Below are 72,089 nucleotides of genomic sequence, written 5' to 3'. Positions count from 1 at the left end.
CGCCGGTTTTGGCACCGACATTGGTGCTTTCATTGAGAGTTCCTCTGTGTCGTCGCCGTTAGGCTTGATGGCTCCTACGATCATCGATAGCGATGCAGTCCAGGGTGAGACTTTTATCCCCGGACAGATCTTTGTGTTCGGCGGCTTCGCACTGCGGGCCAACTCGCTTGGCCATCTGGAGCAGATCGAAAGTTACGCCCCTGGCCACCAGGTCAGGTTTGGAAGCTTAAACTACACGGCCGATATCCGCGGAGACTTGATCTTCGATGGATTCCAGCCCCTGCCTTGTGCGTCACACGGTCACGATGAGTACGATTTAGCTCTACCATCGGACAGTGTTCGGGAGATCGCACCGGCAACCGCTCCGACCCTCAATTCGGAGCCAGTTGCGCCGTCCATGGACGGGTGGATGGACCCCGCCACGGAGGCCTTATCCTCAGCGGCGATCGAGCCTAACATCGACCTTACCCTGCACGAGAGCCGTGTTGTCAAACTATCAGATCCTTCTCCGGCAACAGACTCCGAACCGCCTGCGCCCGTTCCTAGCGAATCCGATTGGGCGCCGATCATGGAGTTTACCTCCGCGGATATTTTTCAGCACTCGCCCTTTGGCGACATACTGAACTCATTAAGGTCTCTCTCCTTGTCAGGAGGATCCTGGCCGAACTATGTCCGGCAGGATTGGGATGCTGTAACGCCCTCGATGCGGCTATATCTCCCACGTGTCGAAGCACGACTTAGAGGCATAACCGCAGTGAAAGCAATGTCGCAAGTGAGGTAATCTTCACACAACCCATGTAATATAATAAGGGAAAGAGATACATAGTTGGCTTACAATCGCCACTTCACACAATTACATGAATAAAACATTACATCATCCAGATACAATCAAGGTCCGACTACGGAACCAAAATAAAAGAAGAACCCCAAAAGCGACAAAGGTTCCCGATCGACCCCAACTGGGCTCCACTACTGATCAACTAGAACGAAACAACACAAAGGACAAGATCTTCATCGAGCTCCTCCTGAGCTTGGTTGCGTCAACTGCACGGTCTCATCGGCACCTGCAAGCTGGGTTTGGAAGTATCTGTGAGCCACGGGGACTCAGCAATCTCGCACCCTCGCGATCAAGACTATTTAAGCTTATGGGTAAGGTAAAAGTATGAGGTGGAGCTGCAGCAAGCGACTAGCATATATGGTGGCTAACATACGCAAATGAGAGCGAGAAGAGAAGGCAAAGCGCGATCGATAAAAGTATGATCAAGAAGTGATCTTATAACAACCTACGTCAAGCATAACTCCAACAACCGTGTTCACTTCTCGGACCCCGCCGGAAAGAGACCATCACGGTTACACACGTGGTTGGTTCATTTTAATTAAGGTCGAACTTCAGGTTTTCTACAACCGGACGTTAACAAATTCCCATCTGCCCATAACCGCGGGCACGGCTTTCGAAAGTTCAAATCCCTGCAGGGGTGTCCCAACTTAGCCCATCACAAGCTCTCACGGTCAACGAAGGAATAGACCTCCCGAGACGTTCCGATCAGACTCGGTATCCCGGTACAACAAGACATTTCGACAGGGTAAAACTAAACCAGCAACACCGCCCGATGCGCCGACATCCTGATGGGAGCTGCACATATCTCGTTCTTAGGGCAACACCGGATAGGTCAAGCTACGAGTAAAACCAACCCTCAAGTTTCCCCGAGGTGGCCCCGCAGGCTGCCCATTTCGGACCAACACTTAGACAAGCACTGGCCCGGGGGGGGTGTTAAAATAATGATGACCCTTGAGTCCGCGAAACCCAAGGGAAAAAGAGGCTAGGTGGCGAATGGTAAAACCAATGTTGGGCATTGCCGGAAGAGCTTTACTTAAGGCGAACTGTCAAGGGGTTCCCATAATAGCCCAACCGCGTGAGGAACGCAAAATCCAGGAACATAACACCGATATGACGGAAACTAGGGCGGCAAGAGTGGAACAAAACACCAGGCATAAGGCCGAGCCTTCCACCCTTTACCAAGTATATAGATGCATTAATTAAATAAGATATATAGTGATATCCCAACAAGTAAACAAATGTTCCAACAAGGAACGACATCTCGATGTTCCAACAAGGAACAAACTTCAATTCTCACCTGCAACTAACAACGCTATAAGAGGGGCTGAGCAAAGCGGTAACATAGCCAATCAACGGTTTGCTAGGACAAGGTGGGTTAGAGGCTTGGTTCAACAATATGGGTGGCATGATAAGCAAGTGGTAGGTATCGCAGCATAGGCATAGCAAAAGAGCGCGCAACTAGCAAGCAAAGATAGAAATGATTTCGAGGGTATGGTCATCTTGCCTGAAATCCCGCAAGGAAGAAGAACGAGTCCATGAAGATGACAAACGGACGTAGATGAACGGTTCCTCACAATCACGATGTTATCGGAACCAACCCGAAGAAGCAACACCGGAAAGAAGCAAACAACATAGTAAACAACCAACACATCAACATGGCATGATGCACAATCAAGTATGATGCATGTCCGGTTTAATGATACATGGCATGGCAAAGTGCACAAACAATCCTACAAATTAAGTGGAGCTCAATATGCAACGGGATGCATATTGACGGAACACCACGTCAATTATTTAGTTCTCTCCCCGTTAGGTACTCAACAATATTAAATGTTGTTAAGCATGGCAAGAGGGTGAAGCAAAGTAAAACTACCTATCTAGTCAAGTTTAAATGAGGCCGGAAGCAACGAACAACAATTCCGGTAAATCCCCATAGCATATTTTAGATTTGGTACTGTTCTGCCCTAAACAATATTTTAGAGTTTTTAAACATGAAAAATGAGGCCACCATGTTAAACTAGGCAAAATTCTAGCCCATTTACATATAAAGTTTGTTAAAAACGGAGCTACGGTTATTTAGTTATGAATTAAATCATTTTAACATGGCAATAGGCAAACATAAGCAAACATCATTTTAAACATTTTAAACATAGATGAAAGTGGCATATTATGAAACTAGATGAAATTCTAAGCAAGTTTCATATATAAATCATTTTAATCCGATGCACGAATTGTGAGTTATTAAATGCATGAAACTAGGGGGGTTTTCTGTAAAACTGCAATGCTCTGGATAATTGGACAAATTCACAGATCTGAAAAAAAAACGTCATCGGGCTGCATCTAGATCATGAAGCCCATCAAAGGAAAAAATCGGGGGCTGCTCACCCTGGGCCTTGGGAGCCGGCGATGCTAGGCCTTGGAGAGGAAGGCGGCCCACGCGAGCGAGGGGGAGGCGGCCCACGAGGCGCAGGTGAGCGGGAGCCCCGCCATGCTCCTCCTCGAGCTCGAAGCCGAGGATGGCCATGGCGGCGGCGCGGCGGTACAGTGACTCCGGCGAGGGCTGCGAAGGCCGGGGGCGCGCGGGAGGCGCCGGAAACGGGTAGATCGGCGGTGGGGCATCCGGACCTGGGGCGGAGGACGCTCAAGGACGACGGGGAGGCCGGGTTCGACGAGAGGGCGGCAGATCCGGCGAGACCCGGCCACTCCGGCGACGAGCACGAGGGCATGGGACTCCGGCGAGGACCCTTGGGGAGTACAGAGAGAGGGCGCTCATGAGAGAGAGAAGCAGAGAGGAAAATGAGGCTGGACGGCGGCGCTGGTGACCTGGCGAAGCGGCTGGGCGAAGCTCCGGCGATGGCCGGCAAAGGGGCGGCGGCGGCGCGCAGATCCGGCAGGGCGAAGGGGAGCCGGGCGCGGTCGGGCGCTCCCGTGCGGCGGCGGCGAAACTGGGCCCGCGCGGGCCCCGGATGGGCTCCGCGGGCCGCGGCGGCGGTGGGACGGCGACGTCCATGTGTCGATCTCCGATTCGCCCGGGGCGGCGGCGCGATCTCGTCCGGTCGGGACGGACATGTCCGGCGGGCGAGAGGGGAAGAGGATTAGGGTTGCACCGTGAAATTATGGAAGGGATCACGTATTTATAGGTAGGGGGAGCTAGGAGAGTCCAAATGAGGTGCGGTTTTCGGCCACGCGATCGTGATCGAACGCTCTAGATGATGGAGGAGGTTTAGGTGGGTTTTGGGCCAAATTAGAGGGGTGTTGGGCTGCAACACACACGAGGCCTTTTCGGTCCCTCGGTTAACCGTTGGAGTATCAAACGAAGTCCAAATGGTACGAAACTTGACAGGCGGTCTACCGGTAGTAAACCAAGGCCGCTTGGCAAGTCTCGGTCCAATCCAGAAATGTTTAATCCCCACACATGAGAAGAAGGTAGAAATGACCACCGGAGGAGAACGAAGCGACGGAATGCAAAACGGACAACGGGGAAAATGCTCGGATGCATGAGACGAACACGTATGCAAATGAAATGCACATGATGACATGATATGCAATGCATGACATGCAAGCAAAGACAAGGCAACAACAGCGAATAACTGAACGACACCTGGCACATCGGTTTCAGGGCGTTACAGATGCGGATGACAAAGAAATTCGCTACCCACCCAGCACCCACTTAGTAGCCACTGTCGACGACTTAACCGACATGCTCGACTTCGACTCCGAAGACATCGACGGTATGGACGACGATGCGGGAGACGAAGAGAAACCACTGCCCACAGGGCACTGGACAGCCACCTCATCATACGATATATACATGGTGGATACACCCAAAGACGGCAATGGCGATGAGACAACGGAGGATGACCCCTCCAAGAAGCAACCCAAGCGCCGACGTCAGCGGCGCCGCTCTAAGTCCCGCCAAAGAAAAAGTGGTGATACCGGCACATGAGATAATAGCATTCCGGATAGTGCCGAAGATGGCAATAATCCCCCCAGCACGATTTAGGGCAGGAGGATGGAGAGGCCAGCCCTCCTGAGAGAGCAAAAAATGAGGAGGATGATAATTACATGCCTCCTTCCGAAGACGAGGCAAGCCTCGATGACGACGAATTCGTCGTGCCAGAGGATCTCGTCGAACAAGAGCGCTTCAAGCGCCGGCTTATAGCCACGGCAAATAGCCTTAAGAAGAAGCAGCACCAGCTTCAAGCTGATCAAGATCTGCTAGCTGACAGATGGACTGAAGTCCTGGCGGCCGAGGAATATAAACTCGAATGTCCCTCCAAGAGTTACCCAAAATGCAGGTTGCTACCCCGACTGGAGGAAGAAGCATATGACGCGGCTGACCGGCCACCTCATGGCCGCGACAAAGAGGCATTCCAGCCAAAAGCTCAGCCTGCACCCCCACGCCATTCAAATAAAAAGGCATGGGGAAATACGCCAGACCTGCGAGACGTATTGAAGGACAAAGCAAAACATGCAAGATCGATCTACGGATCATGAGGGCGCGCCACTACGCGAGACGATAATTGTCACGCCGGATACAGTAAAAGTAAATCCGGCCGGGCCGAGCACAGCGGGCAAGACTCATTGGAGCTGCGTCGCGATATAGCCTAGTACAGAGGCGCCGCACACCCCTTATGCTTCACAGACGAAGTAATGGATCATCAAATCCTAGAGGGTTTCAAACCCGTAAATATAGAATCATACGACGGCACAACAGATCCTGCGGTATGGATCGAGGATTTCCTCCTGCATATCCACATGGCAAGCAGTGATGATCTACACGCCATTAAATTTCTCCCAGTCAAACTCAAAGGACCAGCTCGGCATTGGCTCAATAGCTTGCCAGCAGAGTCCATTGGCTGTTGGGAGGATCTGGAAGCCGCATTCCTCGACAACTTTCAGGGCACTTATGTGCGACCACCAGATGCCGATGACTTGAGCCACATAATTCAGCAGCCAGAGGAATCGGCCAGGCAATTCTGGACACGGTTCCTAACAAAGAAAAATCAAATCATCAACTGTCCGGATGCAGAGGCCCTAGCAGCTTTCAAGCACAACATCCGCGACGAGTGGCTAGCCCGACACCTTGGTCAGGAAAAGCCGAAATCGATGGCAGCCCTCACGACACTCATGACCCGCTTTTGTGCGGGAGAAGACAGCTGGCTGGCTCGCAATAATAACATATCAAAGAACCATGGTACTTCGGATACCAAGGACGGCAATAGCAGGTCACGTCGCAACAAACATAAGCGTCGTATTAACAACGACAATACCGAGGATACGGCAGTCAATGCCGGATTCAAAGGCTCTAATCCCAGTCAGCGGAAAAGCCATTCAAAAGAAGCACTCCGGGCCTGTCCAGTTTGAACCGTATACTCGATTGCTCGTGTCAAATACACGGCACCCCCGACAAGCCAGCCAACCACACCAATTGGGATTGTTGGGTGTTCAAGCAGGCCGACAAGTTAATTGCTGAAAACAAAGAGAAGGGGCCACATAGCGATGACGACGAGGAGCCCCGGCAGCCGAATACCGAAGGATAGAAGAGGTTACCCCACAAGTGCGGACAGTGAACATGATATACGCAACCCAAATCCCCAACAGGGAGCGGAAGCGTGCGCTCAGGGACGTATATGTGTTGGAGCCAGTCGCCCCAAAGTTCAACCCATGGTCCTCCTGTCTGATCACCTTCGATCGCAGGGACCACCCCACTAGTATCCGTCATGGCGGATTCGCCGCACTGGTCCTAGACCCAATCATTGATGGATTTCACCTCACTCGAGTCCTTATGGATGGCGGCAGCAGCCTGAACCTGCTTTATCAGGACACAGTGCGCAAAATGGGTATAGACCCCTCAAGGACCAAACCCACAAAAACGACCTTTAAAGGCGTCATACCAGGTGTAGAGGCCCATTACACAGGCTCAGTCACACTGGAAGTGGTCTTCAGATCCCCGAATAACTTCCGAAGCGAAGAGTTAATCTTCGATATAGTCCCGTTCCGCAGTGGCTTTTCTCTCTTTCACGACATTAATCTCTGGAAACAATGTCCGGCAGCATGATTGCCGAACACATGATGCAGCAACCAAGGAGGCAGAAAGCTACATCACACCACGGAACTCCCAGGTGGATTATGATAACAAATGAAATACTTGCTTTAATATTATTCCTCAGCTTGCCCTTGGAGGGGACATAGTCCTACTTTTTGCTATCGCACTACCTGTATCATTCTGCTTTAACGCACGTTTTTGAATAAACAATGCATTGCATTAAGGCTTTTATTGTATTCTTTTATATATATATATATGTTCATTCATGACATCCAGCACCCGTACACTCTGGTACGGCCAATACGCTAGGGGCTTAAGCATACCCCATAATACGGCGTGAGAAGTCCGAACACTTTTGACAGTGCGGCACCCTGAACTTATAGCATTATATGCATCAGCTCCGAATCATGTCTTGGGTCAATAGTTGGGTTTGCCCGGCTCCCATGTTTTGGTACCTTACGTTCCGCTATATCGGCTAAGGTAGCACTGGGAGAACTACTGCGATTGTGCTCCGGTTCTGCTGGGCTAAGCACCTCAGTAGAGAAAGCTAAAACTGACTGTCATGATAAGGCGAGAGACTGGTCGCTGTTCGAGAGGTTTTTGAGTCCCTAAAGACTTATGCCGCTAAGAGCGAGGAGTCGACTTTGTCCGGCCTAAGGCGTGTATAGCACCCCAAGTTTGGCCTTCCGAGTACTAGGGGTTCGCCGAAATTTAAAATTATAGAATTCCATGGCTAAGTGAGAGTGATAAAGCATTACGGTCCGATTGCCTTGTTCGTTGTGCTGAGCACCTCACTCGAAGGACCCAAAAATGGGAACAAGAGTGCTCAGGTTTATCCCGAACACCCCAGCACTCGTGGCATGGGGGCAGAAGCCGACGACTAGCCATCTCTCAGATTTGATAAACAGCCGCACAGAAGGTAATATTTTAAATTCAAACAAGCGTTGCATAGCGCATATGAACACGTTTTCATACTATAGGATCACACGAGCAAGTTCATTCAAATATTACATCTTTCGCGCACTTGTCTGCTACAAGACGGGCACCCTTCAGGACACCCTCATAGTACATCTCGGGATGGCGATGCTCCTTGCCCTGCGGTGGCCCCTCCTTCACCAGCTTTACGGCGTCCAGCTTCGCCCAGTGCACCTTCGCACGGTCAAAAGCCCGGCGTGCACCTTCGATGCAGACGGACCGCTTGACGACCTCCAGCCGTGGGTATGCATCCACAAGCCGCCTCACTAGGCCAAAGTAGCTGTTGGGAAGGGCGTCGCCAGGCCACATCCGGACTATAAGGCCCTTCATGGCCTGTTCGGCCGCCTTGTGCAGCTCGACCAGTTGCTTCAGCTGGTCGCTCATAGGCATCGAGTGTTCGGTCCCAGTATACTGAGACCAGAACAGCTTATCCGTCGAGCTTCCCTCCTCGGCCCGGTAAAACTGTGCGGCGTCCAACACACTTCGGGGCAAATCTGCGAATGCTCCTGGAGAGCTCCGGACTCGGGTAAGTAACAAGTAATTTACTTTCACATGCTTGCTTTGCATATTGAATGCCTTACCTGCCGCTATCTTTCTCATCGCCTCAATCTCCTGGAGGGTCTTTTGGGCTTCAGCCTTGGTATTCTTTGCGCTCTCAAGGGCCGCGGCAAGCTCGGACTCTCACGTCTTCGCGTCAAGTTCCAATGCCTCGTGCTTCGCCACAAGAGCTTGGAGCTCTTGCTGCACCTCACCCACCCGCGCCTCTTGTTTTTCCCGCTTGGTGCGCTCCCGGGCCGCTTTGTTTTCGGCCTCGGACAACGCTTGCTTCAGGGCTGCCACTTCGGTCGTGGCCCCTGGTAAATTCATGATGATCATGCCATTTTGCAATCGCATCTTTTATATATATATATACTAGGTATTACTTACCTTTGTTCTCCTCGAGCTGCCTCTTAGCAAGGCTGAGCTCTTTCTGGGACCCCTCGAGGTCTTGCTTCAGTACAGCGACCTCCGCAGTCAGTGCGGCAGAGGTAGCAGCGAAGCCTACATACGCATATAGACATACTTATATTAGACTCCTGCAGATATTATTTGATCCTCTATTCGGCTTTTCTTTGTGAACCCCAAACAGAGCATCAGGTGCTATGGTCTATGCGGTAATATTTTTCCTACATTTCAAACACTTACCTCAAAGCCTGTTAGAAGGCTGGCACAGGCTTCAGTCAGTCCGCTCTTGGCGGACTGTACCTTCTTGATCACCGCACTCATAATAGTACGGTGCTCTTCGTCGATGGAAGTGCCGCGAAGCGCTCCCAGCAGGTTGTCCGGGGCCTCTGGATAGACAGGGGTCACCGGCACAGGTGTCTTGCCCCTCTTGGAAGGAGGCCGCCTTCCCGAGTCCGGAACCACTGGAGGTTCCGGCGCGGTGTTCGGCTAAGGACCGAACTTGGAGCCCTCGGGAGCCTTGCCCCCTCTGCTCCCGGAGTCCGGAAGGTCGCCTTGAGGCGCCTCCGAGATTGTCTCCCCTCGACTCGGTGCCTCTTGAGACAATACCTCGGCATTATCCGTAGGGCAAGGGGAGGTGGCGGTCGGAAGTGGATCACTATCCATATCCGATGAGTCCAGGGAGCCGTCCGACGAGGATACGTTGATACGGGCTTTGGGCGGTCGGCATAATCATAATTCGGTGTCAGGAGAAGCAGTGGGACAAAGGTATGCTATGAGTTACTCTGGTATCTGAATACTTACGACTTTGCCAGGGGCTTGGCCATGAGCAGCCACTCGTCTTCGCCTTCGGCGGCGGTGGTGGAGTAGTCCAGAAGGAGAGTCCTTCCCTTCTTGGACCCTTCGGCCTCCCCAGTTGGGGCTGCCTTCCTTTTCTTGTCTCCCCTGACTGGAGGGGGACCATCTTCATCTTCCTCCTCGTCTTCGGGGGGAGGAGTGCGTCGCGGAGTTATCGGACGATGAGTCTAATACCACCTGGCGCCGGGAACTCTTTTGGGTTCCCTTGGCCTTCTTGATCTTCCCCGGCACCTCATAAGGAGCCGGGGTCAACATATCCGTCAGGAGATCGTCCGCGGTGTCTTCGTGCAAGGGGGCCGGATAGTTGATCTGCTCTGATGCTTCCACCTAGTCCTGTCGAAGGCATGAGAGATCAGACCCCCACATAGTTAAGCTGTGGGAAATGAATATCCTACCAGATATGTAGAACTTACCGGATTCACAGGGCGCTTCGCGCTTAGCCCGCGGTCCTCGGTAAGAGAGGGAGGGACCTCGGCGCCCTTGAACAGCACCATCCAGACGTCTTTATGCGTCGTGTCGAAGAGCTCGCTCAGAGTCTGGTTCTGGGCCGGGTCAAACTCCCATAAGTTGAAATCCCATTGTTGACACGGGAGGATCCGGCGGAAGAGCATGACCTGGACTATGTTGACAAGCTTGAGTTTTTTGCTTGTCATGTTCCGGATACATTTCTGGAGTCCTTCCAGCTCCAACGAGGAACCCCAGGACAGGACCTTCTCTTTCCAGGAAGTGAGCCGCATGGGGATCCGGATCGAAACTCGGGGGGGCACCACCCAGTTGGTGTCGCGCGGCTCGGTGATGTAGAACCACACCGATTGCCACCCCTTTATTGTCTCCACGAAGGAGCCTTCGAGCCATATAACATTGGGCATCTTGCCCACCATGGCTCCGCCGCATTCCGCTTGTTGGCCTCCCACAACCTTCGGCTTGATATTGAAGGTCTTCAGCCACAGGCCGAAGTGGGGCCGGATGCGGAGGAAAGCCTCACACACGACGATGAATGCCGAAATGTTGAGGATGAAGTTCGGGGCCAGATCATGAAAGTCCAGCCCGTAGTAAAACATAAGACCGCAGACGAATGGATGGAGGGGAAACCCCAGTCCGCGGAGGAAGTGGTGGATAAAAACTACCCTCTCGTGAGGTTCCGGGGTAGGGACGATCTGCCCCGCAGCGGGCAGCCGATGCGCGACATTCGTGGATAAGTATCCGGCTCCGCGCAGCTTTTTGATGTGTCCCTCCATGACGGAGGAAGCCATCCACTTGCCTCCCGCTCCGGACATGTTTGGAGAAGGTTGAGGAGAAGGATGTGGACTTGGGCGTTGGAGCTCGAGTGCGCAGGAATGGATGAGCAAGGAGGAAGAAGGCGAGGTTAGAAAAGGTGAGATCTTGTCCCTTTATAAGGGCGGACTAAACTATGCACCTCCACTAGCCTGGTAAAACTCGATTATCCACGAAGCGCCGTAATTGATGGCGCGGTTGGGTCACCCACGTCCGTATTGATGAGAATCCCGTAATAAGGGGAACACGATCACTACTTTTACAAGACATGTCAAGAAACTGCCTCGCGTTATGTGCGGGGCTAGTTAAAGAAAAACGGTTCAAATAATCGCCGAGCCATGGCATGATGTCATGTTGCCTAAACGTGTCAGCAGATTAGATTTGTGGAAATATTATTCTCTCTACAGTGGTATGTGGAACTTATTTTGCAGGGTCGGACACTATCCTTTATTTGAACTCTTCTGTGGTATATCCAGAGGAGGAACCCGCCTTGCAATGCCGAAGACAACACTGCGCGCCGGACTCGTCGTCATTGAAGCCTGGTTCAGGGGCTACTGAGGGAGTCTGGGATTAGGGGTCTTCAGACAGCCGGACTCTATCCTTTGGCCAGACTGTTGGACTATGAAGATACAAGACTGAAGACTTCGTCCTGTGTCCGGATGGGACTCTACTTGGCGTGGAAGGCAAGCTAGGTAATACAGATATGAATATCTTCTCCTTTGTAACCGACCTTGTGTAACCATAGCCCCGTCCGGTGTCTATATAAACCGAAGGGTTTTAGTCCGTAGGACAACAGACAATCATACCATAGGCTAGCTTTTAGGGTTTAGCCTCTCCGATCTCGTGGTAGATCAACTCTTGTAATACCCATATCATCAAGATTAAATCAAGCAGGACAGTTGATCTGCTCCGATGCTTCCATCCAGTCCTGTCAAAGGCATGAGAGCTCAAACCCCACACATAGTTAAGCTATGGGAAATGAATATCCTACCAGATATGTAGAACTTACCGGATTCACAGGGCGCTTCGCGCTTAGCCCGCGGTCGTCGGTAAGTGAGGGAGGGACCTCGGCGCCCTTGAACAGCACCCTCCAGACGTCTTTATTCATCGTGTCGAAGAGCTCGCTCAGAGTCTGGTGCTGGGCCGGGTCGAACTCCCATAAGTTGAAATCCCGTTGTTGACACGGGAGGATCCGGCGGAAGAGCATGACCTGGACTATGTTGACAAGCTTGAGTTTTTTGCTTGTCATGTTCTGGATACATTTCTGGAGTCCTTCCAGCTCCACCGAGGAATCCCAGGACAGGCCCTTCTCTTTCTAGGAAGTGAGCCGCGTGGGGAATCCGGATCGAAACTCGGGGGGCCACCACCCAGTTGGTGTCGCGCGGCTCGGTGATGTAGAAGCACACCGATTGCCACCCCTTTATGGTCTCCACGAAGGAGCCTTCGAGCCATATAACATTGGGCATCTTGCCCACCATGGCTCCGCCGCATTCCGCTTGTTGGCCTCCCACCACCTTCGTATTGATATTGAAGGTCTTCAGCCACAGGCCGAAGTGGGGCCGGATGCGGAGGAAAGCCTCACACACGACGATGAACGCCGAAATTTAGTATGAAGTTCGGGGCCAGATCATGAAAGTCCAGCCCGTAGTAAAACATAAGACCGCGAACGAATGGATGGAGGGGAAACCCCAGTCCGCGGAGGAAGTGGTGGATAAAAACTACCCTCTCGTGAGGTTCCGGGGTAGGGACGATCTGCCCCGCAGCGGGCAGCCGATGCGCGACATTCGCGGATAAGTATCCGGCTCTGTGCAGCTTTTTGATGTGTCCCTCCGTGACAGAGGAAGCCATCCACTTGCCTCCCGCTCCGGACATGTTTGGAGAAGGTTGAGGAGAAGGATGTGGACTTGGGCGTTGGAGCTTGAGTGCGCAGGAATGGATGAGCAAGGAGGAAGAAGGCGAGGTTAGAAAAGGTGAGATCTTGTCCCTTTATAAGGGTGGACTAAACTATGCACCTCCACTAGCCTGGTAAAACTCGCTTATCCACCAAGCGCCATAATTGATGTCGCGGTTGGGTTACCCACGTCCGTATTGATGAGAATCCCATACTAAGGGGAACACGATCTCTGCTTTGACAAGACGTGTCAAGAAACTGCCTCGTGTTATGTGCGGGGCTAGTTAAAGAAAAACGGTTCGAATAATCGCCGAGCCATGGCATGATGTCATGTTGCCTAAACGTGTCAGCAGATTAGATTTTTGGTAATATTATTCTCTCTACGATGGTATGTGGAACTTATTTTGCAGGGTCGGACACTATCCTTTATTTGAACTCTTCTGTGGTATATCCGGAGGAGGAACCCGCCTTGCAATGCCGAAGACAACACTGTGGGCCGGACTCGTCGTCATTGAAGCCTGGTTCAGGGGCCACTGAGGGAGTCCGGGATTAGGGGTCTCCGGACTGCCGGACTCTATCCTTTGGCCGGACCGTTGGACTATGAAGATACAAGACTGAAGACTTAGTCCCGTGTCCGGATGGGACTCTACTTGGCGTGGAAGGCAAGCTAGGCAATATGGATATGTATATCTCCTCCTTCGTAACCGAACTTGTGTAACCCTAGCCCCCTCCGGTGTCTATATAAACCGAAGGGTTTAGTCCGTAGGACAACAGACAATCATACCATAGGCTAGCTTTTAGGGTTTAGCCTCTCCGATCTCGTGGTAGATCAACTCTTGTAATACCATATCATCAAGAATAAATCAAGCAGGACGTAGGGTTTTACCTCCATCAAGAGGGCCCAAACCTGGGTAAAACATCGTGTCCCCTGCCTCCTGTTACCATCCGCCTAGTCGCACAGTTTGGGACCCCCTACCCGAGATCCGCCGGTTTTGACACCGACGGTGGGGTTAATTTCTTGCTGTGAAGAACTGATATTCTTGTGTGGGGGATTCAGTTCTTGGCTTGCAAGGACTCAGTTTATGTACTGCTGCTCCTAGAGAGGGTGCATCAAGCATTTGAATGATACGAAGGTGTCTTTTAATAATTTCGAATGGTGATTTAATTTTCCTACGAATGTTTTTTTACTTTTGTCAGGCAAACTTGCTTTATATGGAAGCACATGGTTAATGCTCTATTGCGGTATATGCATGCAACGCACTGCTTGGATTTGGACTGGCTTGCATTTATGGGTATGTTTTAAATAGGAAAGCAACCTTTGACATGTATGTACCTAACACTGAACTATTTGCATCCATGCTGCATGTAGAAACCTTGACAATTTCTTATGTACTTATTATTTTTTCCGAGATAGGGCATTGAATCTACATATGTTTTTCAAAATTATATTATGATCCATGTCGGATGAGTCTTTCTGTCTACCAAACTATCTACTTGTCATGAACTGGAGTTTATTGGTTTTACTTTTCTCTACAGATTGTGTAGTATGACACTGTTTTCTTAGACAAAGGAAAGTATAGTATGCTAAAGAAGATGACATATTTGAATTTAAATGTGACCTTAATTTGTTTTATATTATAACCTATTTTCAGTTGATTGAATTACAGCGTGCAGGTGGGCATGTCCGTGGGTATGACAATAGTTGAGGAAGGAAGATTCAGGGGTTGAGCATTAGCTAAGCTGCAATCAAGTTCATGCTCTAGCATTGGCTTCTGGATACCGCGTGAAGCACGTTCAAGATTAGGCAGTGATTTGTATGGTATCTCATATTTTCTTTAAGAAATGTGCTATTGTTACCACAATTGCACCAGTATCAAGGTGACGCACCTGATGTGTCAAATGCTTCTGTATGTCCAGTATGTATCGGACAAAACTCTACCAAGATGAAGGCATTTCCTTTAGGAGCACTATTTCCAATGCATATATGTGTAAAATTGAACCGATTGTGATCAGTATAGATTGGTGAATTGTTCCGTGGCACCACAAGGTTATAATTGTCACTGGTCGACGTGTTAAGTTGATGTTGATTCGTGAATCGGGCGTTATTGTCATGCATGTATGACATGAACTTATTCTAAAATGATATACTCCCTCCGGTCCATATTACTTGTTGCTCAAATGGATGTATCAAGCACTGAAATATCTTTAGATACATATGTTTGTGTGAAAAGTAATATGGATCGGAGGGAGTACTTCATGATACTTTTTCCCATGTTTATTTTTGGAAACATTTATGATTCATCATGTAAGAACCATGAACAATCATATTATTATTTAACTTTATTTCCATTGTTTTAAATGACATTGCTTGTGCCTTGCGACAGTGTATGACCCTTAATCAATTATTATACCTCTGATAAAGTTTTCCATTTGGGGCTCGTTTAGTATGTTCCTATTTTTCTTTTTTGTACCTTTTCTGTCTCTACCATGTTCATTTGTACAATGCTTAGTCATATCATAGGTCCTATGAAGTTTGCATTAGAAAACAAAAACATTATGAAATATTTGATTCCATTTTTACTATACGCACAATAAATATCCCATATGTTCTCTATGGAGAAGTTCACCTCCTTGATTGCCTTGGATGTGTGAATTTTGCTAATTATAAATAGGGATATTCCTATGTGCGGTTATTCGTGCATTGCACGTGCATGCTTACTAGTATAGTCAAACATAAAAATGTTTAATTTTCCAACAAAGTTAGAAGTACAGTCTTTTAAGGACGAAGAGAGGACATGATTAGTTTTCAACTCCAATTAACACACACGAGTACAGATTTCGGATGAATACAGGCGTGAAAAAAGTTCTATTCACACAGAATAAAATGAACGAACAATCCAGATGAATTTAGATAGTATAAGGGCATCTCCAGGGCTTACCCGGAAATTTGCTTCGACATTTGTGCACAGACACAGATGCCGGAGGCGGCTATCCAACGCCGTCCGCATACATTTCAAACACCTTTTCAACTAACCAGACGAAATTTATGCAAACGCGGCAGATTTTTTATATATCGGACAAGATTCATGCAAACACGACGGATTTTTATGGCATTACAAACATTTGAAGAAAAAGCGTTCCGACCCTAAACCTATCCTACGACTTCGGCTGTCATCCACTTCCTTTGTATTCCTCCTCGGCGGCCACGTTCTCCATCTGTTGTCTTCATGCACGGGGCGGGGTTCAAGATCGATAAAGTGAAGGTCTCCAGCGAGGAAGAGTAGAACATGGGAGATGGACCAACCCACTTGCGACAACACGCCCTGCCGCCTCTCATGACCTACTCATTCTCGGAGAAGTCTGCGACCAATCCGTCACCGGCGCCGGTGGACACGAGGCCGATGAAGGACATGGACGGTCCGTCACTGTCCACCTGCCAAGTGCGGACGGTGAACATGATATACGCAACCCACATCCCCAAGAGGGAGTGGAAGCGTGCGCTCAGGGACGTATATGCGTTGGAGCCAGTCGCCCCAAAGTTCAACCCATGGTCCTCTTGTCCGATCACCTTCGATCGCAGGGACCATCCCACTAGTATCCGTCATGGCGGATTCGCCGCATTGGTCTTAGACCCAATCATTGATGGATTTCACCTCACTCGAGTCCTTATGGATGGCGGCAGCAGCCTGATCCTGCTTTATCAGGACACAGTGCGCAAAATGGGTATAGACCCCTCAAGGATCAAACCTACAAAAACGACCTTTAAAGGCGGCATACCAGGTGTAGAGGCCCACTGCACAGGCTCAGTCACACTGGAAGTGGTCTTCGGATCCCCGGATAACTTCCGAAGCGAAGAGTTAATCTTCGATATAGTCCCGTTCCGCAGTGGCTATCATGCACTTCTTGGGCGAACCGCATTTGCGAGATTCAGGTACCGCATTATGCATACCTCAAGCTCAAGATGCCAGGACCTCGGGGGTCATTACAGTTAACGGAAACACAGAGCGCTCTCTCCGAATGGAGGAGCACACTGCGGCCCTCGCAGCAGAAGCACAAAGCAGCCTCTTAAGTCAATCCACTAGTTTGGCGATTAAGGACCCGGACAACTTCAAGCGCGCCCAAAGTAATCGACAACTGGACCGTCTGGCACTTTCCGAGCTCGCATAGCAATGCGGCCCCCACCCCGGTCCCAGCCAAACGGCGAAACCCATGCCACGCGTACATAACTACGCATTAAAAATACCATGGGCACATGCGAGGAAGGGGGCACGACTACGGCACGCCCCAAGACGCGGCTTAAACCGCACTAGGGGCTTAGCGCTTTGTTATTTTTCTCTCTTTCAGGACATTAATCTCTGGAAACCCTGTCTGGCAGCATGATTGCCGAACACATGATGTAGCAACCAAAGAGGCAGAAAGCTACATCACACCACGGAACTCCCAGGTGGATTACGATAACGAGTGAAATATTTGCTTTAATATTATTCCTCAGCTTGCCCTTGGAGGGGAGATAGTCCTACTTTTTGCTTATCGCACTACCTGTATCATTCTGCTTTAACGCATGTTTTTGAATAAACAATGCATTGCATTAAGGCTTTTATTGTATTCTTTTATATATATATATATATATGTTCATTCATGACATCCAGCACCCGTACACTCTGGTACGGCCAATACGCTAGGGGCTTAAGCATACCCCATAATACGGCGTGAGAAGTCCGAACACTTTTGACAGTGCGGCACCCTGAACTTATAGCATTATATGCATCAGCTCCGAATCATGTCTTGGGTCAATAGTTGGGTTTGCCCGGCTCCCATTTTTTGGTACCTTACGTTCCGCTATATCGGCTAAGGTAGCACTGGGAGAACTACTGCGATTGTGTTCCGGTTCTGCTGGGCTAAGCACCTCAGTAGAGAAAGCTAAAACTGACTGTCATGATAAGGCGAGAGACTGGTCGCTGTTCGAGAGGTTTTTGAGTCCCTAAAGACTTATGCCGCTAAGAGCGAGGAGTCGACTTTGTCCGGCCTAAGGCGTGTATAGCACCCCGAGTTTGGCCTTCCGAGTACTAGGGGTTCGCCGAAATTTAAAATTATAGAATTCCATGGCTAAGTGAGAGTGATAAAGCATTACAGTCCGATTGCCTTGTTCGTTGTGCTGAGCACCTCACTCGAAGGACCCAAAAATGGGAACAAGAGTGCTCAGGTTTATCCCGAACATCCCAGCACTCGTGGCATGGGGGCAGAAGCCGACGACTAGCCATCTCTCAGATTTGATAAACAGCCGCACAGAAGGTAATATTTTAAATTCACACAAGCGTTGCATAGCGCATATGAACAAGTTTTCATACTACAGGATCACACGAGCAAGTTCATTCAAATATTACATCTTTCGCACACTCGTCTGCTACAAGACGGGCACCCTTCAGGACACCCTCATAGTACATCTCGGGATGGCGATGCTCCTTGCCCTGCGGTGGCCCCTCCTTCACCAGCTTTATGGCGTCCAGCTTCGCCCAGTGCACCTTCACACGGGCAAAAGCCCGGCGTGCACCTTCGATGCAGACGGACCGCTTGACGACCTCCAGCCGTGGGCAGGCATCCACAAGCCACCTCACTAGGCCCAAGTAGCTGTTGGGAAGGGCGTCGTCATGCCACATCCGGACTATAAGGCCCTTCATGGCCTGTTCGGCTGCCTTGTGCAGCTCGACCAGTTGCTTCAGCTGGTCGCTCATAGGCATCGAGTGTTCGGTCCCAGTATACTGAGACCAGAACAGCTTCTCCGTCGAGCTTCCCTCCTCGGCCCGGTAAAACTGTGCGGCGTCCAACACGCTTCGGGGAAAATCTGCAAATGCTCCTGTAGAGCTCCGGACTCGGGTAAGTAACAAGTAATTTACTTTCACATGCTTGCTTTGCATATTGAATGCCTTACCCGCTGCTATCTTTCTCATCGCCTCAATCTCCTGGAGGGCCTTTTGGCTTCAGCCTTGGCATTCATTGCGCTGTCAAGGGCCACGGCAAGCTCGGACTCTCACGTCTTCGAGTCAAGCTCCAATGCCTTGTGCTTCGTCACGAGACCTTGGAGCTCTTGCTGCACCTCGCCCACCCGCGCCTCTTGTTTATCCCGCTCGGTGCGCTCCCGGGCCGCTTTGTTTTCGGCCTCAGACAACACTTGCTTCAGGGCTGCCACTTCGGTCGTGGCCCCTGGCAAATTCATGATGACCTGTCATTTTGCAATCGCATCTTTTATATATATATATATAGACTAGGTATTACTTACCTTTGTTCTCCTCGAGCTGCCTCTTAGCAAGGCCGAGCTCTTTCTGGGACCCCTCGAGGTCCTACTTCAGTACGGCGACCTCCGCAGTCAGTGCGGCAGAGGTCAACAGCGAAGCCTACATACGCATATAGACATTCTTATATTAGACTCCTGCAGATATTATTTGATCCTCTATTCGGCTTTTCTTTGTGAACACAAAACAGAGCATCAGGGGCTACGGTCTATGCGGTAATATTTTTCCTACATTTCAAACACTTACTCAAAGCCTGTTAGAAGGCTGGCACAGGCTTCAGTCAGTCCGCTTTTGGCGGACTGAACCTTCTTGATCACCGCACTCATAATAGTACGGTGCTCTTCGTCGATGGAAGCGCCGCGAAGCGCTCCCAGCAGGTTGTCCAGGGCCTCTGGATAGACAGGGTCACCAGCACAAGCGTCTTGCCCCTCTTGGAAGGAGGCCGCCTGCCCGAGTCCGGAACCACTGGAGGTTCCGGCGCGGTGTTCGGCTGAGGACCGAACTTGGAGCCCTCGGGAGCCTTGCCCCCTCTACTCCCGGAGTCCGGAAGGTTGCCTTGAGGCACCTCCGGGATTGTCTCCCATCGACTCGGTGCCTCTTGAGACAATACCTCGGCATTGTCCGTAGGGCAAGGGGAGGTGGCGGTCGGAAGTGGATCGCTATCCATATCCGACGAGTCCAGGGAGCCGTCCGACGAGGATACGTTGATACGGGCTTGGGGCGGTCTGCATAATCATAATTCGGCGTCAGGAGAAGCAGTGCGACAAAGGTATGCTATGAGTTACTCTGGTATCCGAATACTTACGACTTCGCCAGGGGCTTGGCCCTGAGCAGCCACTCGTCTTCGCCTTCGGCGGCGGTGGTGGAGTAGTCCGGAAGGAGAGTCCTTCCCTTCTTGGACCCTTCGGCCTCCCCAGTTGGGGCTGCCTTCCTTTTCTCGTCTCTCCCGACTGTAGGGGGAGCATCTTCATCTTCCTCCTCGTCTTCGGGGGAGGAGTGCGTCGCGGAGTTATCGGACGATGAGTCTGATACCACCTGGCGCCGGGAACTCTTTCGGGTTCCCTTGGCCTTCTTGGTCTTCCCCGGCACCTCATAAGGAGCCGGGGTCAACATCTCCGTCAGGAGATCGTCCGTGGTGTCTTCGGGCAGGGGGCCGGACAGTTGATCTGCTCCGATGCTTCCATCCAGTCCTGTCAAAGGCATGAGAGCTCAAACCCCACACATAGTTAAGCTATGGGAAATGAATATCCTACCAGATATGTAGAACTTACCGGATTCACAGGGCGCTTCGCGCTTAGCCCGCGGTCGTCGGTAAGTGAGGGAGGGACCTCGGCGCCCTTGAACAGCACCCTCCAGACGTCTTTATTCATCGTGTCGAAGAGCTCGCTCAGAGTCTGGTGCTGGGCCGGGTCGAACTCCCATAAGTTGAAATCCCGTTGTTGACACGGGAGGATCCGGCGGAAGAGCATGACCTGGACTATGTTGACAAGCTTGAGTTTTTTGCTTGTCATGTTCTGGATACATTTCTGGAGTCCTTCCAGCTCCACCGAGGAATCCCAGGACAGGCCCTTCTCTTTCTAGGAAGTGAGCCGCGTGGGGAATCCGGATCGAAACTCGGGGGGCCACCACCCAGTTGGTGTCGCGCGGCTCGGTGATGTAGAAGCACACCGATTGCCACCCCTTTATGGTCTCCACGAAGGAGCCTTCGAGCCATATAACATTGGGCATCTTGCCCACCATGGCTCCGCCGCATTCCGCTTGTTGGCCTCCCACCACCTTCGTATTGATATTGAAGGTCTTCAGCCACAGGCCGAAGTGGGGCCGGATGCGGAGGAAAGCCTCACACACGACGATGAACGCCGAAATTTAGTATGAAGTTCGGGGCCAGATCATGAAAGTCCAGCCCGTAGTAAAACATAAGACCGCGAACGAATGGATGGAGGGGAAACCCCAGTCCGCGGAGGAAGTGGTGGATAAAAACTACCCTCTCGTGAGGTTCCGGGGTAGGGACGATCTGCCCCGCAGCGGGCAGCCGATGCGCGACATTCGCGGATAAGTATCCGGCTCTGTGCAGCTTTTTGATGTGTCCCTCCGTGACAGAGGAAGCCATCCACTTGCCTCCCGCTCCGGACATGTTTGGAGAAGGTTGAGGAGAAGGATGTGGACTTGGGCGTTGGAGCTTGAGTGCGCAGGAATGGATGAGCAAGGAGGAAGAAGGCGAGGTTAGAAAAGGTGAGATCTTGTCCCTTTATAAGGGTGGACTAAACTATGCACCTCCACTAGCCTGGTAAAACTCGCTTATCCACCAAGCGCCATAATTGATGTCGCGGTTGGGTTACCCACGTCCGTATTGATGAGAATCCCATACTAAGGGGAACACGATCTCTGCTTTGACAAGACGTGTCAAGAAACTGCCTCGTGTTATGTGCGGGGCTAGTTAAAGAAAAACGGTTCGAATAATCGCCGAGCCATGGCATGATGTCATGTTGCCTAAACGTGTCAGCAGATTAGATTTTTGGTAATATTATTCTCTCTACGATGGTATGTGGAACTTATTTTGCAGGGTCGGACACTATCCTTTATTTGAACTCTTCTGTGGTATATCCGGAGGAGGAACCCGCCTTGCAATGCCGAAGACAACACTGTGGGCCGGACTCGTCGTCATTGAAGCCTGGTTCAGGGGCCACTGAGGGAGTCCGGGATTAGGGGTCTCCGGACTGCCGGACTCTATCCTTTGGCCGGACCGTTGGACTATGAAGATACAAGACTGAAGACTTAGTCCCGTGTCCGGATGGGACTCTACTTGGCGTGGAAGGCAAGCTAGGCAATATGGATATGTATATCTCCTCCTTCGTAACCGAACTTGTGTAACCCTAGCCCCCTCCGGTGTCTATATAAACCGAAGGGTTTAGTCCGTAGGACAACAGACAATCATACCATAGGCTAGCTTTTAGGGTTTAGCCTCTCCGATCTCGTGGTAGATCAACTCTTGTAATATCATATCATCAAGAATAAATCAAGCAGGACGTAGGGTTTTACCTCCATCAAGAGGGCCCAAACCTGGGTAAAACATCGTGTCCCCTGCCTCCTGTTACCATCCGCCTAGTCGCACAGTTTGGGACCCCCTACCCGAGATCCGCCGGTTTTGACACCGACGGTGGGGTTAATTTCTTGCTGTGAAGAACTGATATTCTTGTGTGGGGGATTCAGTTCTTGGCTTGCAAGGACTCAGTTTATGTACTGCTGCTCCTAGAGAGGGTGCATCAAGCATTTGAATGATACGAAGGTGTCTTTTAATAATTTCGAATGGTGATTTAATTTTCCTACGAATGTTTTTTTACTTTTGTCAGGCAAACTTGCTTTATATGGAAGCACATGGTTAATGCTCTATTGCGGTATATGCATGCAACGCACTGCTTGGATTTGGACTGGCTTGCATTTATGGGTATGTTTTAAATAGGAAAGCAACCTTTGACATGTATGTACCTAACACTGAACTATTTGCATCCATGCTGCATGTAGAAACCTTGACAATTTCTTATGTACTTATTATTTTTTCCGAGATAGGGCATTGAATCTACATATGTTTTTCAAAATTATATTATGATCCATGTCGGATGAGTCTTTCTGTCTACCAAACTATCTACTTGTCATGAACTGGAGTTTATTGGTTTTACTTTTCTCTACAGATTGTGTAGTATGACACTGTTTTCTTAGACAAAGGAAAGTATAGTATGCTAAAGAAGATGACATATTTGAATTTAAATGTGACCTTAATTTGTTTTATATTATAACCTATTTTCAGTTGATTGAATTACAGCGTGCAGGTGGGCATGTCCGTGGGTATGACAATAGTTGAGGAAGGAAGATTCAGGGGTTGAGCATTAGCTAAGCTGCAATCAAGTTCATGCTCTAGCATTGGCTTCTGGATACCGCGTGAAGCACGTTCAAGATTAGGCAGTGATTTGTATGGTATCTCATATTTTCTTTAAGAAATGTGCTATTGTTACCACAATTGCACCAGTATCAAGGTGACGCACCTGATGTGTCAAATGCTTCTGTATGTCCAGTATGTATCGGACAAAACTCTACCAAGATGAAGGCATTTCCTTTAGGAGCACTATTTCCAATGCATATATGTGTAAAATTGAACCGATTGTGATCAGTATAGATTGGTGAATTGTTCCGTGGCACCACAAGGTTATAATTGTCACTGGTCGACGTGTTAAGTTGATGTTGATTCGTGAATCGGGCGTTATTGTCATGCATGTATGACATGAACTTATTCTAAAATGATATACTCCCTCCGGTCCATATTACTTGTTGCTCAAATGGATGTATCAAGCACTGAAATATCTTTAGATACATATGTTTGTGTGAAAAGTAATATGGATCGGAGGGAGTACTTCATGATACTTTTTCCCATGTTTATTTTTGGAAACATTTATGATTCATCATGTAAGAACCATGAACAATCATATTATTATTTAACTTTATTTCCATTGTTTTAAATGACATTGCTTGTGCCTTGCGACAGTGTATGGCCCTCAATCAATTATTATACCTCTGATAAAGTTTTCCATTTGGAGCTCGTTTAGTATGTTCCTATTTTTCTTTGTTGTACCTTTTCTGTCTCTACCATGTTCATTTGTACAATGCTTAGTCATATCATAGATCATATGAAGTTTGCATTAGAAAACAAAACATTATGAAATATTTGATTCCATTTTTACTATACGCACAATAAATATCCCATATGTTCTCTATGGAGAAGTTCACCTCCTTGATTGCCTTGGATGTGTGAATTTTGCTAATTATAAATAGGGATATTCCTATGTGCGGTTATTCGTGCATTGCACGTGCATGCTTACTAGTATAGTCAAACATAAAAACGTTTAATTTTCCAACAAAGTTAGAAGTACAGTCTTTTAAGGACGAAGAGAGGACATGATTAGTTTTCTACTCCAATTAACACACACGAGTACAGATTTGGATGAATACAGGCGCGAAAAAAGCTCTATTCACACAGAATAAAATGAACGAACAATCCAGATGAATTTACATAGTATAAGGGCATCTCTAGGGCTTACCCGGAAATTTGCTTCGACATTTGTGCACGGACCCAGATGCCGGAGGCAGCTATCCAACACCGTCCGCATAAATTTCAAACACCTTTTCAACTAACCGGACGAAATTTATGCAAACGCGGCCGATTTTTTATATATCGCACAAGATTCATGCAAACACGACGGATTTTTATGGCATTTCAAACATTTGAAGAAAAAGCGTTCCGACCCTAAACCTATCCTACGACTTCGGCTGTCATCCACTTCCTTGGTATTCCTCATCGGCGGCCACGTTCTCTATCTGTCGTCTTCATGCACGGGGCGGGGTTCAAGATCGATAAAGTGAAGGTCTCCGGCGAGGAAGGGTAGAACATGGGAGATGGACCAACCCACTTGCGACAACACGCCCTGCCGCCTCTCATGACCTACTCATTCTCGAAGGAGTCTGCGACCAATCCGTCACTGGCGCCGGTGGACATGAGGCTGATGAAGGACATGGACGGTCCGTCACTGTCCACCTGCCACGTGCGTCCCTGAAAGTTGGATGGCAGCGCGTAGGACACGTAGCTGGCAGACGCGTCGGCGTCCAGCTACGCCGGAACTTTGTTGCGAGCGATGCGTGCGGCCTTGTAGAGCACGCGTTGCTCCGCAATGAAGTTCAGGTTCGCCGCCACCATGGCCTCACTTGCCATAGATTTGGCCCTCCACCAGTCGGTGCTACTCGAGGAGAAACGGGTTGTACCTCTGCTCCTCATGCGCTGCCGGAACACCGACATAGGAGCCGACGCAGGTTGCTCCTCCTCCGCCATTGCGGAGTTGTGGTGCGCCTACACCTGCTCCATGGTCAGGCCGACATGCACCGACATGGGGTTCGGCGTCGTGTCGTCGTCGGAGATCTCGAGCGAGCCTGCTGGCATGCCATGCTTGATCCATCTGGCACTGCGGGACTTCCAGATGGCTGCAAGGTCGGCCACCTCGTGCTTCATCTGTGACGGCAGACTATCCCATAGAGCGTTCTCGCTCGAGGTCATGGCGGCTGTAGAGCAAAGCAGGAGAATGTGTTGTGGTGTGGAGTTAGCGGGCTGTGGCCGCCTTTAAATAGCAGATTTCGGTGAGGCCAAGCGTCTGGGTGCGTCAATGCATGGCATCAGAGTTGGCTCCTAGGTCGACGAGCCTACTTAATGGCACCATATGGACGGTTGGAAACTGAACGGGTGTGGTAGATATCCGTGTCGTGTCGTACAACAAATATTGCTTCAGCATTGAACAGGCATGGACACCAAGAACGCGGCGCGAGCGGTTCTCTCGGCCGGCACGACGTTTCAATGCCAGCGCCAATGAGACTGTGAGAGGTCCGGTCCGTCCTGGGTGGCGCCATTGCCGAGCGGCCGCTCTACAATAGTATGAATGCGGGCAGCTAGCGCCAGGTGAAAACGCACACGAGCGAGAAAGAAGGATTTTGGGTGGGCCAAGGCAGTTATAAGAGTGTGACAACGTTCCACATGCCAGCATTCCCACTTTGTCTTCAGTTTACGCACGGTCCGAAGAGGACGATTTAAGGAGCAAAATTTCTACCTTTCCTCGTGTCACCAATTGTCATGCAGAGACTGGATTCTACTAATTGGACATCAACGTGATCCATGATCTCCTGCTAGAGAGTGTAATCGTTTTTGGTTGGGATGTAGGAATGTCACACGAGCCATTGGATCTAGTTAGATCCTACAACCACAGCAAACTAGGCACGGCCCACGCGCTGACGTGTGGCTGGAGCGTCCCATGAACCGCTTAAGCCCTGCCTTATACATCCATTCAGCCAACACAGTTCTTTCTTCTCTCTAAGGCTAACTATAATGAGGTAACTTAGGTAATAACTTAACACATCTCAAGACAATTTTGCTTATGTGGCAAGTATTTAATAAAAAAAGAGGTGTTTGTGGTAACATAATATGTTATTATAACATAGCGCTTCCCGAGGCAAAATGAGTTTATAATAAATGAAGCAATCTATGATACTACAACTATATTACTTTGCATTATGAAGGTAGTAACTTACACTAGTGTTATATGCATGACATTAGTTTAAGTTACTCCCCACTATGACTTTTTTTCAAAACTGTGATGAATTTTATAGCAAATTCGATATCTATACATGCTCACGAACCATAATCAAAACTAGCACCCCGTCGGCCTCCAGTTGGCTGAAGAGGGGCTCTTCGGCCTGCGGTTGCCGAAGTGAGCTCTTCAGCCTCCTGTTGGCCGAAGAGTGCCCCAGCTGAGATGAAAAGGACTCTTTGGTCTGCCGTAGGCCGAAGAGTACTCTTTGGTCATACGGTTGACCAAAGAGTACTCTTCGGCCTACGGCAGACCAAAGAGTCCTTTTCGGCCCAGTTGGGGCACTTTTCGGCCAACGGAAGGCTGAAGAGCCCACTTCGGTCAACCGTAGGCCGAAGATCCCCTCTTCGGCCAATTGAAGGCCGACGGGGTGCTAGTTTTAATTTTTCTTGCGTGAGGACATATAGATTCCGAATTTGCTATAAAACTTATCACAGTTTTGATTTTCTGTCCCCCACTATGACCAGCCTAATAGTCTGATCCCCTTTCTTCCCAGCGCAGGTCCAGCCGCCGCTGCAGGCAAGCACCACCGCTCTTGCTCTCAGCATCCCGATGACGGTGAGGCCACCGCCGCAGTCAAGTAACACCACTGCAGGCACCACCCCCGCTATTTTGCTTTGCTCACGCAACTCCGGCCATCGAACACATCCAGCGAGCCTTCACGGTCGCCTGTGAGGAGCAGGATATATGGATCGATTTAGTATAGCTCTCTGAAGTAGTAGCTTATACAGATTTCAGTTATACGAAGTGGAATTGTTGCAAATGGAAACTGGATGAGCTAGATGTTGAGTATGTATTGTGTATCGCACGTGTATTAGATTTGTGACTCATCTTTTAGTCTTGTATAGTTAAGATAAAAGCTTTTCATTGTATTATATATACGTGCAGCAGCACCCATCAATACAACGTCTATTGTATTGTAAACTTTTTCATCTACATGGTATCAGTTTTTAGATTCTAACCTAGCTTTCCGCCGCCGCGCGGGTCCTCACGCGCCGCCGCCGCATCTCCCCTGCCGCCGCCTGTCTACTCCGCGACGCCGCCGCAGCTTTCCCGCGAGCCACCCACGCGATCCCACGCGCCGCTCCACCCACGCGCTGCACGCTGCCTACCCGCGCGCCGCCCACGCGATTCCATCCGACGCGCTGCCGCTCGCTTCTCCCGTGCCCACTAGCGCCAACACCCTACCACGCCGCTAGCCGCCAGTGCCCCATCACGCCTCGCCGCACGCATCCATCCATCTATTAGCATTAGCATAGTCTATCCATTAGCATAATTCATGTAGCTTGCTTGCTAGCTGGTTGCACATACGTGGTGATTCTGATTGCATCCATCATAGTACTACTACCGATCCTTCTACTCGCTGCAGCCGCCCCGCTCTAAGAAAGTGATGGTAAATAGAAAAAAAAGAAAAATGTTTAATGGAGTTAGTCATATATTAACTGCCTTATGAAGATAGTGGTTTTGGTTTCCCTGAGCATGTACTCCCTCCTTCCCTCGGTTAGCCTTGTTTTTCATTCTCATAGCCGTCCAGGCTCCAGCCTCATCACACCAAAGATCCACCAATGCCGCCCAGGACTCATCTTTTTCATAACACCAATTTGAACACACCTACATAATGAAAGCATAATGGCATGTCAACACGAAACGGTGAAATGTACCACAAGGTAGTGAAAGCATAATGAAAAATCTTTTATACTTACCGCCAAGTACTCGTGCCTCTCCAAGGTAATGCCCATCCTCCGCGCTTCTTCCTTGGTCATCTTCACACCAAGAGCGTCGTGATAGTATGTCGAGATGGCCACATAGCGCACCTCGTACTGTATCTGGCGGGCCTTCTTCTTGCATTGGCGCAGTACGATCTAGTCCGCTCTGGCCCTATGCTCCGGAAGAACTCGATAGAATTTCTACAATCATGCATGAAATAAGAATGGAAGAAGCCATGAGTTAAATCATTCATGAAACTAGAATGGACTTGTGCTTCTGAAGAGAACTCACCCAGAAAGTAGTGATCACGGCCTTGGCATGGGTCTCATGTTCCGCGTGGAGGGCCGCTTCCCAGTGGTCCCAGCTCGTGGCCAAAACCCGACGGTCCGGCTGCCTGACTGGATCCGGACAGTACAACCCCGGCCAGTATAACTTCAACAAGATGGTGATGAGGCCGTTGGGAATACGGACCCCTTTATAATATATCCAGTTGTTGCAAAAGAATGAACTATTAGCATGTGACAAGCAAAATAAATAACAACCGGAATAAGCATGTGACAAGCAAAAATAATGAAATTATTACAAAGTGGCACTTACTCTTTTCCCGTGGGCTCAATGAGCCACTTCTGCTCCTCAGTAGCAGGAACCTGTTTTGATAGCTTTGTGTTACCACGCAGCCACCCCTTGTTGTCAACCCCCTTCCCGTCACCACCATCATCCCCGCCACCACCCTCCTCCTCGCCTGCCTCCCCCTCCCCAACCTCCTCCTCCTCCTCGCCTGCCTCCTCCTCCACCTCCTCCTCCTCCTCCTCCCCAGAGTGTACCTCACTAGAGGAGGGTACCTCACTAGAGGAGGGCCTCGAAGACAACACCCCTAAGTCGGTGAGGGTGCGCTCTTTCTGGCCGCGACCCCCTGTAGTGGCTCTCCCCCACCACCTCGCCCTTTGGAGGCTCCCCCCCTCCGCCCCTCCTCCTCTAGGGGCACCTCTCCCTCGACCTCCCTGTGAGGAGTCATCGTCAAGTAGCCGAGGGGGAGGATTACGTGCTCGACCACTCCGACTAGGCAGGCCGACGACCTTGCGTAGGAAACCCACGCCGTCGGCCTTCCCCTTGCCCATGTTCCACGAACCTGCATTGAAAAGAGAATAAGCAATTAGTAAATTAATGAAATGAAGGAAAAGGCATGATAATAAACACATTAATAAAAAATGCATAAAAAGGCAATTTCTAAACTATAGAAAAAAAGACTTGAAACATACATCTGCTAGAACCCATATGAATCATCACTGTTGTAACCTCTTTCTCGGTCCGTCTCATCATCACTATCAATCATATCATCTTCGTTGTCTGACGGAGGTGGAGGCTCTTCCTCGTCGTCAGCGTCTTTGTTTAACTTTTCTAGCATAAGTATGTAATTTTCATTGACAATGGTCTCACCATCATTCTGTGCATCGTCGACGTTTGGATCCACATCATCATCACCCAATGGTCCAGCGTCATCGTTTCTAACCACATCATCATCATCATCATCAGGTTGCTCTTGATAGAACACTCCCTCGTATGTCATGGGGTTAATGTTGTAGTAATCGTCTTCATTCGGGTCTGGCAGCTTACCATGTGGCGACACCTTGAACACAACTTCCCAACCCTTTAGATACACTTTCTGGCATGGGTAAGGCAGATAATATACTTGTGTAGCTTGGGTAGCCGCAATGAAGAGATCGGCTCCGGCATAGAAGGTTGATGGTTTAACTTCGACCAAACCAATTGAAGGCGTATGTTTTACCCCCTCCCGCGGATCGAACCATCGGCATTTGAACACAGGCAGACTTAGGGTCTCACGCCCCTGGCGGAATTTAACCTCCGTCTGATGCTCGATCTTGTTAGAATCCGTCCATATAGGGTTTTCCCTTCTCACCTTTTCGTAAGTACGGTGAAGATCCTGAAGGAAGGACGACAACTTCATAATGATGACCTGAAGCAGTGGAACGAAGACATAAACGTAATGGATCGACCCCTTCGAGAAGAGCAACCAAGACCGATGACACCCGTTAAAATTTCGTAACCAGAACTTTCCCCCTTACTCCCCTCTTAAATCTCGGGACAAGATTTCTTGTAGTGGAGGAGAATTGTGACGCCCGGATAATTAAGCTACAGTAACCTCTGCTAATGATGCCACGTCACTTCGATTATTGTCTCTAATCCCGCGTTAGTTCGAAACCGATTCAAATTCAAAGTCAAAATCAAGCAAACAATAAAAGTTTTCAAATATCAAAACTAAAATGTTCATCATGTGGCAAATAATCCCTAACTAGTTTTGGTGGTGGAACCAACCTTTTACAAAGTGTTTAAATGCCCTAAACTATTTAAAAACAGTGGCTAAAATAATAATTTAATTGCTTTTGAAAAATAAAAAAAAATATTAAACTAATTTATTTTGGGTCCAACTAGGTTTGGCAGTGGCCTATTTTGATGATACTAATTTAGGTGCTAACTTGGTATTTTAAAGAAACTAAAATAATTAGGAGCTAAAAGAAAAGAAAAAAGAAAAATGAGAAAAAGAAAAAGAAAACAAAACAAACAAACAAAAAAGGGCCTCGTGGCCAACTGGACCTCGGCCCAGCCAGTGACCCAGCTGGTCCCAGCCGCCCGAATGGGCCGGCCCACCCCGCGCCCTAGCCTACTAATCCCCCCACGACCGAAACCCTAACCTACCCCCACCCCGCTCTCCCCACGACGCCCCTCCTCTCTCCCGATCTAGATCGGGATCCAGAAGAGGCCGACGCCGCTCGACGCCGCCCCGCGCCCGGAGCTCGCCGCCCCCCACGCCAGGACGCCGCCACCTCGCCGTCCTCCTCCACTCCATCGGGCGTCCCCGTCCCCCTCCAAAACGGCCCTCCCCGGCCTCCACCGACCCCCGCTGCCCCGCTCCCTACCACGCACCGTGAGCCGCCCCCTCCTCCTTTCCCCGCGGTCACCGCCACTCACGCGCCCGCTGCCCGCGCCCGCCAACCGCCCCGCGGCGCCCAGTCGGGTGCACACCCACGGCCCAGCGCCGTATCGGGCTGACACCCAGCGCCCGTCGCCTGCGCCCGTTTGGCCCCTAGGGCCAATGACATGGGGGCCCCACGCCCCCTAAGAACTGTTAAAAAAATAAATAAATAATGAATTAAAAATAAATAAATAAAAAGTAACTAAAAATGTTAATTAATTAACTAAATTAATTAACTTAATTAATCCTATTTAGTTTAACTAATTAAACCTTAGGTACCTAATTAACTAATTAAACTGATTAATAGGTTAATTAGGTTATTGTACCCATGACATGTGGGACCCATGCGCCAGTTTGACCAAGTGAACTGACTGTTGACTGCTGACATCACCCTGATGTCATGCTGACATCATAATGGCATTTCCTAATTAAATTAATTCTGATAATTCTAAAAATGAATTAAAACTTTGAAAATTAATATAAAATAAACCGTAGCTCGGATGAAAAAACTTTGTACATGGAAGTTGCTCAGAACGACGAGACGAATCTGAATACGCAGCCCGTTCGTCCGCTACACATCCCTAGCATAGCAAACACGCAACTTTCCCCCTCCGGTTCATTTGTCTGAAAATGCGAAACACCGGGAATACTTTCCCAGATGTTTCCCCCCTTCACCGGTACCACCTCGTACCGCGTTAGGGTACACCTAGCATCACGCTTTGTCATGTCATGCATCGTCATGCATTTGTTTGCATTATATTTATCGTTTCTTCCCCCTCTTCTCTCGCTAGACATCGAGACCGACGCCGCTGCTACCCAGTACGACTACGGTGTTGACGACCCCTCTCTCTTGCCAGAGCAACCAGGCAAGCCCCCCCTTGATCACCAGATATCGCCTACTCTCCTCTATACTGCTTGCATTAGAGTAGTGTAGCATGTTACTGCTTTCCGTTATTCCTATCCTGATGCATAGCCTGTCCTTATTACTAGTGTTGTTACCATTACCTGCTATCCTACTGCTTAGAATAGAATGCTAGTGTTCCATCAGTGGCCCTACACTCTTGTCCGTCTGCCATGCTATACTACTGGGCCGTGATCACTCGGGAGGTGATCACGGGTATATACTATATACTTTCTACAGGATACATGTGGTGACTAAAGACGGGTCGGCTTGTGGAGCACCCGCGAGTGATTCACGGATTGGGGGCTGAAAGGACCTTTGTCCCAACGGCCCTCTGTGTGGATCTTTGTGGCGAAGCGACAGGGCAGGTTGAGACCACCTAGGAGAGAGGTGGGCCTGGCCCTAGACGGCGTTCGCGGTTATTTCAAAATAACACGCTTAACGAGATCTTGGTATTTGATCTGAGTCTGGCTACTGGCCTATACGCACTAACCATCTACGCGGGGACAGTTATGGGCACTCGACGTCGTGGTATCAGCCGAAGCCTTCGTGACGTCAGCAATGGAGCGGCGCGCGCTGGATTGGACTGGAACGCCTACTAGGCTAGGTCTACTTCCGGCCGCCCACGCAACGTGCAGGTTTGCTAAGGGCGATGGGCCCAGACCCCTGGGCGCTTAGGTTTAGACCGGCGTGCTGACCTCTCTGTTGGTCTAGGTGGGGCTGCGACGTGTTGATCTTCCGAGGCCGGGCATGACCCAGAAAAGTGTGTCCGGCCAAATGGGATCGAGCGTGTTGGGTTATGTGGTGCACCCCTGCAGGGAAGTTAATCTATTTGAATAGCCGTGATCTTCGGTAACAGGACGACTTGGAGTTGTACCTTGACCTTATGACAACTAGAACCGGATACTTAATAAAACACACCCTTCCAAGTGCCAGATACAACCGGTGGTCGCTCTCTCACAGGGCGACAAGGGGAGGATCATCGGTTAGGATTATGCTACGCGATGCTACTTGGAGGACTTCAGTCTACTCTCTTCTACATGTTGCAAGACGGAGGCTGCCAGAAGCGTAGTCTTCGAAAGGATTAGTTATCCCCCTCTTATTCTGGCATTCTGCAGTTCAGTCCACATATGATACCCTTACTCCATTTGATACCCATGCATATGTAGTGTAGCTCCTTGCTTGCGAGTACTTTGGATGAGTACTCACGGTTGCTTTCTCCCCCCTTTTCCCCTTTTCCCTTTCATTCTGGTTGTCGCAACCAGATGCTGGAGTCCAGGAGCCAGACGCCACCGTCGACGACGACTCCTACTACACCGGAGGTGCCTACTACTACGTGATGCCCGCTGACGACGACCAGGAGTAGTTTAGGAGGATCCCAGGCAGGAGGCCTGCGCCTCTTTCGATCTGTATCCCAGTTTGTGCTAGCCTTCTTAAGGCAAACTTGTTTAACTTATGTCTGTACTCAGATATTGTTGCTTCCGCTGACTCGTCTATGATCGAGCTCTTGTATTCGAGCCTTCGAGGGCCCTGGCTTGTAATATGATGCTTGTATGACTTATTTTATTTATAGGGTTGTGTTGTGATATCTTTCCGTGAGTCCCTGATCTTCATCGTACACGTTTGCGTGTATGATTAGTGTACGATTAAATCGGGGGCGTCACAAGTTGGTATCAGAGCCGACTGCCTGTAGGAATCCCCCTTTCATACTCCTTGGCCGAAGTCGAGTCTAGACCTTGCAAAACTTTTACTAACATGGCTGTGCGGCCCATAGGCCCACGTCGCCATTGGGTGGTATTAGGATCTTTTACTTCTCGATATTTACTCTGGGATTCTGAACTCTCTTCTATTCGGGTTAAACATTTTTTACTAAAATCTAACTTTAGGTTCTCGAAAATACTTTCTCCCGAAGAGCCCCTTCAGTCCAGATGATCGCTGGCTGCACTAGAAGATTTCGAAGATACTCTTTGATATTCTCTCGAGACCTTGTGCCCGTTGTTTTTGCAATTCCCTTCCACCGAAATATCCCTATGGATAAATACTTACACCTGTCGTTCTTACTTTTATTCCCAGTTGATCTTGTTATTACAAGATAACCCGAAATTCTCTATAATGTTTCGAGTATACTTTGTGCCCACTGCCTTGCAGTTCTTGCCACATGAATACCCCCTACGGATAATTCCTCACACTTACCAGATATCTGTTCTTTCCCCGTTGTTTATGTGTTTCACTAAGGTCTTCGAAATAATATTCGATCTTCCGAAAATCCTTAGCAGCTTATTGCTCTTGAAATTCTTACTTGCTTGCATTATGGTTAAGCCCATAAGTATAGTAATCTTATTGGCAGCCTTTGTCTCTATTATTTTGAGTCCATTGATTCAAAATATTGCGAATGCTCGCAATCCTCAATCGGATCCTAGAATTCATCCTTTCGGCTCCGATGTCATTTTAAACATGAGCTGGATCTCGACCAATCAAATTGTTGTCGATTTTACCCCTAAGCTTACTCAACTTATCCATCCTTAATCAGAGCGTTTGCTTATGATCCTTTGATTTAAAAATCATAATCCCTTTGCATTTGAGCTCTGGATTAGTCAGTTGTTTCGATAATTCAAAACCTTGCTTTGTTTTGTCCTCTGATCGTGTGCCGATACTCACATCAGCTCCATTATGGACCGGCAGATCCTTTGTTGGGTTTTATCCAACAGCGTCCTTCATACTCAATAACCTTGTGGGCCTTCCCTCAGATACATGATGCCTTTGGTAAATTGTATCCTCTGGTTTCTCAACCATGCTCAGCTTTCGAGCTGGTGGTATTTACTATTGAAGCTTGTGGTATATATTTCCACGATACCCTGATGGGTTGAACCTATGCCTTCCTTAATATGTGTGAACTCGAAAGTTTTCGCGAGTCATACTCTTCTGGTGTTTTTCTAGATAAAATCTCAACACTACAACTTCTTCGAAAGTGAGATGTGAATGGAAGGTTATACATTGAAGAAGTGGGAGTCGACCTTGAACTTTGTGTTCATGCCCATGGACACGACATAGATCCTACCATAGAAGCTTCTTGTAATAATAACTATTTCGTTGATATAATATCATCTAGTATCTGTGAACTGATCCTATGCAATCGTGGTTTCGACCATATTTTCTCTTTGATCCCATTTCTCGGACAAGTTAAAGCACTTGTCTTTTGCAAGTCAATACACCAGTCCAACCTCTACCTTGATCTATAGTCGAGTATTACCCTCTGGTATCTCGAGTATATCTAAGAACTGTGTTGCATCTTATGAGTCTCCATCAGCTATTATTTCTCACCGATTCCAATTTTTCATGGGTTATGAGTTGTTAGTCGCTCAAGAACACCGGTAAGTGAACCGATTCCGCACTCTGGTTCGATAACTCTAAGTAATATTCGTTGCTTATGAGTTTAAAAATCCTTCAAGTCATTCCTAGCCTGATCGGCTATACCATTATTGGGCTAATTTTTAAACTGTGCTACGTGGTCCTGCTTCACGGAGCACAAATTTCGACAGTGAGCTAATCTTATGTCGATCTTCTTTGTCATATCATTTCTCCTTGAATAGCAAACTTGATTTCAAGTATGTTTCATACCCATGGTTCTGATAATTTTTGCTTCACCGCTCCTTTTGCTTGATGTCATCGATGATCGATTTTATCCTCATGAAATCTCTCGACAAATGTATCATGATCATCATCAACATTCTGAGCTCTTCCAGGATATCAATTGAATTCATGATGGGAAACACCATTCTTGCCCCTCGATGATTTGTGTTATCATCGGCAACATTCTTGCCTTCCCCCAAGACAAACTTGTTCATGATTGTGTTGTACCTTGATTTCCTTGCTATCTAGTTTAGGTTATGTTCTACCTTGTAGTATTACTGTCTTCTATATCAAGAATGTTGTGAGGATTGCACCATATCTTAAGAATTCTTGAAATTGTGATACTTCTCACCATCACCATTCTTTCTTGGTTCCCGTGTTGATTCCAACCGGGATACCAACAAGTGAGCGGTGCTCTTTGGATTCTGTACTTCTAGCAACCCTATTGCTTTGAAGTTAATGATCGATAGTTCATTATTAGCCTATCGGCTATTGAATCACCATTCTAACAATTGATCAGGCTACCTAAGCCCATATCTCGCGTGCACCTTTCAACCAAAGTTTAATTGTGTATGTTTTCCTCAAGCATACATCAATATATCATTTGATCCGACAAATGTTATCTCCTTGTTCTCATAATTGTGGGAATCCGTCTTTTTGGAAATCTCGAGGAATTGTCGCTGAGTCCATCAGCAACCTTCTCATCCTCTCCTTGGTTTAATGATGAACTCTTGTTTCGGAACTCGCTTCTGTAGATTAATTCCTGAGAATCTTACAATGTCATCACGACAAATTGTGTTGCACCTTTCTTCTTAGGCATCCCGAGTCTGAGTTATCCTGACACCAATCAGATCTGAATCTCGGTCAGATATGATGGTTGGAACATTTTTCCAAGAGTCATAACATTGTTCCTTATATGACCCGATAAGGTGATGTCATCCTAGCACACCTGGCCGGAGGACCTATTGTTATAGTTTCCTTTTCTACGGGGTTATCCATTCTTCCATGAGGAAATTGTAAGACTTATTCTACAAGTTGTTCCTGATGAATCCTTCGTGTATCCAAAGTCTGACCTTTGCTTGAATACCATGTCTATGCTATCTCGAAGCATGTCTATGGTACTCCGATTTTCAGCAAGAACATTTTTAGCCCAATGCTGAATGCTTCTTGCTCAATTATCCAAACACCATTGTTTGGGTAATGTCATGGAATTGCTCTCCCTTTACCTAAATGATTTTCTACTTTATATCCTGTCTTGGATATCATCCTCTGCTTGACTTTAGGAAGGGTATACCCCTGATATATGTGTTTAAACACATTTTCCTTTCCATTGTTTTGTTCAAACTTTCTTATAATCTACTTAACTGAGCCGTGGTAATTCCCTGCTTAGGTAAGCACCTCGTGGTACAACTCTGCCAGTAAGACCCTATTACTATAATTGATGACATTTCGGTAGCCATCGATGGACGAGAACTTTGCCTAATGGTCCGCCTCGTTCAACGAGCAGGAAAATGGTTCTCTTCGTCCCTCGCCCTTGGTATCGACATTGTTGCCAACATAACTGATAGGCTACCCTCTGACATGTCTTGCTATCATGACCGTGCAAGATATCAACGCTTTTCCTACTTTTAACCACATGGTGGGCCCATAACCCACAGTTCCACAGGATCGAAACCTGACTCTCCTGTACACCCCCGGTTTCCAAAGTTATTCCTCGCACTTGACTTCTTATGTAACTCACGAGCCACCTGCCAAGTGATCTATTCGGGTATCAGACGCAATACTTATTCTCGTTGCTCTGGACCCCTTTCACCTTCTGATTAGGCATTGAACGCTTGCCTATCCGTTTGAAACTTCTCATGGTACCTTCTTACTTTGCTCTCGACGTCTTCTTAAGTTTCAATTCGAGAGATACTTATGTTTCTCCCCCTGAGTTAACCGTCTGATGCTCGATCTTGTTAGAATCCGTCCATATAGGGTTTTCCCTTCTCACCTTTTCGTAAGTACGGTGAAGATCCTGAAGGAAGGACGACAACTTCATAATGATGACCTGAAGCAGTGGAACGAAGACATAAACGTAATGGATCGACCCCTTCGAGAAGAGCAACCAAGACCGATGACACCCGTTAAAATTTCATAACCAGAACTTTCCCCCTTACTCCCCTCTTAAATCTCGGGACGAGATTTCTTGTAGTGGAGGAGAATTGTGACGCCCGGATAATTAAGCTACAGTAACCTCTGCTAATGATGCCACGTCACTTCAATTATTGTCTCTAATCCCGCGTTAGTTCGAAACCGATTCAAATTCAAAGTCAAAATCAAGCAAACAATAAAAGTTTTCAAATATCAAAACTAAAATGTTCATCATGTGGCAAATAATCCCTAACTAGTTTTGGTGGTGGAACCAACCTTTTACAAAGTGTTTAAATGCCCTAAACTATTTAAAAACAGTGGCTAAAATAATAATTTAATTGTTTTTGAAAAATAAAAAATATATTAAACTAATTTATTTTGGGTCCAACTAGGTTTGGCAGTGGCCTATTTTGATGATACTAATTTAGGTGCTAACTTGGTATTTTAAAGAAACTAAAATAATTAGGAGCTAAAAGAAAACAGAAAAGAAAAATGAGAAAAAGAAAAAGAAAACAAAACAAACAAACAAAAAAGGGCCTCGTGGCCAACTGGACCTCGGCCCAGCCAGTGACCCAGCTGGTCCCAGCCGCCCGAATGGGCCGGCCCACCCCGCGCCCTAGCCTACTAATCCCCCCACGACCGAAACCCTAACCTACCCCCACCCCGCTCTCCCCACGACGCCCCTCCTCTCTCCCGATCTGGATCGGGATCCAGAGGAGGCCGACGTCGCTCGACGCCGCCCCGCGCCCGGAGCTCGCCGCCCCCCACGCCAGGACGCCGCCACCTCGCCGTCCTCCTCCACTCCGTCGCGCGTCCCCGTCCCCCTCCAAAACGGCCCTCCCCGGCCTCCACCGACCCCCGCTGCCCCGCTCCCTACCACACACCGTGAGCCGCCCCCTCCTCCTTTCCCCGCGGTCACCGCTGCTCACGCGCCCGCTGCCCGCGCCCGCCAACCGCCCCGCGGCGCCCAGTCGGGTGCACACCCAGGGCCCAGCGCCGTATCGGGCTGACACCCAGCGCCCATTGCCTGCGCCCGTTTGGCCCCTAGGGCCAATGACATGGGGGCCCCACGCCCCCTAAGAACTGTTAAAAAAATAAATAAATAATGAATTAAAAATAAATAAATAAAAAGTAAATAAAAATGTTAATTAATTAACTAAATTAATTAACTTAATTAATCCTGTTTAGTTTAACTAATTAAACCTTAGGTACCTAATTAACTAATTAAACTGATTAATAGGTTAATTAGGTTATTGTACCCATGACATGTGGGACCCACGCGCCAGTTTGACCAAGTGAACTGACTGTTGACTGCTGACATCACCCTGATGTCATGCTGACATCATAATGGCATTTCCTAATTAAATTAATTCTGATAATTCTAAAAATGAATTAAAACTTTGAAAATTAATATAAAATAAACCGTAGCTTGGATGAAAAAACTTTGTACATGGAAGTTGCTCAGAACGACGAGACGAATCCGGATACGCAGCCCGTTCGTCCACTACACATCCCTAGCATAGCAAACACGCAACTTTCCCCCTCCGGTTCATCTGTTCGAAAATGCGAAACACCGGGAATACTTTCCCGGATGTTTCCCCCCTTCACCGGTACCACCTCGTACCGCGTTAGGGTACACCTAGCATCACGCTTTGTCATGTCATGCATCGTCATGCATTTGTTTGCATTATATTTATCGTTTCTTCCCCCTCTTCTCTCGCTAGACATCGAGACCGACGCCGCTGCTACCCAGTACGACTACGGTGTTGACGACCCCTCTCTCTTGCCAGAGCAACCAGGCAAGCCCCCCTTGATCACCAGATATCGCCTACTCTCCTCTATACTGCTTGCATTAGAGTAGTGTAGCATGTTACTGCTTTCCGTTATTCCTATCCTGATGCATAGCCTGTCCTTGTTACTACTGTTGTTACCATTACCTGCTATCCTACTGCTTAGTATAGAATGCTAGTGTTCCATCAGTGGCCCTACACTCTTGTCCGTCTGCCATGCTATACTACTGGGCCGTGATCACTCGGGAGGTGATCACGGGTATATACTATATACTTTCTACAGGATACATGTGGTGACTAAAGACGGGTCGGCTTGTGGAGCACCCGCGAGTGATTCACGGATTGGGGGCTGAAAGGACCTTTGTCCCAACGGCCCTCTGTGTGGATCTTTGTGGCGAAGCGACAGGGCAGGTTGAGACCACCTAGGAGAGAGGTGGGCCTGGCCCTAGACGGTGTTCGCGGTTATTTCAAAATAACACGCTTAACGAGATCTTGGTATTTGATCTGAGTCTGGCTACTGGCCTATACGCACTAACCATCTACGCGGGGACAGTTATGGGCACTCGACGTCGTGGTATCAGCCGAAGCCTTCGTGACGTCAGCAATGGAGCGGCGCGCGCTGGATTGGACTGGAACGCCTACTAGGCTAGGTCTACTTCCGGCCGCCCACGCAACGTGCAGGTGTGCTAAGGGCGATGGGCCCAGACCCCTGGGCGCTTAGGTTTAGACCGGCGTGCTGACCTCTCTGTTGGTCTAGGTGGGGCTGCGACGTGTTGATCTTCCGAGGCCGGGCATGACCCAGAAAAGTGTGTCCGGCCAAATGGGATCGAGCGTGTTGGGTTATGTGGTGCACCCCTACAGGGAAGTTAATCTATTCGAATAGCCGTGATCTTCGGTAACAGGACGACTTGGAGTTGTACCTTGACCTTATGACAACTAGAACCGGATACTTAATAAAACACACCCTTCCAAGTGCCAGATACAACCGGTGGTCGCTCACTCACAGGGCGACGAGGGGAGGATCATCGGTTAGGATTATGCTATGCGATGCTACTTGGAGGACTTCAGTCTACTCTCTTCTACATGTTGAAAGACGGAGGCTGCCAGAAGCGTAGTCTTCGAAAGGATTAGTTATCCCCCTCTTATTCTGGCATTCTGCAGTTCAGTCCACATATGATACCCTTACTCCATTTGATACCCATGCATATGTACTGTAGCTCCTTGCTTGCGTGTACTTTGGATGAGTACTCACGGTTGCTTTCTCCCCCCTTTTCCCCTTTTCCCTTTCATTCTGGTTGTCGCAACCAGATGCTGGAGTCCAGGAGCCAGACGCCACCGTCGACGACGACTCCTACTACACCGGAGGTGCCTACTACTACGTGATGCCCGCTAACGACGACCAGGAGTAGTTTAGGAGGATCCCAGGCAGGAGGCCTGCGCCTCTTTCTATCTGTATCCCAGTTTGTGCTAGCCTTCTTAAGGCAAACTTGTTTAACTTATGTCTGTACTCAGATATTGTTGCTTCCGCTGACTCGTCTATGATCGAGCTCTTGTATTCGAGCCTTCGAGGCCCCTGGCTTGTAATATGATGCTTGTATGACTTATTTTATTTGTAGGGTTGTGTTGTGATATCTTTCCGTGAGTCCCTGATCTTCATCTTACACGTTTGCGTGTATGATTAGTGTACGATTAAATCGGGGGCGTCACAATTTTGTACCCTTCCGTAGTAGTCTACTGAATTTTAACCGGGGGTGTACACTCCGGTATTTATAGTTTTGGGATCGGGCCGGTTGTTTTGTTGCTCCTCTGTATGGAAGCGATACCCATTCACATCATACTTTTTACATGTCATGACGGCAGGGTCAAAACCCATGGAAACCCATCTCAATTCATCATCCATAGATATGTTCGGATCTTTTCCCTACAAGTATAATGGAAATTGTTGCGTGTTAGTTCGGTTAACTAATAAATGTTGAACTAGGTATTTAATAGGGGAGTGTGGAAAATTACTTTCTCCATGAACCAAGCAACAAAATTTTTACGTCCAGGGTTTCCATGACGGAGAAGAGTAAGTGCCTCCGCCTCAGTAGGAGGATTCACTCCCATCCATTCCTCTTGAACGAAATCACTAAAAAAAGAAAAGCGGTGTTATACCGGGACTAAGTGAACATGGAACATGATGATGTGGAAGACATAAAGGAATGGTGTAGTGGTATTACCTCATCCACACTTCCTCAAATTCCTTGATGTTGTGCAAGATATAGAACATGAGGTCCTCCCACTCTTGTCGTGGCATGTTATAAGATTTCGAGGCCCCAGCCCTCCCACCTTGCGCGTTGAATAGATAGAGCTTGGGTTGATACTTGGGCTCTTCTATATTGTATTGAGGCACCTTGTTATGCAGATGGGGAACGTGGTCTGGATAGTATGATCTCCTGAGGTCTGACACCTCCTCTAGGATAACTGCCTCAGCTATGGAAGCTTCAATCTTAGCTTTGTTTCCACATTTCCGTCGGAGATGCTTGTTCTGCCTCTTAGGGCCGTACTGCCAGCGATTCTGCATAGCCCCCCCCCCCAACAATACCTCGTTCGCGAGGTGCAGAATGAGATGTGTCATTGGAGTAAAGAAGCCTGGCGGAAAGATCTTCTCTAGCTTGACTATCAACTCCGGTGCCTTCTTATGCAATTTTTCAATCACCTCTTTACGTACTTCTTTAGCATAGAGCGTGTGGAAGAAATGGCTAAGCTCGGCAAGCACTCACCAGACATGCTCGGGGACATAGCCTCGAACCATCACCGGCATTATCCACTCAATCCATAGATGGTAGTCATGACTCTTCAGGCTGGTCACTTTGCCCGTTGAAAGATTGACTCCCTTACTTATATTCGATGCATAACCATCGGTGAACTTCAAAATTTGTTTCAGCCAAATAAGTACTTCTTTTTTTTCTGGCGGTTTAAGGACAAAGTTAGCATCTGGCTTGAACCAGTTTTTTCGACCGCCTGTGGGAGGCTTCATGTTCAGGCGTGGTCTATCACAAATTCTCTGTTGATCGGCTCTAGCTTTAACGTTATCCTTCGTCTTATCAGGAATGTTGAGGATCGTGTGGAAAAGGGACTCTTCCACATTCTTTTCGGTGTGCATCACATCAATATTATAAGGAAGTTTGAGGTCCTTGAAATAGGGAAGCTGCGAGAAGGGGTAATGTGAGTCCAGTTGTGCGTCTCACCATATCCCTCGAAGCCTTTGGCTTTGCCTTTGCCTTTGACTTTAGGCTTGAGAGCTTTTAGCTGAGCAAGAACATCTGCCCCCGAAAATGTTGGAATCTCGGTTACTTCATGAACAACCCGGCCTTTCGTGAAGTTCTCTTGTCTTCCCTGTCTGGATGGTCTGGAGGGAGGAACTGTCGATGCAGGTCAAAGGCTACATACTTGCCACCCTTACTCAGCTAAATCATTTGCAGAGCCTGCATGCACACTGGGCATGGCATCTTCCCACTTGTACACCATCCGCAGAATAGAGCATAGCCAGGAAAGTCATGCATGCAATAGTGCAACCAAACTTTCATCAAGAAATTTCTCTACAGATCCCGGTCGTATGTCAACCTCGGAAAGTACCAAGAATGGTGCAAAGCATCCACCAGCAGCTGCATAAACACACCCAATTGCTTCCCCGGGTATTCAGGCCCCGGAATGATGAGCGACAAGAACATGGTCTTCCGTTGCATTAGGGCACCGGGAGGAAGATTGAGCGGAATTACAAACACAGGCCAGCAACTGTATGGATTGGACGACATACCATATGGATTCAACCCATCACCTGATATGGCTATTCTGACATTCCCAGCCTCGGCTACTTCCTCGGGGTATTCTTCATCGAACGACTTCCATGCTTCCCCTCCCGATGGATGTATGATTTTTTTTGGATTGTACCTTATACCTTCCTTGTGCCACTTCATCATTTTGGCAGACTCCTTCGTGATGAAAAGGCGTTGCAATCTTTTTATAAAATCAAGATACTGAAGAACCTTAACGGGGATGGTTAGCTGCTTTTTGTCACCATCCTCACCGACCACCTCAATGTACCGAGACGAACCGCACTTCCTACAGTACTTGTCATCCGCATACTCATGCCTAAACAAAAGGTAATTCTTCGGGCAAACATCTATTTTCTCATAATCCATAGAGAGATCCTTCATGATTTTCTTTGTATCGTACACGCTTTTCGGTAGTTCATGAACCTCAGGGAGGCTGTTAGCCCATACTCCTAGGAATGCTTCGAAGCATTTCTGGCTACAGCCGTACTCAGCCTTGACTGCAATCAGTTGCGAGATGGCATCCAGCTGAGATATTTTCGCACCCGCATAAAGAGGTTTCTTCGACGAGGCCAAGACCTCCAAGAAGGCCTTTGCGGTTGCCTCTGGCTCCTCTGGTTCATTCTCTGAAGGTGTCGCATTTGCCGTTTGTGCAACAATGACATCATCTAGCATGTCCCTGACCCCGTCGTCCTCATATCCATCGATGCGTTGTCGCATCACCTCCTATCTACCACGGTCCTGCTCGGCTATGTTTATCGGCGGCATGTCAAAGTTTGGCATATATCCGTGCGTGCGAAGGTGCTCACTCATGTCCGTCTGATTTCTATGGTGACGTCTAGCATATCTCGCACAGGGGCATGGTGGGATAATTCTCATTGGACGACGGAATATCTCCTTCAAATACACATTAGTTTTCGCGATCCAGTCTGATGTTACTCGATTCTGACGGATAAAACCACTATACATCCACTGATTATCTGCCATTCTCTGCTTTTTTGCAAGCCACACAACATTATTAAGGATTCACTTAAATTAATCACATCAAATTTTCAGTTTCTACCGCGTTGAATCCACCTACATTTCTAATAGGTAAAGATGGGTCCTAATCCCATCCGAGGATGTGTAGATTGAGTACGTTCTCCATTCTACCCCGTTCCGAGACAAAATTTTGGCAGCACCTCCCCACTGTTCTCTAGATACACGTCTCGGCAAATAGCCGAGAGAATGTGCTCCGGAGAACAATGGGGAGGCGCCGCCGAAATCCTGTCTCGGAACGGGGTAGAACATGGAGAACATACCCAATCTACACATCCTCGGGCTGTCCGTGGAAAACGCTGGACAATTCGAAAGAGCTGCGGTGATAAATATGCAATTGAATGCATATTTATCGATGCAACCCTTTCGTACGGGAGACGCCTAGGTTACGCCAGTTGACTTGAGAATGAAATCTAGTGATATGAAAAAATGGAGATGGACTTGTAGCTCACCCTCGGCTGTAGAGGACGTAGTCGAACAGCAGAGGGATGCTCAGGGGGACCAACACGTCGTACAACGGTCACTCCGATGAAATGGGACTCCACAAAGCCTGCAAAATCCATCGCGACAAAAAATTTAGAACATCACAATCATCATCATCTAAAAAATCATCGAAGCATAAAAAAATTATCATCATCTATCATCCACATCATCATCTAACAATCATCTATCATCGGTCATCATCATCATCTCAAAATCATCAAAGCATAAAAAATCATCATTATCTCTCCTCATCTAACAATCATCATCATCTAAAAGAAGTCCATATGAACAAGTTATGAACATCAACATTTTTCTCAAATAAGTATTCTTTAGCAAGACCATTAAGTGTCAATAAATATTTCATCATTGATTTGTAGCAACACCATCATGATCAAAATACCACCGTGCAAAAAGTATATAATCACACATCACATAACAACATTCACACTTCAACTTAAAAAAACTCATATTGCTAATAACATCCATTGATCAATATTTTGCAAACTAACTACATCTAACAAATATGACATACATTCCATCATCTATGCATTCATCCACCTAAAAACAGTACCAAAACACTAAAAAGAAGAAAAAAAACTCACGTAGAGGACTGGCTGGTCGGGTCGGAGGAGAGGGGCGGTGACGGTTGGGGGCGATGATGAGCTGCAGCACAGGGAGGGCCGGTTGCTCCAACCGGCCGGGAAAGGGGCGCCGGACCCGCGGTCGGAGTCGAGCCCTTGCGGGCCGGTGCGGGCGCGGACGGCGGCGACGCAGGGCGGGTGTGGACAGGGCGGCGTGGGGCGGGGAGGCGCGGGGCGGGGAGGACGTTGGGGCGGGGAGGACGTCGGGGCGGGCGGGGATGGGGCGGCGCGGGGTGGGGAGGATGTCGGGGCGGCACGGGGGCCGGGAGGACGGCGGGAAGGCGCGGGGCGGCGAGGACGTCGGGGCGGCACGGGGGCAGGGAGGACGGCGGGGAGGCGCGAGGCAGGCAGGATGGCGGCGCGGGTCGGGAGGAAGGCGGCGCGGCGCGGGTCAGGGCGGGGACGACGGCGGCGCGGCACGGGGAGAGGGTGGCGGCGGCGGTTGGGGGAGAGAAACGAGTGGAGGAGAGGAGACGTGCAGCGAGTGGAGGAGAGGAGTGCGTGCAGCGACTGGATAGGGTTGGACCTAAGCCGACGGCCTAGCCGTCGGCATAGGCTTGGTCCCACCTTCCAGCGACAGAGCTGAGTGGAAAAGGTATGAGATATGCCGACGGCCTAGCCGTCGGCATAGGTACTTTGCATTTTTATTTTTTTTATTACGACATTTTTTAATTTTTTTACGGCATATTTTTTTTATATATTCAATTATTACTATTTTTCAGTTTGTCGTGTGTAACCTGTGGTGGCCGTTTCCCCCCTCCGAGAGATGGCGGCAGCGACGCCCGTGAGGGTGGCACACCCCGGAGCCGCGTGGAGGGTGGCGGCGGCTAAGTCTGGAACCCCCTCACAAGTCTTGCGTAGGCGGCCTCTCACAAGTCTGGAAGTGTTGTGGCGGGTGCAAATGCCCGGCACACGTCTCCGGGGTGTGCCCCCCCTCACAGACGGCGCCGCCGCCGGCACCTGGAGGGGGGAAACAGAGGGGAAACGGACGCGCCGGGTCTACACGGAGGGGATCTTGCCGTGGGTTTGGCCCGGATGTTGCTCCAAAGTGTTCCTATGGGCTGACCTAATACAACCGGATGGATACGTCCACTGGTCAAAGCCCGTCCGTGCAAAGTCAAAGGGGTAGATCCCGTGGTCAAACACTACAGGGTTAGGCGGGACGGGGCCCTAGGGGGGTAGTAATGCCACCGGAGCGTCGCACCGGGACCTCATACAAGTCGCGTGTCGGGTGCCTACGTCTGCCACCATGCTTCTACAACCTTAGGAGGGCCACCCCAACACCTAGCGGCATTGCTACCCCCCCCCCAGGTACCCCGTCCCGTCTAACCCTGACACAGACGACCGTCGGGTCTATCCCTTTGACTTTCGCTGGACGTAGTTTGACCAGTGGACCTTTCCATGATGAATACCGGACTTTTTAATAAATTCAATTATTACGTTTTTTAGATTTTTAGTTTACGGTGTGTATGGGACCCGGTGCGTGCAAAGTCAAAGGGCTTGATCCCGTGGTCAAACTCTAAAGGGTTAGCAATGCCACCGGATTGTCGCACCGGGCCCTCATACATGTCGTACGGTGTGGTGGCATGTCCGAAGAGGCAGCACGCGTCTCCGGGGTTTGCCCCCCTCACGGAGGGCGCCGCCGCCGGCACCTGGATGAGGGGAATGGACGCGTCGGGTCTACACGGAGGGGATCTTGCCGTGGGTCTGGCCCGGATGTTGCTCCAAAGTGTTCCTATGGGCTGACCTAACACAACCGGGTGAATACGTCCACTGGTCAAAGCCCGTCCGTACAAAGTCAAAGGGGTAGATCCCGTGGTCAAACACTATAGGGTTAGGCGGGACGGGGGCCCTAGGGGGAAGCAATGCCACCGGAGCGTCGCACCGGGACCTCATACAAGCCGCGTGCCGGGTGCCTACGCCTGCCACCATGCTTCTACAACCTTAGGAGGGCCACCCCAACACCTGGCAGCATTGCTACCCCCCCCCCCCAGGTACCTCATCCCGTCTAACCCTGACATAGACGACCGTCGGGTCTATCCCTTTGACTTTCGCTGGACGTAGTTTGACCGGTGGACCTTTCCATGATGAATACCAGAGTTTTTAATAAATTCAATTATTACGTTTTTTTTAGATTTTTAGTTTACCGTGTGTATGGGACCCGGTGCGTGCAAAGTCAAAGGGCTAGATCCCGTGGTCAAACTCTAAAGGGTTAGCAGTGCCACCGGATTGTCGCACCGGGCCCTCATACATGACGTACGGTGTGGTGGCATGTCCGAAGAGGCAGCACACGTCTCCGGGGTGTGCCCCCCCCCCCCTCACGGACGGCGCCGCCGACGACACCTGGAGGGGGGGAACAGACGCGTCGAGTCTACACGGAGGGGATCTTGCCGTGGGTCTGGCCCGGATGTTGCTCCAAAGTGTTCCTATGGGCTGACCTAACACAACCGGGTGAATACGTCCACTGGTCAAAGCCCGTCCGTGCAAAGTCAAAGGGGTAGATCCCGTGGTCAAACACTACAGGGTTAGGCGGGACGGGGGCCCTAGGGGGTAGCAATGCCACCGGAGCGTCGCACCGGGACCTCATACAAGCCGCATGCCGGGTGCCTACGCCTGCCACCATGCTTCTACAACCTTAGGAGGGCCACCGCAACACATGGCGGCATTGCTATCCCCCCCCCAGGTACCCCGTCCCGTCTAACCCTGACACAGACGGCCGTCGGGTCTATCCCTTTGACTTTCGCTGGACGTAGTTTGACCGGTGGACCTTTTCACCTTGTTGTCATAGCCCAGCCATAGCTACACCCCCCAACACAGTCCCGGCACAACCCACCCCAAGATTCCCTCTGCGTCAGCCTGACGTGGCCGTTTTCCCACCTCCGGGGCACGGCGGCATCGACCCCGTGAGGGGGGAGGGGGGCACACCCCGGAGTCGCATGCCTGCGCCTGCCACCACGCTTCCACAACCGTAGGAGGGCCCACCGCAACACCTGGCGGCATTGCTACCCCCCACAGGTACCCCGTCCCGTCTAACCTCTCCGTGACACGACGGAAGAAGGCCCGTGTGGGGGGCAATCGATATATGTTTTCTGTACATTTAAGTTAATAAAATTAGTATTGGAGAAAAATAAAAAATAAAAAGAGAAAATAAATAAAATATTATTATAAATCTATGCCTACGGCAAGGCCGTCGGCATAGCTACGGCCACGGAACGGTAGAGCCCTGGATCGATAACGTGGCGTAGGGCGGGGATCGATGACGTGGCAAAAACCATGGGCCAGGCCTATGCCGACGGCCTAGCCGTCGGTATAGAAATGCCACCCCACGGGACCGGCGAACGACGCGGATCGATGACGTGGGGGCGCCGCGGATGGATGACGTCAGCATAGCTATGCCGACGGCTAGGCCGTCGGCGTAGCTATGCCGACGGCCACCGTTAGCCCGTCGGCGTAGCCTGACACCGTCAAACTGCTGTCGCCGCCCGGGTAGACGGGCCCACGCGGTATGCCGACGGCCGTCGTAGGTATATTCAAAGCAACGCCGACGGCTGATCTATGCCGACGGCCCCCGTCGGCATAGAGAGTCATACGCCGACGGCCTTTCTACGCCGACGGATTTAGCTGGGCCGTCGGGGTATGCCCATCTATGCCGACGGGGGCCATCGGCATAGATTTGGCCGTCGGCAACTACGTTAATTCTGGTAGTGCATGTCCCCATTGTTATTGACGTCGGCGGTGGAAGTGACAAGTGATTTCAGATCCGGCCAACTGGTTACGGCGGGCGACGGTCGACGGCCGGCCTTCTCCCTCCGCTCCCCTCCCCTCCGGCTGTCCCCTTCGTGTACGTCCCTCTCGGCCCGAGCTTGCCCGCGTCCCACTTTACACTTTTGTAACAAACGTTTACACTTTTGTGTTTTTTATTCTGAGATTGATAAGGTTGCGATTTGCGAATAGATCGGCGAACTCGGGCAGCAACATTATACGTTTCGTCGATGGAGCTTGATGGAGATTCCGGCCAAGGACCCTTACTTCTTATAGCAGGCAACACAAATCCGGGTCGGGCACTCAATTGCCTGGAGTTGGAGAAGGACACGGACTGCAACTTTCCATCCAAATCATGACAGAGAAGCACACCGGAGACTGAGAAGGATACGGTGGAAGAGGCCGGAGAGGACTGGCAGCGTCGGACAGCAAGTGTACGATGGCCATCGTTGCCGTCGGGATGGGTCGCCGCAGCGGCATCCTCCTCATCCTGATTCTCTCCGCCCTCTCCGTCGTTGCCGGCACGGCCTCGGGGTTCATGCTGGTGGGTGACAGGTGCGCCCCAGGCTCGCAGTTCGCGTGCAGCGCCGAGATGCGCTGCGAATCCTGCTCCCCGCTCGCCGGGCCCCTGCTCCGCCACCTCGTACACCCCGTTTGCAGCGGCGGCCTCACTGCCCGTCTGCATACGAAGAAACAAAGGAGACGCGATTTTTTTTACCGAATCGTTTTCCAGATATACACTTACATAGGGAGTGCGGGTTCATTTTTTAAAAGGAGAAGTAGCAAAAGGGCCTGTGCATTGCAACGGGAAAAGAAATCATAATCTCCAATGGCCATGACCACATTTTGCTGCATCACCAAGATACAATACCACTCTTAATTTCGTGAAATCTTGAACATTTTTTAAACTTGTGTACATAATTGAAAACGTGAACATTTTTTAAATTCGTGAACACTTATACAAATTTACAAACATTTTTTAAAGTCAAGAACAATTTTTGAATTCATGAATATTTTTATACTATTTGCATACATTTAAAAAAATGTGAACATTTTTTAAACAATTTTATTGAATCGTCGAATATTTCTAGAATCGACGAACATTTTTTTGGAAATGTGTGGATCAATTTTTGAAAGTCACGATTTTTTTATTTAATGAACACTTTTTAAAATGCATGATCATTTTATGAATGAACGAACATTTTATGCAGAAAAGGCGATGCCAGTAATTCCATATAACTATTAGCAGCACATCTACCCTGCATGAACACTGAATTCCATTAGCAGCACGTCTACCCGGCACCAGCACTGAATTTTTGGGGTGCGCTCTATACTCCATTCTGGCTTCAACCATGAATAAATGGATCATGTATTGCTGGAAATTCAGAAATGCAATGTACTCTAGATAGTAGTTTCCAAGGTAATCCTGAAACACAATATTGCCCCAGCCATCCATCCAAACCTACAGGCATGCAGAGTAATACAGCCAGCAGTTCCTTAACCATAATCACATCGGCCTTCTAGACTAATTAACAAACTCCCGCCCTCGCCCCCGGCGGTGGTGTGGAGGTCCTTACCTTCGTAATTTTCGTATGCTGCTCGAAGTTTGTTCATGCTAGCATCCTTGGGTATCGACTGAAGTTTGTTCATTCTTGCATAGACTGAAACTGTATGGTGAGTTCCATATCTTTGGATTCAGCTACTTTTCCCTGTGCTGTGTCTGCATCTTGTGGGTACCTATAGGATACTTTGGGGACAAATCGGTTGTTGTAGCTACTGACTGATTTTCAGGTATGCTCTTGCATAACACTTGCAAGCGACAACTGAATTTTGGTATGCTGTACTTTCCTGTACTACATTCTGGCATCCTGGAATTCAGAATTTGTGATGCATATACCCTAGCCACCTAGTAATTTCCATGGAATTCAGAAGTCGATTCAACATGGTTACAACTGAGTTCTTTCACCATAACCATTATCCAACATCTACCCTGGCTAACATAGAAATTCAGAAATGACAGTGCTTCCAATTGGAACACATAGCTGCAGGTTGTCTCCAGCCAGCAGCTCTTTCACCATAACCATCAGCAACTAGATACACCTGCCTTCCATCGAGGCTAGCCATCAAACGCCGGTGGATACGAAGTCGCCCTCGCCCCTCAAGGTGGCATCAAGGTCGTTCACCTCGGCCACGCCGGGCGTGGCGATTCTATCGATGACCAGCTGCGCCACGCAGTCCCTGGGCTTCACGGCGAAGTCGACGCCGGAGTGGTTGAAGAGGATGACGCCGACGGTGCCCCGGTAGTCGGCGTCCACCACGCCCGCGCCCACGTCGATGGAGTACTTCCACGCCAGCCTCGACCGTGGCGCTGCAGTAAAAACATTCTGACGTGTTCGTCAGGGGCACGGCACCGGCGGGGTGGTGGGATCATCGAGGAGGAGGAGGAGGAAAGGGGCGCGTATCGATGCGCGCGTAGGTGCCCTGCGGGACGGCGACGCTGATGTCCGTATCCACCAGAGCGTTGCCGCGCGCCTCCGCCGCGCCGGAGCTCTCTGTGAGCTCGTGCTCACCGCGCCCCTGGCTACGTCGCACCGCGCCCACGCGACGCCCAGCCCGCGCGCTGCTCGCCCTCGCCGGCGCCCTGTGCTGCTGCCTCCTGCTGCAGCAGCCGCCAGCGCACGCCCCGCGCCGCCCACACTGGCGCCCCTGGCCGCACCCGCCTGTAGCTCGCCCTGACAGCGCATGGGCCCGACGTTCCTGGCCGAGCCCGCCTTCGGTCGCCGTTGGCCGCTGCTCCCCGCGCTCGCCATCGGCCATGGGCATGGCCGTGCGCCTCTGCCTGTGCGCGCGCGTGCACAGACACGGGTGGCCACCTGGTGGGTGACAGATGCGCCGCGGGCTCGCAGTCCCCGTGCGGCGGCGGGATGCGCTGCGCCTCCTGCTCCCAGACCTCGTCCACCCCGTTCGCCGGTCTACGTATACGAAGAAACAGAGGAGACGCGATTTTTTGTTTTACCGAAACGTTTTTGCCCGAGTCAGGGAGTGCGGGTATAATTTCCGGAAAAGGCAAGGTCCTTTTTGCAAAATTACCACGACTGGTGTGCAGGCAGAAGCAGTATATGCTTTATTATTACGTAAAGATAAAGATGAAAATTTTACTTAAATGGTACGCTAGTTCATGTCCTTATTTGGTTCTCGTCGCTGTCGGGGGGATCTTGGCTTCACCGTTGTTGCTTGTGGCGCCATCTGCTCTCTGCTTCTTGGGTATCCAGAAGTGTTCCATATATACAAAATGCATAAACAAGTATGAAACCAAGAAGGTGCTGAGTCTGCCTTGTAGTCGATAACTGCGCCTGCAAGTGATGACCCGAGACAAACTCTTAATAAATCTCAAAACACTCTTATATTATGGAACGGATGGAGTAGTTAAAAAAAAGTAAGGTTCCTTTTCCTGCCAGATAGGACGAAGCAACCTTAAGTTGCGATGCACGAGCAATTATCTAATATATAAACATAACAAAAGAAAAGGATAAACACAATGTTTGAGACAGACACTATACCAGTAGTAGTCAGCAGGCCTAGGCTCCACCTTCCCAACAAGTCGAGTGGCGAGCTGATTGACCTGGAGGGCCTCCCAGGAGAGATTTGGGTACGTGTGTGTCCTTGACAACTCCACCAGCACATCGAACAACTCTTCTTTCTTTTTCTGGAACTGCATTTTCAGCTCCTCCTGAGCCGCCGCAGTCGTAGGTTTAGGCTGCCATATGCAAGGACAAATATTAATGGGCATTCAGAAAAAAATGAAGCAGCCCATCATCACAGTGTGAGATTATACAATGACAACCATATCAAGGCATTAATAAACACGCGGTTCATGAGGCTTTCAGCAATCATAGATGGAGGAGAGACATTGACACTGCTCGAGGTTCATCTGCTTTGGAACACTTCGAAGCTTCACATCTCTGACCATTATAAGCTACTTTGCCAAGTGCGATTTTTTGCTTGGATGGCTTTCCAGTAAGACTTTAGTCCTCAGATCGGCGGGATGGATTGTTCACACACTACAACACGTACAGCATTACGAGGCACTCTAAAATGCCTCCAAAGGCCATGGAAGTGCCTGTACATGTCTTTTGCGGCATTCCTTCAAAACGCTAAAGATGGCAGCGAAGGGAAAGGTAAATAAAGGCGTTTTGCAGTAGCGCCTCTAAATCAGAGGAACCGCGGCGTTCTGAAAAGTGCCTCGAAAGCTCCAAGATTCAGCGGCATTTTCCGAAGACACTGCTAAGAAGCTTGCTAGCTGAGTAAAAGTATGAGCGTCGTGGAAAGGGGCCAGCGGGCTACCCCACAGCAGTTCTCACTCTATGGGATAGGATATGCAGGTCAGGCCACATCATATCTTCCTGCAATTAACACTTGAGCAAGGCCCAGTGGGCTATCATATCAATATATATATTAACCAAACACCATATATAATCCTAAACTCATCATCGGCAGGCGCAATGATTGAGACAGTGCAGGTGTTTCCTCCTTTTAACTACGTCTGAGTCTTCCTCGGTAAGCAGTATGGGACTAAACAGATTGTAGCGTGAGCTCGCGCACGAGAAAAAAAACTATTTAAATCGGCCGCCAGAGAGTTCGAACACAGCGTCGACTGAATGAAGAGCTGGACGCCTACCACCAGACCATCTAAGCTATGGTTGTGTGGTTAACATCTGAACATCTGAACAGGTGTCAACATCCACCGGAGGCATGCATCACCTACGCATCCACGGCGGCCTCAACGATGGGATTAAAACGACGATGCCAGGACCACGCGCGTCAGTGCCTTTCTTATGCATGGCTGCGCAGCTCGGCCCACCGGCTAACCTTGTCACTGCACCGGCCACAGTACCGGCCAGTTATGCAGCTGCTCGTCGGCGTCGCCTGAGCGTCCTGCGGCGCTATCACAGTCCGCCTCCGCTGCAACTATCTTGCCTCAAATCTGCCGCACTGGCCCTCTACTCGCGGCCGCCAGCGCCGCTGAGGCGATTCAGAAAACGCCTCCAATACATGTCGGTGATTTAGAAAAATGCCTTCAAAGCTTCAATCGGAGGCACTTTTCCAAGACGCCTTCATATATGCGGGGATCCGAGGCGAACCCAAAAAACGCCTTCTTATGCAGAGGGATTTGAGGCGGAATCCAAAAATGCCTTCTTATATACAATTTGGAGGCATTTTTAACAATGCCCTTATTAAAACGCCTCCTAATAGCAACCGTGGTGTAGTGACACCTCAGCATGTTTATGTCAGCCTCCATGGCAACGAGACGGTGGGTCACATACTCGTGCACTGTGTAGCCGCTAGATAGACATGGTTTAATCATCGCTCAGGTGCCCAGACAGTACGACTCGTTGGAACACCGGCGGATAAGGAAAAGCCAAGGCCTGGTTGCGACGAACTTGTGTGGAAGTAAGCAACGTAATGCCGAGTCTTTTTTTCTTTTCAAACGAAGGCAAATATTACCTCATCTATTAATTAAGCAGAAGAGAATAATTCAGTTAATTACGAAAAACCGGACAAAAACCGAAACCACAAGGGCCCAAGCCCACTCCCAAAGACTAACACACAGGGCAAAACCCACCCTCGTCGACAACATGTCGACCTGCAGCCAGACAACGCAGCTCCAACTTTGATGGAGAACTCAAAAGAACAAAACTAGGCGAAAGCTGATGCCACGGAAGATCGCCGAACGGGCCACTTGCAGCCGGTCATCATATACCACAGGGCCTCGCCGCCACAGCTTCGACTCCATAGCAACAAACAAAACAAGGCAATACCATGGACACGCCGGAGAAGAGCCGACTATCGCAACCATTGCCGCGTCGCCGACTATCGCAACCATTGCCGCGTCGCCGACATCGCTCCCACCATCATCGTTGCCACAGAAGCCTGGTCGCCACAACCGCCGCAAACCACCAAGTAGCACGCCGCGCCCTGCGCAGCCCACCAGCACCACCTTCCGGGACCGCCGCAGCTTCGACTCCATAGCAACAAACAAAACAAGGCAATACCACGGACACGCCGGAGAAGAGCCGACTATCGCAACCATTGCCACGTCGCCGACATCGCTCCCACCATTATCGTTGCCACAGAAGCCTGGTCGCCACAACCGCCGCAAACCACCAAGTAGCACGCCGCGCCCTGCGCAGCCCACCAGCACCACCTTCCGGGACCGCCGCAGCTTCGACTCCATAGCAGCAAACAAAACAAGGCAATACCACGGACACGCCGGAGAAGAGCCGACTATCGCAACCATTGTCGTGTCGCCGACATCACTCCCACCATCATCGTTGCCACATAAGCCTGGTCGCCACAACCGCCACAAACCACCAAGTAGCACGCCGCGCCCTGCGCGGCCCACCAGCACCACCTTCCGGAACCGCCGCCCCGACATGCCACCACCCGCACTCGAGCTGCAACGCCGCACGACCCGGGTGCCCGCAGCCCACGCTGCTCAGGGCAACCGCACGCAGACCACGAACGCCGCAGCACATCCGGGGCCGCCGCCCCGACGTACCATCCAACCGCCGCCACTGGGGCGCGTCGACCGAGCCGACAAACCTGCCACCCAAGTGGCGCAAGATTCCCACCCAAGCGAAGGCCGAGCCGCAGCACCGCCCCATGGAGCCGCCTCGCCCATCGCTTTCCGAGGCCGCCGCCTCAGCGCACATCAGCCGTCCGGGGCTGCTGCCCCGGCATCCACCAAACCAGACGTAGGAGAAAACCAGACACACCGAGCACAAGCTAGCTCTCCCAAGCAACGCCCCAAGGGGGAAACGACAAAAACGCCGTCACCGCCCGCTCCGGAAACCATCTGGAGCTTAGGTTTTCACCCGGAGAGCCCAAGCCCCTCGTAGAGGAAGAGGAGTTCCACGACAACGCCTTCAAGAAAGGAAACGACACCCGAAAGCGCCGCCGTCGACAGCACTGACAGAGTCGGGACAAGGCTTTTGCCTGGAACTCACCCATCCCTACAAAGGCCTGCAGATCTAGACCACCCATGAGCGTGGAGATCGTCGGAGCTGTTCCCGCTGCGCCTTGCACCCTCCGTCGTCGACCACCAAGCTCAGCTGCGACAACACCCACACAACAGCACCTCAAGCTGCAAGTGAGATGCAGGCGCAAACTCCGGCCGGGACTTCAACCAGACAAGGATCCATCGGGTGAGCCCGTCCCGGCCACCACCATGACAAGACGCCATGGCCTACAGCCCGGGGCCGCCGCCCCGGCTTCCTCCACTCACCCAAGCGTCGAACGCAGAGAACCTGAACTTGTTGAGTGCATTGTGGAGGAGTGTATTGACAATATTGCCAGGAGTTAGTTTCCGATGGTTTTAGGTGCTCCTGTTGGACTGTATGCGGAGCCGATAGGACTGTTGAAAATTTTACTGGTGGCTCCCAAAAAAATATGAAAACAATCCCATACAAACACACACTAGGCGTTGCTAGTTGCCAACTGCACAATTTTTTTGCAATCCCAATTAGGCGAAAGATCGAAGATTTCTCGAACTCTTTTGTCCCAGCTAAGAGAAAAATTTAAGGTTTGCGCAGCATCTGGAGGACCAAATTGCTGCCGTAGGCCGCCGGATCTGGTAGGGAGGTGGGGGGCAGAGAGGAGAGCAGGTACCTTGCCACCGATGGAGATGAACATGGAACGGCGGCCAGACGGAATCACCTGCGGTCCACCTCGCTGGAGCGCCCGCTCGCAGAGCCTCCTCCCCGCGTGCCGGAGCGCCGCCATCGATGGATAATCTCGCCGACTCTGCTTCTTCGAGGGGGGTCAGGATTGCTTTGCCTAGCCTCGTACGCGTACGTGTTCATCGATTGGGAGGAGGGCTCCAGTGTATATAGCCCCGGCCCGGCCCGGCCCGTTGCCTCTCCCTGTAGCGATCAGTTTGCCTTGGCCGTGCGAAAATCGTGTATCAATACCGTGCGCCGAGCCCCTAAAAAAAATAGTGCGCCCAGCGGTTTCGATTTCGAAACAGAAGCGGAAATCCACCCGCGCGCTCTCTTCTCTCTGCTCCTGTTATGTCGTGTCGGAAAAGGTAACATGCGTGAGAAGATTTCTTGACCTCGCGTCCTCGCCGAAGAGTCCCACCACCCAAACCACTTTTTTTTACCCCACCACATCGATCGTAGCTTATTCTACAACTCAATAACGGTACATATAAAATATAGTAAACATTATGTAAAATATAATAATTTTTTTTAAAATGTAGAAAATTATAAACATGAATAGTAAAAATATATATTCTGAATTACTATATTTTATACACCATTTTACTAGATTTTGTATATAGCGTTACTATGGGGGTTAGAATAAACTATTCTACACTCACGCTTAGAATAGCGTTGTTTGTTCTGCTAAGTGAATGTGATCGGACCCTTTTTCTCCTCTATGCTAAACTCAACCCGGTCTATTCACAAATTTTTCATATGCGTTTTATTTGAAACTCGTTCAAAATCTTCACTGAGTCCTTGTCAGCTAAAGAAATTGCGAACGAAACTTTAAACTTATCTTATCTAAATTTTCGGCCTTTGCCGCTCAAATCGTTACACATTCCACGGTAATACTTATTCTTTTCACCCATGATCGGACACGATCATCACCTCTCAGTACGTGGGTGACACACGTCAATCGAATGAGAAGGGTCAGGGGCACGTTCGTCCTATTTCCTTGGGCGAGCAGTTTTTCACTTCGGCTATAAATACCCGCTCCCTTCCTCACTTCACTTTTACTTCACTCGACCTCCCTCCCTCGCTCGAGCTCTCAAACCCTAGCGCCGCTGCTACTTCCATCGTCGCCGGTGAGGAAGAGCTTCACTGCCTCGACCTTGTCGCCGTCGTACTCACGCCGGACGCGGATCGGATTTCTTCACTCCCCCGCCGCCGTAGTTGTCTTCCTCAGCTAAGTTAGGGCGTGGAAGATATGAACCGACGAACTTCAAATCTACACTTCCCAGTTCGTCGTGTTCTTCGTACAGGGTAATTAAAAGTTATTTTTACTACACTTGTTGATTCAGATGTTTTTCTTCAAATCTTCAAAAGGTGTTTTTCTTCGAATCCTCACACACTGGACACCTCACATATCATCTGTTCTTAATCTGTTTCTCTAAGAAAATTTTTCTTCAAGATTCCTTAATTGTGTGGATTTTCAAATCTGTACAACTCTGGAACCTAAGTCAAAGAACTCTTAGTGAAATTACTCAAGATTCATGCGGTCAAATTCCTCAAACTTGTTCTTATTGCAAAATCTTCTGAGAACGCATATGACCTCTCCAAATTTCTCGCAACTATACTCTGTTCACAGGTACACATGTCCGCTGCTGAATCATTAGGTTCTCATCAACTTAATCCATTTGCATCGTTCCTCGAAGAAAAGTTGCATGCCTCTTTAGAGAACTCAATCGTTCAAAACCCTCAGCTGAAGAAAATGACAGATGGCAAGAAACCTCAGAAGGGAGGAAAGAAGCTAGAAGTCAACACTGCGTTTGAAATCCCTGAGGATATATACAAGGATTATTGCACTCCTGATGAGGCCACCCATGGAAAGGAAACTAAGAGTGAGCGCAAAGTGCGCATTCAAAGGATAGAGAGGAGATGGGCACAGGAATGGAGGGAATACAGATATGTTACTCCCAAGTATATGAAGAAATTCGCTCTTAATCCTCCATGCCCAAGACCTCCGTTGGCACCTGGCCAAGCAGATGATCCCACTAGCCTCAAGCGTGGTGAGGATTATCCTGATGAATGGGCCAAGCGCCAGGCTAAGCTAGCCAGAGTAGCTAAGGAAGCAGTAAGGAAATTTAATGAAGACTCTGCTGCTGCTGCTGCCACTGCTGAGGCCTCTGCAAGCAAGCCAAAGAAGGCCATCTCAAAGAAGTCGGCTCATAAGCCAAGTGATTCAACCCCAATGCCCTCACGGCCAAGTTCCTCAGCAATGCCCTCACGGTCAGATTCTTCAAAGCCCTCACGGCCAATTCCTCAACCCACACCAGCTCCTCCAAAGTCCTCATCTCCTCTGTCAAAATCCTCAGCACCTATGCATCTCGCCACGTGCCAAAGGACAACAGGCATCTCTATTGCCTCAGGAGCTTCTGCTAGTTTTTCAGCTACACCAAATTCATCAAATGTCCCCTCTCTGCTGAAGTCAAAGGCCACTGTTGGACGAGGCTCTCGACCATGTCCTCACAAGAAGCAGGTCGCCTTTCAAGTGCCGTCTGATGAAGACGAAGCTGATAATGAAGAACTTGTTGAAATCATCAGGGACAGGCAACTCAGGGCCGCTAGAGCCAAAGGCACAAGTGTGCCTCTGCTTTTGGATCCAAAATTGATCCTTGATTACATTGTCTCTGGCACAAGGACCCCCAACACTCCTATTCCTGACTTCAAGCTGACTCCTGGCCAAAGTCATATGTTGACTTACTTCATTCAGGAAGAAAAATGGAAATTTGAAAAGGCCAGGCAGTTGAAGAAAGCGCAGTACAAAAAGGAGCACTTCCTGAAGAAAAAAGTTGTCTCTATGACAACTGAAGAACTTGTCACTATTCAATCCGAGATCAAGAAACTCAGTGATGAATTTGACGCATACCGCGCTGATTGGACTCTCTCCGTTTTGTGAAACTAACTGAACAGTTCACTTCCAATGTTGCAGCCCCAACACAACAAGAAAATCCTGAGGTTGAAGCATCTGCTTAGCCTACTGAAGAAAATGCCAACACCGCTGATGATACTCAGGCTGCTGAAAAAAATGCTAGTACCAGGGCTGATGACTGCATTCCAGCCGCTGAAGAAATTGCCAGGGTAACCACTAGTGTTGCACCTGAAGAAAATAAAGAAGTCAGGGAAACTGCATCAGTTGTGCCTGAAGATCTTGAACCAAATTCCTCTGCTCCTCCTGCGCCTACACCATCTCCGGTCCTTCCATCTGCATCAGATGTGAAGAAGACCAAGGTTGCAGAGCGTGCAGCTGTGAAGAAAAGGAAGGTATCAACTGCATCAGATTCTTCAGCTCCGAAGAAAATGAAGCCACTGACCAGCTCATTTGAAAATCCAATTGACGATGTTCCTATCTCATCTATGCCATCAAAGGACCTTGTTCCTTTTGATGAAGAATACGTGATCCCAAATGGATCTGATGAAGACATTCCTTATGCTGCTTCCTCAGAGCGGTTGGATGAAGAAATTGATGCGGATGCAATCCCTTCAACCCCAATAGTCTCATTGGCCACGCCTCAGTTCACTACTGAAGAGGCCGGCGTTGAAGAAATGAATGAAGACGAAGATGTGGACATTGGATGCACAACTCCAGTGTTGAACGACGACTTTTGGGAAAGTCAGCATCCCAATTCCCCTCTGTTCACACCCCTACAACAAATTCCTCAGTCCCCTGTCATTACTGAAGTACAAAGGGATCTGAAGAACCTCATGCCACACCGTCTACCCATGAAGAGATTCGGGCCACTAGTGCTCAAGAAAATGTAAATGAAGAATTGAAGTTCCAGGCTGCCACTGAAGAAGAACCTGAAATTCCTCAGCCTACGGAACCTGAGATCGAGATCCCTGAGGTTGTGATGCAATTGACTGACACTCCTCACCCCAAGCCAAAGGACCCCTTCTGAAAGAAGCAAAAATTCAAGGCTGATGACTTCTTCGGCGAGCATGTATTCTTCACGGACTACAATCCTTATGACTTTGCTCGTCTTAGGAGGAAACGCTTTTGGACTGCCAGCCATGCCAATTTCTATTCTTCACTGCTTTTCAACAAGGATAAAGTCTTTTAACACGAGCATATTCCTCACGTGGACATGGAATCACTGCCTTGCTTCTCTCCTGTCCTTAATGTGCTTCATGATGCAGGCCTCCTCAACTTTTGCTCTGATATTGTTGATTGGAATGAAGAGCTTATTCTTCAGTTCTACGCTACACTGCACATCTCAGGTGATCCTGATGATATCAACACTTGGGTATTGGACTGGATGACCGATAACACTCATTATAAAGCACCGGCCTCTGAATTACTTCACGCCCTGCCCATCAGTTCACCCCTTGAAGGAGCTCGCTGTCTGTACCAGGAGCTTGAACTCACTTCCCATTACATGCAAGTGCTGATGAAGCCCCTAAAGCCCGGTCAAGCGCCAAGGACCAAATTCCTCGTGAAGGAATTGCTATATGTGCCCAGAACATTCTATCGCATTCTGACGAGGACAATGAGTCCTACCAAAGGCCACGACTCGTCTGATGAGGAAATTGTTGGCATCATGAAGAATCTTCTATTCAACATCATACATGGCATTCCTGTCAATTATCATGATTTCTTCATAAGGACTCTGGCAAATGTTGCACTCTCTCCGTTTGAGTTGAAGCCTTATGCTCCTTGGATTATGAGATTCCTCAGAACAAGGTCTTCACTAAACTACAAGGCTGACTTTCAGAATCACCTTAGCTACCTGCCCCCAATTGAAGTCCTCAAGCAGACTTATTCCTCAGCTGATGAAAAGGGAAAGGCACCTACTATCATTGATGAAGGCATTCGTCCATTGGATGGTCAGTTTCACAAAGCTGCATCTTATTCCACCAATGATGACTCTGCCACTCATGATTCTGCTGCACATGCATCCAAGCCAAATCCTCAAGCCACAGCTCCCAGGGTGATGATTGACTATGAGCTGCTTCTTAGTCTTCACCAGAAGGTGGATCGAAACCATAAATGGGTTAAGCGTCAGTGAAGAAAAACCATTACTACCTCCATGAAGTTTTCGGTCGCACCTGGGCTATCTTATCACATATGTATGGTGAAGAAGATCTGAAGCAAATCGGTCTCAAGGAGAACTTTGATTGGTTTGCACCTCCAGCGAAGAAATTCAAGAAAGTCAAAGTTCCTTCCTTGGTGGCCAGCTCATATTCTTCATCCCGCGACACCGATGAGTATGAAGACTTGGACGACACTGCTGTAGGACCTACAACAACCAACGACCCCAACAACGCTGACGCTCCTCCATCAACTTGATTTTCCTCAGGGGCGTTAGTCCTCATTTTTTCGATCCTTTTGGTCATTCGATAACAAAGGGGGAGAAATTTGAGTTAGTCTTCAAGAGGGTCTACCTATATGGGCATTTTTTTTCTAAGTTACAACTCTCGTTCTTTTGAAGACTTTGCTGGATCGAGTTGTAAACTTAAACTCTATGGCAGTCTGATACTTTTGCTGAGTTTTTCTACATGCTTATTCCTCATTAATGTTAATGCACGCATGCTAAATTACATCAGTCACCATATTTCATCATGCATTTCAAATTCTTCATATTATTTGTTAAATGCGTGTATGAATTATAAGATATAGGGGGAGATCTCCATGATTCTACTCTTCAAAGTGTGCATTACTTCAAAAGAAAATTCCTCACTATGCACATCTTCAGGGGGAGTTCTTTTATATCTTGCAATCAAATTCCTCAATTTCAGTATTTACACTTCATATGTTTATCCCCGTTGAAAACTTAACCTATATTGTCATCAATCACCAAAAAGGGGGAGATTGTAAGTGCATCTAGTGCCCCTTAGTGATTTTGGTGTATTGAAGACTTATAGGTTAAGGGACTGATGCGTTTGTGAGTGTACACAGGTCTATAAGTCTATGAGGAGTTTGATATTTACAGAGAAAGTCTACCCCTAAAAACGAAGTTCTTCGACTGAAGACTTTGAATTTCTAAAGACTTTGAAAGTGAAGAAATTGGTGTGATCCCGAAGACTTGATATTCATTCGAGGAACATGAAGCATGAAGACCTTTGTTTTCTTTGTTTTATTTTCTCTTTCTTGAGTCATAGGAGACACCGTACTGTTAAAGGGGGTCGAGGAAATACTAAGGAAAAATTTCCAAGTGATGCTCAACTCAAATCCTACACCTACCAATCCCTTCGAGTGAAGCCACTGGAAATATCATACAGCTGAGTCAATTTCTGCAGTGACAAAGACCGAAGTTCTTCTGGTCTCTGAGGAATTTGTTCTGATTGAGGAGTTAGGAATTCGCCAGTGCGGATTGCCTACACAGTGAGGAACACAATAGCCCTGAGGTATTTGATACTGAAAATTCCGACCGTTGTTGTGCTATGTGCCAGCTGTCCCAAAATATCCACCCACCTAACGGTCATATCATTGAAGGGCATTTATGTCTTATCATGTCGGGCTGCTCCCTAGGCTATAAATAGCCGCCCCCTACAACCACTAGCTGGTTGGCTGCTCCGAGAGAAACCGACACTTGTCATTTGAGAGCATCCCATCCTCCGAGGACTTTGAGCGAAAAACATCAAGTGAGGAAAACCCAAACACCTACAAACCCAAAGTGATTGAGCATTACTGAAGAGATTGATCCTGCGTGGATCCGATGCTTGTTACCTTTAAAGACTGTGCATCTTCCAGACGGTTAGGCGTCATGGTCTAGAGCATCCAAGAGGAAATTGTGGATCGCCGAGTGACCGAGTCTGTGAAGGTTTGGAAGTCACCTGAAGATTTACCATGAGTGATTGGGCGAGGTCTGTGTGACCTTAGCTCAAGGGGAATACGGTGATGACTGAGTGTCCTGAGCTGCGTGTTCAGGACTGGGTGTCCGGGACTGTGTGTCCTCGGGTTTAAATACCTAGCCACCCTAACCAGATGTACTACTGTCACAACAGTTGGAACTGGTGTACCAAATCATTGTCTTCACCAAGCTACCTGGTTCAAATTCCTCAACCCTTCCATTTCCTCATCTCTGTATTGTGTGCTTGTTCTATCTGTTTGAAGACTTTGATTGAAGACTTTCTCTATTTCCTCGGTTCAATTTCTTCAGTCTGTTTGTCTTTATCCTGTGTTATCCTGTGTTTACGCTTTCTGTACTCTGTGCTTGTTTTCATCTCATCATGAAGATCATGCTCATGCACTGTTATGCTTACTTCTGAGTACTTATTCCGCTGCAAGTAGTTCTTCACTCAGGAATTTCCTCACCCTGAAATTCCTCGGTGAAGAATTCATAAAAATCGCCTATTCACCCCCCCTCTAGTCGATATAACGCACTTTCATGGAGGTTGTGTGGAGAAGACAAAAAGGGAGAAAGTCTCACATCGACGCGGCTAATCAACGGGCTATGGAGATGCCCCTCAATTGATGTCAATGTGAGGAGTAGGGATTGCCATGCAACGGATGCACTATTGCTATAAATATATGAAAGCTCAACAAAAGAAACTAAGTGGGTGTGCATCCAACTTGCTTGCTCACGAAGACCTAGGGAATTTTGAGGAAGCCCATCATTGGAATATACAAGCCAAGTTCTATAATGAAAATTTCCCACTAGTATATGAAAGTGACAAAATAAGAGACTCTTTATCATGAAGATCATGGTGCTACTTTAAAGCACAAGTGTGGAAAAACGATAGTAACATTGCCCCTTCTCTCTTTTTCTCTCATTTCTTGGGGGCCTTCTCTTTTTTTGCCTCTTTTATATTATTTTTTATTTTTCGTCTGAAGTCTCATCCCGACTTGTGGGGGAATCTGATACGTCTCCAAAGTATCTATAATTTTTGATTGCTCCATGCTATATTATCTACAGTTTTGGACATTATTGGGCTTTATTATCCACTTTTATATTATTTTTGGGACTAACCTATTAACCGGAGGCCCAGCCCAGAATTGTTGTTTTTTTTTGCCTATTTTAGGGTTTCGAAGAAAAGGAATATCAAACGGAGTCCAAACGGAATGAAACCTTCGGGAATGTGATTTTCTCAACGAACAAGACCCAGGAGACTTGGACCCTACGTCAAGACACAAAAGAGGCGGCCACAAGGTAAGGGGGTGCGCCTACCCCCCCCCCCCAGGCGCGCCCTCCACCCTCGTGGGCCCCCTGTTGCTCCACCGACGTACTCCTTCCTCCTATATATATACCTACGTACCCCCAAACGATCAGATACGGAGCCACAACCCTAATTCCACCGCCGCAACTTTCTGTATCCACGAGATCCCATCTTGGGGCCTGTTCCGGAGCTCCGCCGGAGGGGGCATCGATCACGGAGGGCTTCTACATCAACGCCATAGCCCCTCCGATGAAGTGTGAGTAGTTTACCTCAGACCTACGGGTCCATAGTTAGTAGCTAGATGGCTTCTTCTCTCTTTTTGGATCGCAATACAATGTTCTCCCCCTCTCTTGTGGAGATCTATTCGATGTAATCTTCTTTTTGTGGTGTGTTTGTTGAGAACGATGAATTGTGGGTTTATGATCAAGTCTATCTATGAACAATATTTGAATCGTCTCTGAATTCTTTTATGTATGATTAGTTATCTTTGCAAGTCTCTTCGAATTATCAGTTTGGTTTGGCCTACTAGATTGATCTTTCTTGCAATGGGAGAAGTGCTTAGCTTTGGGTTCAATCTTGCGGTGTCCTTTCCCAATGACAGTAGGGGCAGCAATGCACGTATTGTATTGTTGCCATCGAGGATAACAAGATGGGGTTTTCATCATATTGCATGAGTTTATGCCTCTACATCATGTCATCTTGCTTAAGGCGTTACTCTATTTTCATTAACTTAATACTCTAGATGCATGCTGGATAGCGGTCGATGAGTGGAGTAATAGTAGTAGATGCAGGCAGGAGTCGGTCTACTTGTCTCGGACGTGATGCCTATATACATGATCATACCTAGATATTCTCATAACTATGCTCAATTCTGTCAATTGCTCAACAGTAATTTTTTCACCCACCGTAGAATACTTATGCTCTCGAGAGAAGCCACTAGTGAAACCTATGGCCCTCGGGTCTATCTTCATCATATTAATCTACCAATACTTAGTTATTTCCTTTTGCTTTTATTTTTTTGTTATTTTAGTTTGCATCTTTATCATAAAAATACCAAAAATATTATCTTATCATACCTATCAGATCTCACTATCGTAAGTGGCCGTGTAGGGATTGACAACCCCTTAACGCGTTGGTTGCGAGGATTTATTTTTTTTGTGCAGGTACGAGGGACTCGCGTATAGCCTCCTACTGGATTGATACCTTGGTTCTCAAAAACTGAGGGAAATACTTATGCTACTTTGCTGCATCATCCCTTCCTCTTCGGGGAAAACCAACGCAGTGCTCAAGAGGTAGCAAGAAGGATTTCGGGCGCCGTTGCCGGGGAGGTCTACGCAAAAGTCAATATACCAAGTACCCATCACATACCCTTATCTCCCGCATTACATTATTTGCCATTTGCCTCTCGTTTTCCTCTCCCCCACTTCACCCTTGCCGTTTTATTTGCCCTCTCTCTCTATCCTCCTTCTCTTTCTCGTTTGCCTCTTTTTGCCCACTTGTTTTTTTTGCTTGTGTGTTAGTTTGCTTGCTTGTTACGATGGCTCTACCTAAATTTGGTGACCTTCACCTTAAAAGATTAGAAGAAATCGAAAGCAATGTCAGGAGTTTTATGGTTTTGCAATTTGAACATAATAATTTCTTCAGAAACGAGCTTAAGGAATAGAAAAGTTTTATGAGTTTTATGAATAAAGAGCTTGATGATATGTCTAAAGAATTCGATGGTTTAAGATCCCAAATTTCTCATCTTGAGAAATTGACTGCTAAAATTTCGGATAGGCAGGCTACCTTAGTTAATAGGATGGCCGCTAAACCAGATTGCTATGAAAATAAAGATGAAGATCTAAAAGTTATTGATGTGTCCCCTATTAAATCTTTGTTTTGCAATATGAATCTTGATAATGATGGGACTGAACATGATCCACCTTTACCTAGAAGGCGTTCCAAGAATTCGGAGTTTTTAGATCTTAACGCTAAAATTGATAAAAGTGGGATTGAAGAAATTAAAACCTTAGATGTTGCAAAACCCACTATTTTGGATTTCAAGGAATTTAATTACGAAAATTTCTCTTTGATTGATTGTATTTCCTTGTTGCAATCCGTGCTAAATTCTCCTCATGCTTATAGTCAAAATAAAGCGTTCACTAAACATATCGTTGGTGGCTTCATGCAATCTTATGAAGAAAAACTTAAATTGGAAGTTTCTATCCCTATAAAACTTTATGATGAGTGGGAACCAACTATTAAAATAAAATTAAAGATCATGAATGCTATGCTTTATGTGATTTGGGTGCTAGTGTTTCCACGATTCCAAAGACTTTGTGTGATTTGTTAGGTTTCCGTGATTTTGATGATTGCTCCCTAAACTTGCACCTTGCAGATTCCACTATTAAGAAACCTATGGGAAGAATTAATGATGTTCTTATTGTTGCAAATAGGAATTATGTGCCCGTAGATTTTATTGTTCTCGACATAGATTGCAATCCTTCATGTCCTATTATTCTTGGTAGACCTTTCCTTAGAACGATTGGTGCAATTATTGATATGAAGGAATGAAATATTAGATTCCAATTTCCGTTAAGGAAAGGCATGGAACACTTTCCTAGAAAGAAATTAAATTACCTTATGAATCTATTATGAGAGCGACTTATGAATTTCCTACCAAAGATGGCAATACCTAGATCTATCCTTGCTTGTTATGCTTAGCTAGGGGTGTTAAACGATAGCGCTTGTTGGGAGGCAACCCAATTTTATTTTTATTCTTTGCTTTTTGCTCCTGTTTAGTAATAAATAATTTATCTAGCCTCTGTTTTGGTTGTGTTTTTTGTGTTTAATTAGTGTTTGTGCCAAGTAGAACCGTTGGAAAGACTTGGGGAAAGTCCTGTTAAACTTGCTGTAAAAAACAGAAACTTTAGCGCTCACGAGAACTGCTGTCATTTTTATTTGGAAATTGCTATTTAGTTAATTATTTTTGCAGATGATTAATAGATAAATTACTCACGTCCAGCAATTTATTTTAGAATTTTGGGGGTTACATATCTTGTGCTAGCTACAGATTACCACAGACTGTTCTGTTTTTGATAGATTCTGCTTTTCGTGTGTTGTTTGCTTATTTTGATGAATCTATGGCTAGTAAAATAGTTTATAAACCATAGAGAATTTGGAATACAGTAGGTTTAACACCAATATAAATAAATAATGAGTTCATTACAGTAGCTTGAAGTGGTCTTTTGTTTTCTTTCGCTAACGGAGCTCACGAGATTTTCTACTTTGAGTTTTGTGTTGTGAAGTTTTCAAGTTTTGGGTAAAGATTTGATGGATTATGGAACAAGGAGTGGCAAGAGCCTGAGCTTGGGGATGCCCGTGGCACCCCCAAGATAATCTAAGGACACCTAGAAGCCAAAGCTTGGGGATGCCCCGGAAGGCATCCCCTCTTTCGTCTACTTCTATCGGTAACTTTACTTGGAGCTATATTTTTATTCACCACATGATATGTGTTTTGCTTGGAGCGTCCTGTATGATTTGAGTCTTTGCTTTTTTGTTTACCACAATCATCCTTGCTGTACACAACTTTTGAGAGAGCCATACATGATTTGTAATTTGTTAGAATACTCTATGTGCTTCGCTTATATCTTTTGAGTTATATAGTTTTGCTCTAGTACTTCACTTATATCTTTTAGAGCACGGTGGTGGATTTATTTTATAGAAACTATTGATCTCTCATGCTTCACTTAGATTATTTTGAGAGTCTTAAATAGCATGTTAATTTGCTTTAATCCTAATATTCTAGGTATTCAATATTAGTAAAATTTTCTTATGAGTGTTTTGAATACTAAGAGAAGTTTGATGGTTGATGATTGTTTTGAGATATGGAGGTAATAATATCAAAGTCGTGCTAGTTGAGTAGTTGTGAAATTGAGAAATACTTGTGTTGAAGTTTGCAAGTCCTTTAGTATGCACGTATGGTAAACGTTATGTAACAAATTTGAAACATGAGGTGTTATTTAATTGTCTTCCTTATGAGTGGCGGTCGGGGACGAGCGATGGTCTTTTCCTACCAATCTACCCCCCTAGGAGCATGCGCGTAGTGCCGAAGTTTTTGATGACTTGTAGAATTTTGCAATAAGTATGTAAGTTCTTTATGACTAATGTTGAGTCCATGGATTATACGCACTCTCACCCTTCCATCCTTGCCAGCCTCTTTGGTACCGTGCATTTCCCTTTGTCACATTGAGAGTTGGCGCAAACTTCTCCGGTGCATCCAAACCCCGTGATATGATACGCTCTTTCACACATAAACCTCCTTATATCTTCCTCAAAACAGCCACCATACCTACCTATTATGGCATTTCCATAGCCATTCCGAGATATATTGCCATGCAACTTTCCATCATTCCGTTTATCGTGACACATTCATCATTGTCATATTGCTTAGCATGATCATGTAGTTGACATAGTATTTGTGGCAAAGCCACCATTCATAATTCTTTCATACATGTCACTCTTGGTCCATTGCATATCACGGTACACCACCGGAGGCATTCATATAGAGTCATCTTTTGTTCTAGTATCGAGTTGTAATCATTGAGTTGTAAATAAATAGAAGTGTGATGATCATCATTTTCTAGAGCATTGTCCCAAGTGAGGAATTATAAAAAAAGGAAGAGAGAAAGGCCATATAAAAAAGGAGAAAGGCCAAACAAAAAATGAGAGAAAAAGAGAGAAGGGACAATGTTACAATCCTTTGCCACACTTGTGCTTCAAAGTAGCACCGTAATCTTCATAGAGAGTCTCTTGTTTTGTCATTTTCATATACTAGTGAGAATTCTTCATTATAGAACTTGGCTTGTATATTCCAACAATGGGTGAGGGGGTCCTAGATTAGGGGGTCTCCGGACAGCCGGACTATATCCTTTGGCCAGACTATTGGACTATGAAGATCCGAGATTGAAGACTTCGTCCCGTGTCCGGATGGGACTCTACTTGGCGTGGAAGGCAAGCTAGGCAATACGGATATGTATATCTCCTCCTTTGTAACCGACCTTGTGTAACCCTAGCCCCCTCCGGTGTCTATATAAACCAGAGGGTTTAGGCCGTAGGACAACATACAATCATACCATAGGCTAGCTTCTAGGGTTTAGCCTCTTTGATCTCGTGGTAGATCAACTCTTGTAATACTCATATCATCAAGAACAATAAAGCAGGACGTAGGGTATTACCTCCATCAAGAGGGCCCGAACCTGGGTAAACATCGTGTCCCCTGCCTCCTGTTACCATCCGCCTTAGACGCACAGTTCGGGACCCCCTACCCGAGATCCGTCGGTTCTGACACCGACAATGGGCCTCCTCAAGTGCCCTAGGTCTTCGTGAGCAAGCAAGTTGGATGCACACCCACTTAGTTTCTTTTGTTGAGCTTTCATACATTTATAGCTCTAGTGCATCTGTTGCATGGCAATCCCTACTCGTTGCATTAACATCAATTGATGGGCATCTCCATAGCCCATTGATTAGCCTCGTTGATGTGAGACTTTCTCCTTTTTTGTGTTCTCCACATAACCCCCCTCATTATATTCTATTCCACCCATAGTGCTATGTCCATGGCTCGCTCTCATATATTGCGTGAAAGTTTATAGGTTTGAGATTACTAAAGTATGAAACAAATTGCTTGGCTTGTCATCGGGGTTGTGCATGATGAGAGCATTCTTGTGTGACGAAAATGGAGCATGACTAAACTATATGATTTTGTAGGGATGAACTTTCTTTGACCATATTATTTTGAGAAGACATAATTGCTTAGTTAGTATGCTTGAAGTATTATTATTTTTATGTCAATATGAATGTCTGTCTTGAATCTTTCGGATCTGAATATTCATGCCACAATTAAGAAGAATTACATTAAAATTATGCCAAATAGCACTCCGCATCAAAAATTCTATTTTTATCATGTACCTACTCGAGGACGAGCAGGAATTAAGCTTGGGGATGCTTGATACATCTCCAATGTATCTATAATTTTTGATTGCTCCACGCTATATTATCTACTGTTTTGCACATTATTGGGCTTTATTATCCACTTTTATATTATTTTTGGGACTAACCTTTTAATCGGAGGCCCAGCCCAGAATTGTTGTTTTTTTGCCTATTTTAGGGTTTCGAAGAAAAGGAATATCAAACAGAGTCCAAACAGAATTAAACCTTCGGGAACGTGATTTTCTCAACGAACAAGACCCAGGAGACTTGGACCCTACGTCAAGACACAAAAGAGGAGGCCACAAGGTAGGGGGGCGCGCCTACCCCCCCCCCCCCCCCAGGCGCGGCCTCCACCCTCATGGGGCCCCTGTTGCTCCACCGACGTACTCCTTCCTCCTATATATACCTACGTACCCCCAAACGATCAGATACGGAGCCACAACCCTAATTCCACCGCCACAACTTTCTGTATCCACGAGATCCCATCTTGGGGCCTGTTCCGGAGCTTCGCCGGAGGGGGCATCGATCACGGAGGGCTTCTACATCAACACCATAGCCCCTCCGATGAAGTGTGAGTAGTTTACCTCAGACCTACGGGTCCATCGTTAGTAGCTAGATGGCTTCCTCTCTCTTTTTGGATCTCAATACAATGTTCTCCCCCTCTCTTGTGGAGATCTATTCGATGTAATCTTCTTTTTGCAGTGTTTTTGTTGAGACCGATGAATTGTGGGTTTATGATCAAGTCTATCTATGAACAATATTTGAATCTTCTCTGAATTCTTTTATGTATGATTGGTTATCTTTGCAAGTCTGTTCGAATTATCAGTTTGTTTTGGCCTACTAGATTGATCTTTCTTGCAATGGGAGAAGTGCTTAGCTTTGGGTTCAATCTTGCGGTGTCCTTTCCCAGTGACAGTAGGGGCAGCAAGGCACATATTGTATTGTTGCCATCGAGGATACCAAGATGGGGTTTTCATCATATTGCATGAGTTTATCCCTCTACATCATGCCATCTTGCTGAAGGCGTTACTTTGTTTTCATTAACTTAATACTCTAGATGCATGCTGGATAGCG

The 72,089-nt window shown here is 48.2% G+C and overlaps 1 protein-coding gene across 1 annotated transcript; it reads right to left on the bottom strand.

Annotated features, from left to right (window-relative positions):
- Positions 1 to 52,242: 52,242 nt before the first annotated feature.
- LOC147992586 (uncharacterized) lies at positions 52,243 to 57,077 on the bottom strand. The gene is made up of 3 exons (XM_087531056.1): positions 56,857 to 57,077; positions 52,749 to 52,945; positions 52,243 to 52,541 (listed from the first exon to the last, which is right to left on the bottom strand). Exons 1-3 carry the CDS (start codon positions 56,968 to 56,970, stop codon positions 52,373 to 52,375), a joined length of 480 nt encoding a protein of 159 aa, XP_087387182.1. The 5' UTR covers positions 56,971 to 57,077; the 3' UTR covers positions 52,243 to 52,372.
- Positions 57,078 to 72,089: the final 15,012 nt, after the last annotated feature.

The sequence above is a fragment of the Triticum urartu genome, chromosome 1A, assembly GCF_056163025.1.
Source record: "Triticum urartu cultivar PI428250 chromosome 1A, HENAU_Tu73, whole genome shotgun sequence".
Classification (NCBI taxonomy): Eukaryota; Viridiplantae; Streptophyta; class Magnoliopsida; order Poales; family Poaceae; genus Triticum; species Triticum urartu.
This window is presented reverse-complemented; position numbering and strand designations above follow the sequence as displayed.

Coding starts and splice junctions, on each gene's coding strand:
- LOC147992586 (XM_087531056.1), bottom strand. CDS start 56,970: ATGGCGGCGCTCCGGCACGCGGGGAGGAGGCTCTGCGAGCGGGCGCTC. Junction 52,946..56,856: donor TCATCTCCATCGGTGGCAAG/GTACCTGCTCTC, acceptor TGCATATGGCAG/CCTAAACCTACGACTGCGGC. Junction 52,542..52,748: donor AGGCCTGCTGACTACTACTG/GTATAGTGTCTG, acceptor CATCACTTGCAG/GCGCAGTTATCGACTACAAG.